The following is a 69,194-nucleotide window of genomic DNA, read 5'->3' on the forward strand; positions in this document are numbered from 1 at the left end:
AAGGGGGAGAACTGTCATTTCAAAACCTGCTCTTTCTCTCCAGGGAATGGCAGGACACAACTTGGCCCCATGCTCTTTCCTGACCTCTCCTAGCCCAGCTAATTTACAGGTCACTGTCGAGGAAAATTAAAGCTGCAAAATAGTAGGGATGTCTGTGTGTTATATTGACCTGCTCCCTGCTAACCAGACGGTGCTTGTTTCTGTTTAAAGAAAAAGGAACGCAGAAAACAAACAAAAAAACCCAGACAGAGATGGCAGGCTACAATAGGATTGTGCAGCCCAGGATAGGCATGAATGCGGTCTGATAAAAAATGATAAGGTTACTTAAAACATCATAATTTTGTCCCCTGGATTTAACATGTGACCCTAGACAGTTCTTTGTCTCGTGTGGCTCGAGAACCCAGTGTTTGGGCAGCTTTTGTCTGCAGTAGAGGCTCCCACACCCGGCTACTGAGCTTGCACTTCCAGCCTAAGTGGTGGGACTCAAAAGTAAGACATGTTTTGACCTGAGAGTTGTTCAGGAGCTTTTGGGTAATTTCTCTCCTCACGTGTGTTTCCCATCTATGTTTTCTGCACTGCATGTACATTTCACATTTATGCTTTCACACTTTGTTTTTAAACAAAAATTCCTAAATACAGATCAAAGGTCTGCAAAGGTTTTCTCGTTTGAAATAAATAGAAAAGAGCCCGTCATGGTGGCTTGCAGCTTTAATCCCAGCACATGGGAGGCAGAGGCAAGCAGATCTTTGTGAGTTCGAGGCCAGCCTGGTCTACATAGCAATTACATACATAGTCCACGACAGCCAAGACTACATTGAGAGACCCTGTCTTGAAAACAATAAACAAACAAACAAATAAATGATTAAATTACCTCAACTATAAAGTCATATCTCTGAATGACTAGATTTGGATGTTGCTCTCTTTTTTTCTTTTGCCCATCTCTGTGTTCTAAACATCCATTATAAGAAGCTACCATTCACGCAAGAAGGAAAATATAGGTTGCTTTGCACGTGGCTCCCCACCACCCTCCCTGTCACACCTGGCCTAGCTCAGGAGAGTTCCCAAGTCCAGCCAAAGCCAACAGCCCAGAGCTGTGGGAGTGAGGGTGGCTTCTTTTCATCGTCTCTCCTTTTTATTGTCCAGAGTAGGAAGAAGCAATAGGAACAATTTAAAAATGAATTTTGAAATGAATTTGCATTTGTTCTTGATTAAATTCTAAATTTCACTGTAGAAGACTTTATATATGTGTAGTTTTCATTTTGATTTTAAAAGTGTGTGTGTGACACACACACACACACACACACACACACACACACACACACACACGTGTTCAAATGCCCATGAAATCCAAAAGAATGCTTTTGTCAGATCCTCTAGAGATGGAATTACAGGTGGCTGTGTGTCACCAAACACAGGTGCTGGGAACTGAACTCAGGTCCTCTGGAAGAGCAGCAAACACTCTTAACTACTGAACCACCCGTCTCTCCAGGCCCCAGGAAAACACAATTGCATGATTTTTTTGTTTTTGCTTTTCTCTTGAGTTTAAACCAACAATTGTTTCCCCAATAGACTGTAGTGTCTTTGAGAGAGACCCTATTTCTTAGTCTTTTTAGACCCTGTGGATAAAACTGATAAGATGGGCTTAGCACAGAGCTTGCCTAACATGCACACAGCCCTGGGTTTACCCTCCAAGCACTTCATAGGACAGTGTGGTGACAGACACCTGCAACCCCAGCACTCAAGAGGGAGAAGGGGAGGACTTACCTTATTGCTGCAACAATATTTTTGACAGAAGCAATTTAAGAATGGGAGGGTTTTGTTTTTGTTTTTGTTTTCCTCGCAGTTCCCGGCATTCAGTACATCTTGGCAGGATTGGGAGGCAGCTGGTCACCTGAGTCACACCCAGAAAGCAGAGAATGGCTAATGTTCTTCCTCATCTCACTTTCCCCTTTTCAGTCAGCCCAGGACCCAGAGCTGTGGAAAGGGACTGACTACCCACGTGCCTTCCCACTTCAACTAAGCTAATCTAGATAATCCCTTACAGGCGTGTCCAGAGACTACCCTAATCAAGATACGCCTCACACACATGCCAAGAGGCTGTCTCCTAAGTAATTCCAGATCCTGTCTATTATCATACCTGCCTCTCGTTGCTTAGCAACCTCTGACATCATCACAGGCTGCCCACCACCAGGTGTGTGCCCCTGCCCAGGATATAAAAAGGCAAACCCAACTCCTTCCCCTCTCTCTCTCTCTCTCCCTCTCCCTCTCCTGCTCTCTCTCTCTGCTCTTATGTCCTCTTGGGGTACCCTTTTCCCATTTCCTCCTCTCCCATACTTCTACAATAAATCTCTCCATATCATATCGATTACTTGGCATCTCATTTTTAAATTATAACACTTTCAAGGTGGCAATATTAACTATCTTAAAGTCATACCTGGTGATGGCCAGCCTGGCTTACATGAGACCCTGTCTCAAAACAAACAAAAACCAGATCCAACAAATTCTGATCCAAGCACACACACTACTATCACTATACTACAGGCTGGACCCCTCTCCAGTGACAACCATCACGATAAGAGAGGAGACCTAGAATCCTTTTTTATTATTTTAGATTATTTTAAATTATTCTTATGGGGACTGAAGAGATTGCTTAATGGCTAGGGACACTGGTAGCCCTCCTAAAAGACCTGAGTTCAAGCCCCAACACCTACAAGATGCTTCATAAATGTATAACCCCAGTCCCAGGAAATCCAGCGACCTCTCCTGGCCTCCACAGGTATCGGATGTGCATAGTGCACTGGAATAAATGCAGGCAAAACACTCATACACATAAGACAAAATTAAAAAAAAAAAAAAGAGAGAGGAGAAAAGTTTTTATGCATCTGTGTGAGTGTATACCATGCATGCGCATGTAACAGAAGAGGATGTCATCTCCCCTAGAGTTAGAATTACAGCTGATTTTGAGCTGCTGGATGTACATGCTGGAAACCAAACCTAGGTCCTCTAGAAGAGCAGCAAGCACTCTTAACCACAGAGCCAACACCTCAGCTCCAGAAACCAGGCATTCTTGTAGGAAAGGCCAGGGAATTCTGGAAGTGACCTTGTTTACTTTGGGGAGTCAACTGAGACCTCCAGTGGTGAGCATGGTAGTTGGCATGTCCTTGTCATTTGCCTTGTGGAAAAAGCAGGTAGGCAATGGCTGAGGTACCACAGTCCTGATGCTTAGAGGGGCTTGACTGCAGGCCACCATATCGTTCATCTACAGTGAGAGTTTTGGTTTCTTTAAAAACCCAGTTAAGAGCTGGAGAGATGGCTCAGCAGTTAATAGCACTGTTTGCTCTTCCAGAGGTCATGAGTTCAATTCCCAGCAACCACATGGTGGCTCCCAACCATCTACAATGTGACCTGATCCATAATAATAAATCTTAAAAAAAAATAAAATAAATAAAAACCATGTTATGTTATGTTATGTTATGTTAATGTTATGTTATGTTATGTTATGTTATGTTATGTTATGTTATGTTATGTTTTCCTCAAGAGTAGCTGTCTCCTCCTCTTCTTGCCCTCTAGTTTTCTGTGGAACTCACCCCTTTGTTTTCTTCACTGCCTAGAAGCTTCCCTTGTCTCGCGTCTCTGCAGCCTCACGTGGCCAAGTGCAGAGTCATCCCTCAGTCCAGGCTGATGCTGCTCCATGGTGAGCCACCAAATCCTGAGTCCTGTCCTTTCTGCCCCTTCAGTCTCTCACATCTGTCCCCTCCTCTCCATCACCATTAACTGGCACTGGTGCATGGCCCAGCCTCTCTCACGTTCCATTGCTCTGTCCCTCTGTGGTAGCCCGTCCCTCCCCAAGTCCTCCTTTCTCCCCATAGACACCCAAAGGACCAAAGGACCTTCTAATTTACAAATGTGATGTGCAGAGATCCGTAAGCCCCTCTTTGTTGTTGTTGTTGTTTGTTTGTTTGTTTTTGTTTTTGTTTTTGTTTTCAGACAGAGTTTCTCTGTGTAGCCTTGACTGTCCTCACTGGCTGGCCTCAAACTCACAGAGATCCACCAGCCTCTGCCTTCCTGAGTGCTGAGATTAAAGGTGTATGCCGCCACCACCCGGCTTTAAGCCCTTTCTTTATTTCACTTACTACTAACTTACTTACTGATCTTTTTGAGAATGGTCTTGCTGTGTAGCATAGGCTGTCATCAAACCTGACATCCTCCTGGCCCAGAGTCTACAGTATTTGAGTTCTGTAGACTTGAACCATCAGGTCTGACTTTCATTTCATTTTCTTTTGTTTTTTTTTTTCCTTCCCCCCATACTGAGCATGGTAACCAGTGCCTCATGAATGCCAAGCTATGGCCCTGACTGTTCTTGTTGTTTGTCTTTCATTGTTGTTTTGTTTTGTTTTGAGACAGGTTCTCATTCTGAGCTGGTGGTGAGGTGCAGAGAAAACAGCCCCCATCATTTCAAAAAGGGCTTCAGGGAAAGTGCGGACCTGTTTTCCATTTGAAGGAAGAGGTCAAGGAAGGTGGGAGAGCATCAGCTCTGTGGGATTCTGCAAGAACCACAGGAAGTGAGGAAGAAACTTATCAGTCATGAGAAAGTCACTAGAAAGTTCCTTTCTCGCAGAGGGAATGCTCTCTTTCCCAGCTTTGCACCCAACGCGAGTAGACTTATAGGGTGGGTGGTATGAATGAATGAATGAATGAATGAATGCTGCAATTACCAAAGGGGTGGGGCTGGGCTTTCCTATATCAGCTAGTGGTCCTTTCTCTTTCTCAAACTAACCACAACATTCTTTATTTTCCTCCATTTTTTTTTCTTTCGTGTTTGTGTGAGTGAATGCTTGCATGCGTGCGAATGTCAGAGAACAGTGAACAGGAACTAGTTCTCCCTTCCATCATGTGGGTTCTGAGGATCATTAAGGGGGTGGGTGTCAGGCTTGGAAGCAAGACCCTTTACCCACTGAACCATCTATCTCACCGGCCCTAAGTCATGACCTCCTGCTTCTTTCTCCCCAGCAACACGAAGACACAGCTCCTGCGTTTGTCTGAAAGGCAAGATGCTACAGAGTAGAAGCCCTCTCTCGCCTCCATTTCCATGCACACAGAGCATCAACACTCCCTGTAAAGAAACAGCTCAGCCTGGGAGTACCTCCTTCTCTCCCAGTGGCTGGGCTGGGGACCTTCCAGCCCAGGTGACCAGATAGCTGGCAGAACTGGGGGTGAAAAGCACCCCGTGGTGCAGTTCACACAGTTCTGTCAGGTATGAGAATGGGATCTGATTCTATCTACTTCTGGGTTTTTAATGTCCAGCCTCTCCCTCTGTCTCCGCATTATAGGCGAAGGTCTTCACTGTCTAAATATTTGCATCCTTCCTCTGGGCAGGCCCTGGCAAAGAAAACCCATAAACACCACCAAGAGAAAGACAGTCCCTCCCCAGGCTGCAGGAAGAGGGCGAGGTTCCTGGTTTTATCAGCTAAGGTATCTTCTTAACCCTGTGGTGGGATGGTGAGAGCAAAGGGGCGTGTTAGCCTGGACTTTGGAAAGAAGAGCTAGTTTTGAGAATATCTTTGATGACGGTGGCTTGCTTGCACCTAGTGCTTAAATGAGGCCCTGCTGTCACTCACTGCTCAACAAGTTCTACAGGACAAAGTGCCTCTCAGAGGAGCCAGGACAAGCAAGAGTGAGACCTGTCCTCCTCACTGGCTGGACACAAGGCTCTGGAATGGATGGGCGGGCCTCAATTCAGAAACTGGCTCTACTACTTGATGATTTTTGAGGAGTAACCTAGTTTTCCTAAGCGTCAGCGGTTCAGCCTCTAAAATGCGCATGATAGAAACTCTTCCTGACTCAGGGTGCTTGCAGGGTTTCCACGGCTAATAGGGAAGGAGCGTGAGGCATCAAATGAGTGTCGCTCAATTCAGCTGGGCCGCCATCTTTCTCCAGTGTGTTTATAATGTGGAATTCCGGGTACGAACCAAAACCTGGTGGCATGTTTAATGCAGAAAAAGGCATGCTCTCGAATCTGAGAACAGGGGAAGGCAAGGCGGGTAGAAACAGCGCTCCGTCCTTCCTGAGTCTCCTAATAGGCCAGCCAGGCTTCCTCTCTGGACTCAAAACTTCAGCACCCCCTCCCACATACACACAGGAATGGGGCCCCCTAAAGGTCAGTCCCCTCACAGGTCTCTGAACCTTTGCATACGTTGTTCCTTCTACCTGGAAAGCTTTTCTGCCTCTTTTCTACCCAAGTCCCCAACCCGTTCCTCAGAACTAAAGTCAGGTTTCCTCCTTTAAGAAGTCTTCCTGGCCTCTCGTGGAATGGCTCCTCTGTGCTTACACTGTCTTGGGACTGGGGACACAGGACTGTGAAACAGCTGTGTGCTGGGCCATCTCCTTGCCAGACTAGGAGGCCTGGAGCCAGGGCCCAGAGTTCCCTCACCTAGTAAAATTCCCAGCACCCGGCACAGAGAAGGCACTCAGCCTACACAAGTCATGCGGGCACTATTTACTGAGCATGCGCAATGGAGTCCAGGCACTCTGGTCTTGTAACAGAAAGCCAAACTCCCTGGCATCTTCAGGTTTCTCCAGAAGACAGAGGACACAGTAAAAGCCATATGCCAAATCAAGTTGTCACCGCCATGGAAAGGAGTCCTCTCTGCCTGTTCACTGTTGAACTGTCTCTCTCTAGCAGGTCTGAGCTCTCAGAGTCTGCTCACCTGTCAGAGAACCACACAGGGATGCGCATGTGACTCTTCCCAGTTAGGCCTGACAGTCCTAAACCGTACTTAGCCCCTCCTTGGCTGCTATACTTACTTAGCCTGTGGTGCAGCCCGGGCCATGTTGGCCACTGTGGCTATTTTTGCACAAGATTTCTCCTGTGAGTATATTTTTCTCCTGAGGACCAGATCTGAAACCTACCATGTTTCCTGCCTGCTACACAGAGGTACACAGTAAAGGAATCTCGCTGGTGATGGCTTTCGGTCTGAGGTTTCCTCCTACAAGGACTAGGTAAGACAGTATAGCTGCAGGGACCAGACCAGCCCATCACTGTGCTTTCTTAATCCATATTTCCTCTCAACTGAGAAACTGAGGCACAATGGAGTCCTAAGACAGCCCTTGTCCAAGCATGGTATGGGTTGTTCATGTTTATAATCCCAGTAATTGGGTAGCTGAACAGGAGGACAGTCTTGAGTTCTGGGGCCAGCCTGGGATCCAGTTTTGTGAAAAACAAACAAAGAAACAAACAAACAACAATAACAAAGGGCAAACAAGGAGCCCCAGATGCTGAGGGCTGGCCCTGAGCATGGATGCTTTCCCCATAGTCTTCCAAACCTTCCGTCCCAAAGCCAAAGTGACAGCTTTGGGGTGGACTCGGCAGTGATGAGAAGGGGAGGCCTGCTGCTCATGGCTCTCCCAACTTGGTCTCCAGGGTGATGTAGGTGTGATGGGGGCTATAAGCAAACAGACACCTCTCATGGCAGTCCCCTCTCTCTGTCTGTCTCTGTCTGTCTGTCTGTCTGTCTGTCTGTCTGTCTCTCTCTCTCTCTCTCTCTCTCTCTCTCTCTCTCTCTCTCTCTCTCCCTCCCATCTAGGGCCTCCCACATGCTAGGCAAGCGCCCCACCAGTAAGCTGCCTCCCCAACCCTCTGCCCACCCAGGCTGTCCTGAAATCAATGCGTGACCCCCCAGGCAAGCTTTGGTGTTGTCGTCCTCTTCCCTCAGCCTCTAAAATACCTGGGAATACAGGCCTGCTCCACCAGGCCCAGCTTCCCCGCATCTAGATAGGCAAAGCAGAATGGTTCGCACCCAGACAGATTGCAGGGGGAACTGACTGAATAAGACCCTGGGGGTGGAGGGATGGAAAGACCACGAGAGACTAAAACATCCACATAGAAAGGGACCGAGGCTGGCTAGCCCTTACAGCTACAGACCCACAACTAAGTGTGGATTATCTAGGGGACAGTTGAAGGAAGTGTAGGGCCCATGTGTCTGCCCGCCCTTAGGGTCAGTCCTACTCCTGGAGCACCTGCAGCCAGAGCCAATGTCCTAGCCGAGGTGGGCTCAGAGATGCAACCGACCTCCATGGAGCTTTGCAAATCTGCCCCTGCATCTTCTCACCCTGCGTCCCAACCGTTCATCTCCAGGGCAACCAGGCCTGTTAAGCAAAGGAGGCTGGTGGGGTGCTCTTGGGTAGAGTTCTCCTATGCCACACAGGGATTTCAGGGTTCCACCCCTGGCGCTCTCAGTTATGCCACAACACTGGCCGGGGGGTGGTTGGCACTGGCTCCACAGCTGCATCACACAGGAGCACTGTGGGTGAGAGAACTGTTCCTCATGCTGTGGCATCCCCTAAATCAGAGTCACTTTAAATGATTATATTTGAGTTGCTCCTGAGGCCAGACTGGTTCCTTAAAAGGTGGGGCATCTATGGAGCCTTCTCTACAGAGAAATTCAAGAAAGCGTGGGCCAAGGGCTGGAGCCTTACAAGCACGCGGACCAAGTTCAACACCCCCCACTCCCAAACACATTTTTAGAAAGCCACGTGTGGTGGTGCATGTGTATAATTTCAGTGCTGGTGAGGTGAAGACAGGCAGCTTCTGGAAGCTCACTGGCCGGCAGGTCTAGCCTACGAGGTGAGTTCCAGCTAATGAGAGACCCTGTCTCATGAAAACCAGGTGGATAGCACTTGAAGGGTGACAGCAGAGTGACCATTGGCATCTACACACATGGTCACATTGTGCATCTGCACACACACAAAGAAGCACACACAGAAAAGACTGGGGGGTGGGGGGAAGTCATATTTGCTCAAAGTGCCTCTGTTGCTAAAATTCTTTCCCTGGAGGAGACAGGGACAATGTCTACCCCTTTTCCTCCTCCTCTTCCTCCTCCTTCTCCTCCTCCTCCTCCTCCTCCGATCCCAATGACAAGGTGAACCAATGAGTTGTTAGGCTTGCTTACAGAGCAAGGGGTGAGAATAAAGGTCGGGAACGTGGGTGACTTTAGAACCGCCACATTGGAAGGTCTGCACCCAGAAGGGATGATGGCTTCCCCCAAAACTAGGTGGGTGGAGCCCTTTCTCTCATCCTGCCCCACCTATTTCCTCTAGTCCCTCTCCCCAGCATCCTCCACAGGGTTCTTGTGTGAATCCCCGTTTGATGTTGATAATGGAATTAGAATCTTGTGGGCTTGGGGTGACACGTATTAAAATATGCCAAGTGTGGCAGAGCAGTTGGCTCACCATGAGCAAAGTCCTGGTTTCAATTCCCAGAGGCTCATATAAGCACTCTAGAGGGAGATGCACGCACTCACGCACGCACGCACGCATGCACGCACGCACGCACGCACACAGAGTAGCATTTGGTCCTTATTCTTTAAGACAGCCATGGTGGGATGTGATTACCCAGTCCCACGAGGACAGAGAAGCCAACGTGGGCAACTCTTCCAACTCTTCTCACACCTGTTTCTCCTGACTAAGAAAGACCTGATTGTCCCTTTTCCAACAGCTGCTCCAAGTTGGTGCTCCCACAGATGACCACTAGAGGGAGTCTCTCTCTCTCTCACTCCCCGCCCCCCCCCCCCCACCCCTTTTACGGATCTCCTTAGGAAAATTGCACCTCTGGTTTTAGCAAACCCAGTGGCTCTTTATGCCAGTGCGTACCACAAAGCCAGGTCACCTGCTTGATGACAGAGATTCACACCAAGGTCCTGGAGGCCAGCTCTTCACCTGGCTTCCACACCCACCTGGTACAGTCTGGGGGGGCTTGTTTGGGTTCCATTTCTGTGCCAGTTAAAGAATTTAAAGGTAGAAAAAAATCTGCTTCACAACGGATAGCAGAAGAGAAACCTCAAGCACTGCAGAGAGGACCAGCAGTTGGAGAAAGGCATTTACAGGGGGGTAGGAAACACACATGCAGACACACAGAGGAAAAGACCCTCTGCGAAGCCAATGGGGGCCCTCAAATAGCCAAAAGCCCGGGCTCTTCTTGAGATCTGGGGTTTTGAGACTTTGGGGATGGTCAATTTGCAGACAGACAAGGTGGTTTATGGGTCTCCAAACTGTTGTGTCCTGATCCAGTGAACTTGTGGACCCAGTTCATCAGCAGGGGTCCTGCTGGTGGGAGACAAAAAAACGCCTGGTTTTTTATCTCAGGTCAGGAGGCTGAGGAGGAAGCTGGCTGTGTTGGGAGTTCACCATCTTTGTTGCCTATTACCCTCTCGCAGTCTCTCACACTGAGTCAGGAGGATTAGACAACTTTATCCCAAAGATTACAGTTTTCAATGAGGATGCCAGACCAACGCTGGCTCAGCTAGGTAACCAAACTTACTTTAGTAACGGTATAACAGGCAGTGTTCTGGGTGAGAATCACGTGGGACCAGTAGCTGTGATGTTCTGCTGTCAGATGTGAACCATATGTAGCTCACACAAAAAGGAAGATGAGCCGGACCTGGTAACAGGAGTGTGGAGGCAGAGGGGCACCATTCTCCTGGCTTTCTCTTTCCCCCCAGCTGTTATACTATCTGGGCCTCCAGACCATAGATGCGATCATGCCTTTCACCTTCACTTAACCCACTCTAAGACACCCGCAGAGATGCACTCTGGGTCTCCTAGGTGATTCTAAATCTGGTCATGCTGTCAGCAAAAATCCATCGTACAGTCACCTCCTGGCTTGTTTGTTTATTTATTTGGTTAGCGTGTAACAGCTTGACCAATACTCTAATGAAACCAGCACACAGGAGGTGGGCATAAAAAATGTTAATTGAAGTACTATTTGTAATGGCCAGAGCCTGCAATAGTCTCCATGCTCACTGGCAGAAGTCTGGACCAGTACCTTGTAATGTGTAAGCTCACTGGGAGGACCCCACAGATGGCAGGTTCAAAGGGACCATAATTGTTCTCTGTGTCACTTTCATAAAGCTCCCAAAGCAAGCATTGAATCACACACACAGGTAAGCTTCCAAAGACTAGATAGATGTAGTGATGAGCATATATTCTGTCATGTAATATGTGTATGTTTTATGTATGACCCACATGCACAAACTTTAAAAACATACATGATCTTATACATGTTATAGAGACAACACATATATTTACACTGTAAAAAAATATGCCTGGGAGTAACTAACAGCCATGCTCAGAGGGAAGAATGAAAGGAAAGGACTTGGAAGAGGGAACCAAGGGGACTTCAATCATGTCTGTAATCTTGTCTTTTTTTTCCCTCTCACATATGTATACACATTTACATGTGCACACACATTCCATGGTACGTGTGTGTGGAAATCAGATGACAGCTTTTGGGAGTTGGTTGTCTCCTTCTATCCTGTGGGTCCTGGGATTGAACTCGGGTCGTCAGGCTGGGCTGCAAGTGTCTTTATCCACTGAGCCATCACTGTCATTTTTATATCAGAAGATAGAGCCCTCGTTCAAACCCCGCCTCCCTGCAGTGCAGTAGTTCATGCTGACGGTTGCTCTACTCTTCTGCTAGCTGAAATCACACATAAAACTTTAAGGTCTCTAATATTTCCCGAACTTTATTCTGGAGGCCCTAGGGCTTAACGTCCTCAATCGCCCTTAGTTAACCACCCTAACACACATGCCCTAATGGCCAGCTTTCATTCCTCTACTCTGCCAGCTCCATCAGACACCCCAGGTGGTGAGTTCACTGGCCTGGCACCCTGTAGTGCCCACCCATGGTTCCTCTCAGCTCCCTGCAGCGCCCACCCCGTGGTTCCTCTGAGCTCCTTCCTTCCCGCTGATCACCTGATCCGAAGTCACTCAAGAGCCCTTGACATTCTCCACCTGACTCCCTGGAGAGGTGTCAAGTGCTACAGAAGGACCAGGGAGGACATTGTTTTTCTCACCAGGTGACTGTCCTCAATAACAGGTACCAGGAAGCCGGAGGACACTTATCCAGAATCAAAGCTTAGCCAGGAAGCAGGGGACGCTGCCCACTCCTACTTTCCCTCAGAGCCACTGCCTTTGCCACAACAAAAGCTTCTCCTGGGGTTCCTGGGGACTCCCAGGAAGGCCAAAAGTAGTGGCCCTGAAGTGACTGCCCAGAACCGACTTTAAAAGACACTTAACAAAATATGCCACTGGTTTACCCTTCTCCATCAGAGCCTGCCCTACACGCAGCTCACCCGCTGCCTCCCCTCCCCTCCCCCCACTCGCCCCCATCTCCCCAGCCTCTCCTAATACTAAGAGAACTGGACCGGTCCCTGTCCTTGTGAGATTCAGGGAAGACTAGACATGAAGCTGGAGAGTAGACAGGTGCCTCACCTCGTCAAGAAGCTGGAGAGTAGAGCCGGACGTCGTGGCGCACGCCTTTAATCCCAGCACTTGGGAGACAGAGGCAGGCAGATCGCTGTGAGTTCGAGGCCAGCTTGGTCTTCATAGTGAGTCCAGAACAGCCAAGGCTACACAGAGAAGCCTTGTCTCAAAAAACAAACAAAGAAGAAGAAGGAGAAGAAGGAGGAGAAGAAGGAGAAGAAGAAGGAGAAGAAGAAGAAGAAGAAGAAGAAGAAGAAGAAGAAGAAGAAGAAGAAGAAGAAGAAGAAGAAGACGAAAAAGAAGCTGACAGGCAGCCTCTCCTGGTCTCGCTGCCTTTCAGCATCTAACTCTATCCCCCACCCACAAGGGTACCACCAGCTGGGCTCAGCACTGCTCACCAACTGGGGATGCTCCCCAGGGAGTCAGGTGAAAAAGCATGGCCTCCCAGAGCTTACACCCACAGGGCAGGTACCTTACGCACAAGCAGGTAACTCCATCACATGATGCAGAGCAGGGTCTGTGCTAGACAGTGATACAAAGTGAGAGGGTGGGAGAGATGAGAGCGGGAGGCAGTCAAAGAGCTGGGAGAGAGTGGTGGATGAGGCCAGGAGAGGCCATTTGAGCAGCCTAGCCCCTAAACAGAACAAAAGGGGCTAGGTTGGCATCTGAGAGAGACTTGGTCTGAAAGGAGGGGGTGGGAGCTACAGATGGCAAGAGAGCAAGGGATGGACTCTGTCCCAGTCTTGGGAAAGCAATGTCATGGCTGCCGGTTCACAGAAAAAGAAACAGAGGGTCTAAGGAGGAGACCGGGCTCAGCACAATCACACAGCTCAGTGTGTGGTCCTGGAAGCTAAGTCCAACAGCAGGAGTGTTGTCTCACAGGTACCCTAATCCTCTTATTTTAGACAGCTCATGCTGTGCAGGTGACTGTCATTGGATGCCCCTGAGGACCTTGGATAGATGCCACAATCAGGCATCTTAATGGTTCTGCACTAAAGCCTACCAGTCTTCAGGAAGTCAATGCAGCAGTACAGATCATCCAAGTTCAGGGCTGGAGAGCTGGCCCAGTTGTTAAGAGCACTTGCTGCTCTCCAGGAAGACCCAGGGTCTTCATCACATCCCATTAAAATGGCAACTGGCAGCTAGCTTTCAGAGCTAAAGCCTTCTACAGCCCCCACTGAAAGCTTTGAGGACACACAGCATAGAGATTCCGGAAGTAGAGAGCATTAAAGGAGGCCGGAAGTAAGACACTCCCTCTTATATAGAGAGTCACATCCTGGCACTGCTCAGCCTAAGACAAGAGCAGCTCAGGGCTAGACCACACTGACACGTACTTCCTGGTATGGGGAGCATAAATCTGCAGTTCCCTGGGGCAAGAGCTGCAGGCAGCAACAGTGAGAAACTGGCCTGGGGGACCAGGTGTGTGGTCCAGTTAGAAAGCTCATGAGGAATGGAAGCAGCCAAGTAGATAGCTCATAGGGTAGAGGTGGAGAGATAGCTCAGCTGAGAAAGCCTTAGGACTTGAATTTAGTGCCTAGTGCCCACTGGGGCATCAGAGGCACGCAGGTCTCTGTAGTGCATTACCCAGGTAGCATAGCGGGACCACTGAGTCCAGTAAGAGACCCTGTGAAGAAAGACAAGGTGACTTGCTCCTGTGGTTGGCCTCTAGTCTACACACACACACACACACACACACACACACACACACACACACACATGCACACGCACACACATACATACACCCCTACAAACATCCCTGCAGCCAAATGCTCAAAGACATAAGATAAAATAAATAAATCTAAAAGAAGTGTTGTTGTTGTTGCTGTTGTTTTTTTTTTTAAAGAGCTTTACTGCTGGCTTGTGTCCCCTGCCTTTACAGGAGTTCACCAAGTAAGTACTGTGCAGCAGGAGTTTGGAATGAACCAGTGAAGAAAACAATAAGAACGCTTGTTCTCACATAGCGACATGAACTTAAATTCAAAGCATCGCCGCACAGAGAGGTGTCTTGAGCAGAAAAGGCTGTGTGAAGCGAGGAAGGCAGAGAGCCTCAGAAGGAACTTCAGTTTTAAAGAAACGTTCCAAGGGAGTCAAAGAGTTGCAACAGGAGGAGGGAGCCATGGCAGTGGTGTGAGGGAGACTGCCCCTGGAAGAGGGCAGAGCCCAGGGCAGGGGAGGCTGCAGCAGGGACCTTGTAGGCCCATGGCTGGACGGGATCACATACAGAACAGAAAGAGGGGCTTATGGGCAAGAGGGAGGAGACACAGGCAGATCCCTTCAGGCAGGAGGGTGGGCTTTCTGGAGGACGCTGCCACTTACTACAGAAGGAAGCTTTAGGGAGTTCTAAGCCACAGCCCTCTCAGGATTTGGAAGTTATTATGGGTTTTCAGTAATTGTTGGGGTTACCTATCAGGTTTAGAGGGTGAGGCTGAGCAGTAACTTTCATTTTTATTTATTTATTATTATTGTTATTATTATTACTATTACTATTAGGTGTGTGTGTGTGTGTGTGATTGTGTGTGTGTGTGTGTGTGTGTGAGACTGCAGACATGCCATGGCATGCATGTGGGATCAGATGGTAACACTAGGGTGTAGTGTAGATTCTTGCCTTCCACCATGGACTCCAGAGATCCAAACTCAGGCATGGAGCTTGTGGAACAAACACATCTTTGCTTCTATGTGAGGAGCCGTACTGTGACCCCAGGATTGTAGGAAGAAGAGCCAAGAGTCTGGAGAGAGCCCAGGGTCTGGGCTCCTACACTGACGCTTCCCAGTTTATATTAATATCAGTAAAATGAATTTGTTGGATACTCACCCTTGGGGCTTTTTGTTTGTTATTAGTGTATTGACTTATCATAAACACCAAAATAAACAGATTCTTCCTGCAGTGGGCTCTTCCCTGTGGCCTTGCTTTTTCTGTTCTGAAGGCACAGATGTGACAGCTGGTGTTGCTTGCTGTGGGTCTCAGAGCTGGCTTCTCAGTGAGTTTTGTCGTCAGGGAAAAAGGGCTTCAAATTGCTTTGTAAACCGTGACTTATTTATCCATTCATGTACCTACCTATTTAGCAGTACTGTGCCCCATCCATGCTAAGCAAGCATACTTTTATTTTAAAGACTTTTTCTTACTAATGAAAGACAGCAAACAAAATAACAAGACTAATACATAATTGGCAAAAATCAAGGTGGATGACAATGCTGATGTTAAAAGATGATTTTTTTTTAAGTAATATAATTAAAAGGAAGAAAGGAGAAGTAATGTAGGGACTGCAAGTGGTACGTGATAGCCAAAAGCCCAGTGAGGGGCAGGCTGTACAGGCTAGAGTCGGCTGTGCGGCTGAGCTTATGTCACCCTCTAGCGGTCAGACGGATCTCTGCACCGGCCCCTTTGTTGGGCACAAGGGCTGCATTAGTTGCCTATTTCCCCTGGCCTCTAATCCGCAGCCTACACCTTATCTAGATCTGCCCCCCCCTTAGGTTTTGATGACCAGATGTATCAAATCTGGAGTTTAACACAATCTCGTGTTCAATCATCTCAAGTTTGCGGTTTGGTTCTGCATCAGCTCTCTGAGCCTACCCTTGTAAAGCCAATGAGAGTCAAGCACAGAACATCAAACGTAAAGTGACTGACCCCAGGCAAAACTTTTTTTTTTTAGTGGGGTTAAATGCTTTACTGGGACTTAAGTTTTGATAGCCTCACTCCGAGCCACAAGCTTTTCCATTACACAGCTGCAACCACTGAATGGGGGATGTTATCTATTAATCCGAAACACAGACAAAGTATAAGAGAGGGGTTAGATTTGGCCATTGTTATAAGTGTCACATGGGTGGAGATGCACTTAAGTGAGAGTGTAAGTAGAGAAGGCCATACAGTGTCTGGCCAGCTCTATGATGTGGTCTCTGAGGGGCTGAATCATATAAGTTCAGTTGTGCTATAGTTTGTGACTTAGCAGGATATTGTAAAGTCAGGCTGTACCAGAACTGGTTTGGAGTTAAGGTGCTTTTCTGTGAACAAGGCTGGGATCCAGTCCTTAAGGTGTATTTTATGTACTCCAACACACTGGGGAGACAAGCAGCCTTCTGGGAGACAGAGTGACACATGGAGGAATACCTTGTCACCTGCTCCTAGGTATGTACCCAACAGAAACAGTCATAGATGTTAACCAAAATACATCTACTATGAATGTCATGGCCATTTTATTCCTAATAGCTCCAATCTGGAATCAACCCAATGGCCATCAGTAAGATGGGAAAATAAAGTTGAAAAGAAGTATTTCAGAAAATAGAACAAAAGCAATGAGATTTTAAAAATTAATTAAAAAAAAAAAAAGTAGGTGCCCTGGCTAGTTTTGTTTTGTTTTTGGTCAACTTGACCCAAGTTAGAATTGCCTGGTGTAGTGGGTTGAAAAAAAATGGTTCCCATAGGCTCACAGGGAGTGGCCCTTATTAGGAGGTGTGGCCTTGCTGAGGTAGGTGTGGCCTTGTTGGCGGAAGTGTGGCCTTGTCTCTTCCTGATGCCTGCAGATCCAGCTGTAGAACTCTCAGCTCCTTCTCCATCACCACATCTGCCTGCCTGCTGCCATGACCATAATGGACTAAACCTCTGAAACTGTGTAAACAATCCCCAATTAAATGTTCTGTAAGAGTTGCTGTGGTCATGGTGTCTCCTCAGAGCAATAGAAACCCAAACTAAGACGCCTGGGAAGAACTTCAACTGAAAAACTATCCCCCTCAAATTAGTTGTAGGCAAATATATGGGGTATTTTCTTATTTAAAATGTGGAGAAAATGCAGCCCACTGGGGATGGTGCCACCCCTGGACCTATGCTCCTGGCTGGTATAAGAAAGCAAATTGAGCAAGTCTGGGGGAGCAAGCCAGTAAGCAGCATTCCTCTGTGGCTTCTACTGCAATGCAGAACTGTTAGCAGAATTAAACCCTTATCTCCCCCAGGTTAGTTTTAGTCATGGTATTTTATCACAGCAATAGGAAACCCTAAGTAAGACAGTAGGGCACAACGTGTTTAAAAAAGTAAGAGAAACAGTTTGCAGGATGTAGTGGCTGGGGTGAGATGTCCCCCATCAGTTTCAGGCATTTGGATACTTGGTCCCCAGTTGGTGGCTGTTTGGGGATGGGAGGGATTAGGAGATGTGGCCTTGCTGGAGGAAGTATATAACTGAGGCAGGCTTTGAGGTTTCAAAAGACTCACACCATGTTGAGTTCACTCTCTCTGTTTCCTGCTAGAGGCTAAAGATGTGAGCTCTCAGCTGCTCCTGCCACTGTGTCTTCTCCTGATGTCCCCATCATCCTGGACCCTAACCCTCTGGAACTTTTCTTTCTTTAAAAAAAAAAAAAAAAAAGAGTTGTTTGTTTGTTGTGTATACAGTGTTCTCCCTGCATGTTCACCTTCAGGCCAGAAGAGGGCACCAGATATCATTATAGATGGTTGTGAGCCACCATGTGGTTGCTGGGAATTGAACTCAGGACCTTCGGAAGAACAGCCAGTGCTCTTAACCTCTGAGCCATCTCTCCTGCCCCAAGCTTCTGGAACTCTAAGTATAATATAAATTCTTCTATAAATTGTCATAGTCATGGATTTTATGATATCAATAGAAAAGTAGCCAATATATATGAATAAATAGAAAAGAGAGAACAGAGAAGAAAAACATCAACCAAAAAAAAAAAATTGAAAATCTTCATTGTAGCAAAAAGCAATATTAAAAAGGAACCTTCAGAGATATCAAAGGCTACAATTTTTAAAAAATCAGATGGGAGGTTCAGTGGTAGAGTACTTGGTTACCATGTTAAAGGCCCTTAAAGTCGCATATGAGTGCTCGCACACACACATTAAAAGCAGAAAGGTCCCAAACTAACAAACTAGTGTTTCCGTCCAGGAAGTATAACATAGATGAAACACCAACACAGAAGAAAGAGCAGAGGCCGGGTGCTGCAATGCCTACAACCCCAGCACGGAGGGGCCGAGGCAGAGCAGCTCAAATGTGGGGCCAGCCTGGGAGACACAAGTAAGGCTCTTCCAAACAAAACACCAACAACAAAAACCAAAGCAGAAGCAACTGAGAGACTGAAAAAAAAAATCAAAAATTTTAAAGCAAAATTAACTCCTCAGATAGATACAGTTGGCACACCTCTAACTAGACTCAGTTTAAAAGAAAGAAAATTCATTTAAGTCAGATATGAGGAAGGCAAGGCAACAACGGACTTCATAGAAATACAAGGAAGCATTGAAGGTTTTTATGAATCGCAGCCAATATGCTGGATGACCTAGAAGAGAGGGACAAATTCCTGGACGTGTATTCCACACCACGATTCTGACATTAGCCGTGTGTGTCAGCTTGGCGGGATCAAGAATCAACTAAGAAGATGAGCTCCTAGGTTCACCTGACAGGGCTTTTCTTGACTACAGTGGGGAAGACTCTCTCTAAATGTGGGTGGTACCTCTGGGTGGCAAGCTAGCTAATAGGCATTTTAAAGGGAAAGCTTTGTTTTTTGCCTGACCTGCCTTCACAACTCAATGGCAAGCTCATCTACCCTGTTGTTGCTGTTGCTGTTGCTGCGGCAGCGGCCGCATTTTTCTGCTGATATTAGAATCCAGTCTCTATGGGCTTCCACCATGGACCACTGACTCCAGACTGGGACTGCCACAGCATCCAGATGTTAGGCCGGAGCCCCTCCATGAGAAGACAGCCATTGTTGGACTATTCAAACTGTGTCGCATGAACCAGCCAGGCAGATTTCCTTTAGTACACATGCATTGTATCCACTCTGTTCTAGGGAACTTATATACAAAGATTGGCTCAAAGCACATAGAAAACCCAAATCTCATTCTCATGAAATTGAATCAGTGATTTCAAAACTCCCCCATTAGGGCTGGAAAGATGGCTCAGCAGGTAAAGGTGCCTGCCTCTAAGCCGGACAATCTGAGTTCAAGTCCCGGGACCCATTTACTATAGAGAACGGACTCTCAGAGTTGTCCTCTGACCTCCACGTGTGAGCCATGGTGCCCCACCCCCGTGTGCAACATAACAAGAATGAAAACTAAAATGTAATAAAGAGAATTCTCTCTTTAAAAAAAACTGTCTTCAGAAAATGTCCAATTCGTTGGTGAAAGGCTCATCTGGTAAGGGCATTTGCTAATAAACTGATGGGTCTGACTTCAATCCCTGGACCACATGTGGTAGAATTAGAAAATTGACTCCTGACCTGTAAATGTATATGATGGCACAGGAAGGCCCATGCGCATAGACACACACAAAATAAGTGTTTAAAAAAAAATTTAAGTGCCTGGGACCAAATGGTTCCACTGCTGAATTCTACAAAATGTACAAAGAAGAACCACTACCAATTCTTCCTAAATTAATCCCAAAAATTGAAGAGGAGGAAGTTCTTCCAAAACTCATGCTATAGAGCAAACATTGCCCCAACACCAACACCAGACACACATATAACAACAGGAGAAAACTATAGGTCCTTATCCACAGTGGACATAGAAAAGAAGTGCTCATCAAAGCCACAGCAAATCAAATCCAGCAGCAAATTAACTCATTCTTCACCACAGTTTACTGGGATCTAGGCTACAAACACAAGAACAACTCAAAAACTACAAGTCAATCAACAGGATTCACCGCAGTAGCAGGATGAAGCACACGGAGCTTGGGACACAGGAAAGTCATTTGGTGAAATGGCACTAGCCCTTCATGATGAGAAATACTTTCTGAACAATTAAGTATAGAAAGAAAGTGCCTCAACATGAAGGCCATATGCAATACGCCAATGGCTGACACTGTCGGGGGGCTGAGGGCTTTCCCTCTACAAAGAGATGCCTTTGCCTGATCAGGTGCCCTGTGACCTGCTTGTTTGGTCACCAAGCTCTTCTAATAAGCTTGAGAAACATCTGGGTTCTGAACCAGCAAGCCATGTTGAGCTGTTTTTACGTCATGAAAGCCAAATTTTGACTCAACTGTTTTCTAAGCCGAAGTGTTACTCTTTGAAAAAAAAAAATCTGCTATGTTCCATTATGGTGGGGAAATCCAGGCCACAGGTTCTAGATACAGTTGGTCACATTACATCCACAGTCAGGAAGAAGAGAGCTATGAGTGTGTGCACTCAGCTCTTTCTCTCCCATTAATATAGTCCAGGCCCCCAGCCAAGGGAAGGGTGCCACCTACAGGGGCAGATTGTTCTTCCTCAACCAATCCAATAAAAGCTTCCTTCCTTCCTTCCTTCCTTCCTTCCTTCTTTCCTTCCTTCCTTCCTTTCTTCCTCCTCCTCCCTCCCCCCTCCTCTTCTTCCTCCTCCTTCTGTTGTTGTGCTCATGTTGGTGGCTACTTTGTTGTTATTTTGTTTTAAGACAGGATCTAGAAGTCCTGGTTGGCCTTAAATTCATAGCAATTCGTCTGCTTCTGCCTCCTAAGTGCTAGGATTAAAACACCACACCTGGCTAAAGGACTCTGTTTCCACTGTTTTAACTCAGCACAGCCATAGAACTCCTAACTAGTGCATTTATACAAGAGAAAAAACAAAACAAAACAAAACAAAACAAAAAAACCCAAAGGACATCAAGGCTGTAAAATTAGGCAATTGTTGTTGTTTGCAGATGACTCAGTAGAATGTATGGAAAGAAGACCCTGAAAAGTCCACCAAAAAGAAAAGGAAAAAGAAAAGAAAAGGAAATTTAAAAAGGAAGAAAAACTATTGAACTAATAAATTCAGTAAAGCTGCAGGATGCAAAGATGTGAACTGATCGTTAAAAAACCAATACCTTACTATACATCAGTGATGAATTATCTGAAAAGAAATCAGGAAGGTAATGTAATTTACAGTAGCATATCTTAAAATAAAATAAATTTAATGAGATAAACAAAAAAGTTCAATGAAGACTTAAAGCATTGTTTTAATATTTTGTTTGAGAGATGTATCAGTTTCTTCAATTGACTCTTCAGCCCCTGAGATTCTCTTGTCCATATGTTGGATTTCTTTAAAGCAATCTTTCAGACCTGTGCCTTCAAGTGAGCTCTCTTCTTGCAAATGGCTACACACAGATGTCAGCCCATAAGTCCACTTCTCCAAAAGCCCAGAAAGGTATCCCTGACCTCAGCAAATGGGCACCATGATATTTCCTTTAAGTAAATATTTTCAATGGAAAAAAATATCTGTCATTTGAAAGTCTTAAGGAGATTCAAAGCCAAAGAAAGGGCATTTAAACAGGGGAATTTGCTTTAATCAGAATAATTACTTAGCCAGGCAACGAGGAAAGGCAATGGAGAGTGTTAACCATGTGAGCGAGACCTACCCCATATTGAATTAGCTTCCACTGCCATGACAAACTACCTAATGAAAGCAACTTAGGAAAGAGGGGTTATTTTGGTTCACGGTTTGAAGGCACCCTCCATCGAGTCAGGGATGGCGTGGTAGAAGGAACATGGGGCAGCTGGTTGCATCACACCTGCAGTCAGAAGGTAGAGAGGCGAAGGCTGGTGCTCAGCCTACTTTCTCTTTGTTTAATCTAAGAATGGCCAGCCCTCAGGGCAGTGCCGTTCCCATGCAAGGTGAGTCTTCCCCGCTCAGTTAAACCTTTTGGGAAAGATTCACTCTTCTGGTGACCATTTCATTGTTTTGTTTTGTTTTGTTTTGTTTTTGTTTTTGTTTTCTGAGACAGGGTTTCTCTGTGTAGCTATGATTGTCCTGAGTCTTACTCTGTAGACCAGGCTGGCCTCGAACTCAGAGACCCACCTGCCCCTGCTGCCCATGTGCTGGGACCAAAGGTATGAGCCAACCACTACCTCGCTTGGTGACCATTTCTTTCTTTCTTTCTTTCTTTCTTTTTCTTTGTTTTTGTTTTTTTGTTTGTTTGTTTTTCTAGACAGGGTTTCTCTGTGTAGCCTTGACTGTCCTGGACTCACTTTGTAGACCAGGTTGGCCTCAGACTCACAGCGATCTGCCTGCCTCTGCCTCCCAAATGCTGGGATTAAAGGTGTGCGCCACCACCGCCTGGCTTGGTGACCATTTCTAAAGTGCGACCAATAGCCTTCTATTTCCTATTCCCAAGATAATCAATCTTTCACCACCAAGTCTCTTTGTATGTTGAACAGATATAGATGATAATTGGCCTGTGCATAAAGTCATAATATAAAACAGTTTAGGGGTGGGGGGATGGGTCAGCAGGTGAAATACCTGCCTTGAAAACACAAGGGCCAGAGTGTGGATCCCCTGCACTTACATAAATGTGTGGTTGCCCAACTGGAATGCCAGTGCTCAGGTTGTGGACGTAGGGGATCCTGGGAGCAAGCTGGCTAGTTAGACTAGCTAGATCCAGGAGCTCTGGGTTCCAGAGAGAGGCCCTTCCTCAGTATATGAGGTAGCAAGTACTCACAGATCTACAGTAGGCACACACACATCATCTCCTGCACACAGGCAAACCAAACCAAAACCCTGCTATTCCTGGAGACTGGGTTATCATAGTTTGGAGTCTCCATCTGATGGGTCAAATGGGAGCCTTTGTCCAAGTCACACAGTTTAAGTTCCTGTTACACCCACCAAGTCCGCCTTCAGCTTTGCTCACTTACTCATTTTGAAGCATGCCCTCCCCTTTCCCTACGCCTCCTGTCACCCCTGGGGATTTAGACACTGAAGTCTAAGTGCACCAGCAAAATGCAAAATTATCTTGGCTAATCAGGAAACGGACTGGAGAGGACACAAGGCCCATTGCCCTTCTTTCTGCCTCATGAGCTGGTTGCCTGTCTGGGGACTAAGAAAGCAGTGTCTCCACAAGAGACAAAGGTGACACTGGGGACACGTCTAGTGATGTCCCATAGAAGGAAACTACATTCAACTGTGGTCAGAAGCCAGAGTTCTCTATTCCTAGCTCTGAAAATTCCATTTCCAGTCTGCAGGGAACCAAAACATCAGGCCTTCGTGGGCTGCTTCTCGGCAGGCCTGAGGGTGGAACGCTGCCCAGTGAAGTCCATGAAGACCAGCCTCAGTCGTCCCTGAGCCATCACAGCTGTGCTCAGTGAAGATGGTGGCCAGGGTCTAGCAGCTAGCAGGGTGTGGAGGAACCTAGAACCAGGGCACAGCTGGTACCTGCCAAGGCTGTGTCAGCAGGCTCTACAGCTGCACTGCGTAGCTGAGCATCAGTTTCTTTGTCTGTGAAACGAGGCTAGTAATAGCACTCACCTTGTGGGAGGGGGAGGGATGGGTTGAATGAGCTATCATAGATGTGCTTGAACTAGCTCTTACTGAATGCTCGGATCCTGGACAGCAATGCTTGTTAGCTAAAGCCAGGACTAGCATTTTGGTTTGCATTCCATTCCTTCTGGCTATGCGGTTTGGGACAAGTCAAACCAATCCCGTCACCCCCCCACACACACACTGAACTGCATTGTGTTATTTCTGATTTATAAATGGCACCCGTTTACTGCAGAGCGGATCATAGGACCATGAAATGGAGGTCTGACAGCACCTTGCAGGCTTTCCCATGCTCCTCATCTTCCATAACAAACTTCTAGAGACCCTTAACAGACCAACTGAAGACATGAAGCAGGATGGGCAGAGGTGCAGGTGGTGACCCTTAGCAGTGCAATGGGCCTGAGAGCTGAGTTGGCCCCAAGAGCCCAGGACACTTGCTGCAGTTTGGCAGATTGCAGAGGTTCCCAGGTTCAGCAGGGTTGGGCCACTCCTCGGTCTGCTAAGCAGGAAGTTGAAGCCTGCACCAACTCCCGGGAACGTGGAACCCAGAACTGAACAGGAAGGCCAGTGCTGCCTGTACTGGGCACTTCCTCCAGAGGTGGCCATTTGGTCCACGTTGACCCAGAGCTGGAGCAGTCCTGACCCACACCTTCATGCATGGAGGGTCTCTCATTCTGCTTCTGTCCTGTTTGCCCATCATCTTGACCTCCAACCTCTGAGCAGGGGCTTGCTTGGGTCTAGTCTCCTGACATTTGGCTCAGGCAACCTCTTCCTCACTGGGCCCTGTGTGTGGTCAGTAGTGCATTAAAAACATAGGCAGAAGAGTAACGGTTAACATTTGTTTGCCAGAGTCCTCAGCAACAGCTGCCACTTCCAGGTCTGGAAACAAATCACAGGCCAGGATCTTACACTTTTGGGTATCAGAAGCATCAGCCATAGCTAGAGTTGATTGAAGGGTAATGCCCTGCTTGTGTAGGCGCCATGACCTTTTGCTTTCATCATCCAGCCTTTATTGACATCAGTACCCGCTCCCAGTACCTCCAGGGCAGTCAGCATATGGCTGAGGAACACAGCTTGGCTCTGGTCTCCAGCTTAGATTCCCAGCCTTGCTACATAGTAAGTGACCCATGGTAAGTGACTGTCCTCCCCCTGGGTTTCAAATCTCATTCACTGGTGACCTTAGCACCCAATTCATTGTTATTCTCTCCGTTATTACTGTATTGTTTTGGGTGACTTTAACTGCCACAGAGATGTCCCATCTAAAACCCTGGCTGCTCAGTTGTCTATGTGGGGCAAAGGGAGAGAGACACAGGGGGTCAGGGGGCAAATGAACACGGGGCTGAGTCTTAGTGAGGGATCCTATTGCTATAATAAAACACCATTCCAAAAGTAATTGGAGAGGAAAGGGTTTATTTGACTTACACTTCCATTTCATAGCCCATCATTAAAGGAAGTCAGGACGGGAACTCGAACAAGGCAGGAACCTGGAGGCAGGAGCTGATGCAGAAGCCTCAGAGGGGTGCTGCTTATTGGCTTGCTCAGCCTGGTTTTTCATATAACCCAGGAATGGCACCACCCACAATGGCTTGGTCCTCACCTGTCAATAATTAGTCAAAAAAAAAAATGTTCCACATGCTTGCTCTCCGTGTTAGCCTTGGCTGTCCTGGACTCACTTTGTAGACCAGGCTGGCCTCGAACTCACAGAGATCTGCCTGCCTCTGCCTCTCCAGTGCTGGGATTAAAGGCGTACGCCACCACACCTAGCCCTCAACCCATTTCTTACGGAGCCATTTTATAATCTAAGTTCCCTCCTCTCAGATGACTATAGCTTGTGTCCAGTTGAAATAAAACTGGCCAACGCAGGCCGGTATCCCAGTATCTCCTTTAGAGTCATGCCCCCAATGGTCTATGCTTTACCACCCTCACTAAAGGTCCTTCCATCTAACCACAGTGCCTCAAGATGGCTTCTATGTAAATTACTTTTTACATTGCTATGACCAAACGCTTGGCAGAAGCAACTCAAGGCTCACAGTTTAAGAGGGGTCAGTCCATGGTTACTGGACTGCAACCCTGGGCCTATGATGAGGAAGAACATTCTGGTAGGCGGAGTGTTATTCACAAGAGAAACAGGGACCAGGGATAACCTTTAAAAGTTATCCAACAAGATTAACCAACTAGGCCCTGTATAAAGTTTCCACAACCTTTCAAAACATGCCACCATCTACCAACTAAACACTAAACATAGGAGCTTCCTGGGGGGAACATTGCAGCTTCAAACCATAACAGGCTGAGGACCAGGCCTTTAACAAGCGGGACCTTGTGGAACAGTCCAGATACCCATTGTAGCAACCTATTCAACTCCAGCGCTTTGTCCTAACAGCAGCCAACTGCGGTTGCACTTAGCGTCAGGTTCACTTCTGAGAGATTCGCTGCCACTCTCCCACTCCCTGGCCATGAGTTGTCTTCCACTCTTCTAATGGTAAAACTCCGACATTCTTCCATCTTCAACCCTATCACTACTCAGGCCCTCCCAGACTCCCTTGCAAATAACGCCTGCTGGGTTGGGTCTTAGTAACAGCAGGATAAATCCTCTCTCAGCTTAACCCTAACTCTCACCCAAGCCATCCCTACATCTGAGCAGCTTAGAAATCGATCATAACCACACTCATTCTAAATTTATTTTATTTGGTATTTATATTTTATTCAGATTATATCCTGATTTTTATCCCCTGGATTGCATCACCCCATTCCCACCCTCCCTCCCTATTCCATAGACCTCTGACAGAAGGGGACCGCCTCCCCCACCCTTTAACCACAGCCTATCAGGTCTCATCCAGATAGCCTGTTTCCCCTTTCTTTTTGTGTCCCCAGGGCCTCCCCACCAAGGGGAAGTGATCAAATTGGGGGAACCAGAGTCCATGTCAGAAGCAGTCCTGCTCTTCCCATAGCTGTGGAGAATGAGCTGTCCATTGGCTGGATCTGAACAGGGGGTCTAGGTTCACTGCATGCCTTGTCCTTGGCTGGTGCAACGGTTTGTGCAGGGGCCCCTGGGTCCAGATCCTCTGGCCTTGATGGTCTCCTTGTGGGGCTCCTGATCCTCTGGGTCCCTCCATCCCTCCATTCTTCCACCCATTCTAAATTTCTATCACCCACTTTTTAGGTAGACACTCAAGGCTGACATACCCTTGGTGAATTTACATTACCATTCTACCGTGACCTTCACACCTGTCCTCCCCACTCTTGCCCTGTAGGGAGGTGGGGCACGGGGGGGGGGGGGGATTATGGAGCATCTGCCTTTCCTCTCCTAAGGTCCCAATGACGAACTAAGGTCAGGTTTTACGGAAGTTCCATCTGTGGAACTGATGAGTTTCTTCAGCTTATTTATAGAGAGTGGGTGAGGGGTGTAGGTGACCCTCAAAGCAGCCACTGAGAAAGATTTCCCAGCATTGCTGACTTCCCCGTGCTGCACAGCTGGAGCCTCCCTGACCTAGTCTTCCTAGCTTATATACTCTTAACCCCTCAAGATCTTGTGCTTTAAAAACAAACAAACAAACAAACAAACAAACAAACAAACAAAAAAACCCTTGTGCTATTAGGGCAGACACATGTACAACTTGTTGGGAGGCATGGCTGCATACCAGGTGAAGGTCCCAGGACCATCTCCACTGCCTCCTATTCAGGAAAGCTAACAGTCAACAGTGGAGAGGATCTGTTGCAATGGGCACAGCTGAACTTTTGAATCTGCCTCTAAGGACAGTGCTATACAACAACTCCCCAACGAGACTGTATTTTCTATTTCATAAAAGAACTGTCCTTGCCATTCTAGAGTCACCTGCCAGCACCTGTGCCCACAAGCCCTTCCTGTCGGGAGGAAGAGACCTCTTACTTGGCCATGAGGCTGGCCCCATCATTGTCAGTCTTAACCCTTCCTTCCAAGTCAAGGATTTCACTCACACATTCCTTTTTCTCTAGAATGTCCACACTCCATTTGGAGAATATTGTCTATTGATGGATAAATATGCCTTAGCATCATCTGTCTTTTAAGAAAATGCTCCCTAATACCACGTTCAACTCCAGTCACCAGTCTCCTTTCTGCCTCCCTTAGCAAAAGCTGCCTGCCTGTGATCCTGTTCCCTCACCACAAATCTATGCACAGCCCAATACTCCTGCAGATGTGACGGCCATGTCACCATTTACGTACAGCTTTTCTGGGGGAAGAGCTCACTTTGACCTTACCTTTCTCTATTTCCCAGCAGCATTTAGCATGCCTGATTTCTCTAGCCTGATGGAATCTATCAACCAGTCAGCTGGGTGTCCTCACCGGCTCTGATGGTGCCTTCAGCTCTTGCAGAGGAGGATCCTGTATTATATGGGGCCACAGAGCAGTGGCGGGCAGCCCAGCCCTTAGCTATCCAGACATGTGGAGATGCTGACCCTACCTATCTCTGTGAGAAGGGACTGCTTTGTATATACACTTGACCCCTCACACCCTTTCCTGTCACAAGTGGGCAAAGCAAGTAGAGAAAAGGAGAAAGGAGGCACCTGAGCTGTTACAAGTTTTACAGCTTTCCTGAAATGTCTGCAGTGGAGTGTGGTTTATAGCAACTGCCCACTCATCTCATTTAACTCCCAAGTACCCAGTTTTACCATCTAAATTGTGGAAAGAAACCCAACGGAACGGAACAATAATGCTCCCTCACTAACAGAGTCAGGAATGCAGAAATGAAGAAAAATTGTCCCTCAAGTGTTCAGTCTTAGAGAATAGGTGAACTTTGTAAATTTGATGGCGGGCCCAGCAAACAGTATGCCTGCCCCCTCATGTTAGCACGGAAAACGTAACAAGCCAATAAACACTAGTTTCTTCTCAAGTCTTGTTGTGGGGCAGATTTATCATCCGTACAACAATATGTACACATTACACCTTGTGTCTTGGGGCGCCAAGTTCGGTTTGACTGCACACACCAGAGGAAAGGTGACATTTATGAACTGTAATGCTTATCACCAGCATGACCATACGTATCCGAGTCGGCTTCCACTTCTCAGTGGAACGTAATCTTGTTAGCACTGAAATGGGGCCCTAAGGGATTCATTTCTGCACGCCGCCATGCATAAAGAGAGTTGAGGTACAATTATGCTTTCATCATTTAAACAGATTTATAGGTGTGTGAGCATCTTGCATGTGTAATTAACTTGCAGTTAGGAGCATTTCTTAAGAATGAAAAATAATTTCCAGTGTCTGTAAGAGAGTTCACATTCTTATAGCTACAAAATTTAATTTCTAAAAAACAACTTTTAAAGACCGTAGTTTTCAACCTTAAGAGATGGAATTTATCATGGTTGCAGCCCTGTGCCTGACCCTTATATGCTGAGTGTGTGGGCTAAGAGTAGAAACCATGGGTTTGCAGCTGTATTCACTAATTGGGGTGGTGAGCTAGCCACCTACCTATTAAACTACATAGCAACCCTACAGCTACCCGCTCGCCTGGTTATTCATACATCTTCCTGCCTCTAGATATTCAAAGCTTTAAAAAAGCAGTCCTTTCATTCATCAGTGACCTATGTTAGAATTCATATACCCACTGGAATTTCTATAAAAGCCATGTGAGAATACAATTCTACTGTAGGCATGAGCATTGGGAAGTGAACAAGAGCTCATTTCCTTTTTTTTTTCTTTTTCCCAAAGCGTTTAGAGACAAGGTTTCTCTGCGTAGCCTTGGCTGTTCTGGAATCACTCTGTAGACCAGGCTGGCCTCGAACTCATAGAGATCCGTCTGCCTCTGCCTCCTGAGTGCTAGGATTAAAGGCGTGTGCCACCACTGGCTGGCTCAGGAGATCATTTTCATTAAAGCCAGTTTAAGTGTAATTGATCCACACATCTCGTGTTCCTGATGGCCAAACAGCTGGTTTGTGTGTCTGTGACCAAATCTACACAGGGAGAAAGATACATCTTAACACTAGAGTACACATACAGGGACATAGCCAAGAAAGATAGTCACATGGCCATCAAGCAGTGTTTTGCTATTTTAAATTATAAGACAAGACTTATCTTTTGGCTTAGCATTAGAGTAAATTAACATAATTTACTTTAAAATTTTCCAAGTATCCCAGAAACCTAAAACTTTAGAAAGGGAAGATAAAAGCTAGGCCTAGTTTTTAAAATATGAAATGCAGGGGCTAGAGAGATGGTTCTGCAACTAAAGGTGCTCGCTGCTCTTCGAGAGGGCCGGGCTCAGTTCTCAGCACCATGCTCACAACTGCCTGAAACTCCTACTTGGGGATCTGACACCTCTCTGACGGCTCATACACACAGACAAGTAATTAATAATAGCAAAAATAAATATTTAAAGAAAATACAGGAAATGTACCAAAATATAGGGATACATGGCTATTTAAATTTAGTTCATGCTCACCTTGAACTTTCTCCAGCCTTCTGCTCCAGCTCCTAAAGTGCTGAGATTTCAGGAATATGTGCCCTGACTGTTCAAATGTAATTGCTCCCTCACACAGGAATAATGAGGATACCTTTTGACAAAAATGACTTGCCTTTTTCTTCAGATGAAATATGTGCCTTCTTTAAACATTAGCTCTGCACAGTGTGAGAAAGAAATCTCTGCAAAAAAAAAAAAAAGGAGTCTACCACAGTGATGCTCCTCAAGAGGATACAACAGAGTATGAAAAAAAAAATTACCATTTATTTATTTGATAAACAGGTAATTCAATGTGACCCAAACCATCTTAGTCCACCAACTATGTCTTTTTGCCACAGTAACACATGCTATCAAACTGGGTCATGAGTCCAACTCAGGGTCCAATTTCTCCACTTTGATGACTATGTCTGGGTCTAGGGCAGCAGCATCTTGGTTAGCCTCTGTCTCTGACAACACTTCCTCCTTGATCTTCACGGGCTTCCCACCAGCTTCCTCATCGTCATCTGAAGACTCATCAAGTTCCCATTCATCATCGATGTCCATTTCAAACACCCTCACATGCCGGAGGTTTGAGCTTAACTAATGTAAACAAAGCCAGATGAATACTGTTTAAATGAATGGCTCAACAAAGACACTATGTGCTAAGGAATTAAATTCAGGAGGTTAAATCCAAGGATAGCTTCACAGGAGCTACAGTCCTAATCACTTACTACGAACCACTCAACTCAGCTTTCACCTTATGTAAAATGACCTCTGGGTAAGACAATTCATAAGATTAACTCAATCCAGAGTTATTTTTACCTATTTAGTAAGCTTTCTCAGAACAAGAATCAAATACAGTCAAAGCTACTACATGCTTATAATTAACAGAAACTATGACTCATAAAGTGGCACAAGGAAAGGCCTTGTATACTAGACAGCTCCTGAGGGCTCCACAGAAGCCAGGTTCCATCTGCGTTGTCTGCAATACTTACCACACAGGACACCTTTCGGAGGCCATTCCCCGCAACATACTGTGCTTTCATGCTTTCCAGGAGCCTCCAGTGCTTCTCGAAGTGCATGGTGCGTGTGGGAATAATGCTGCCCTGTTCATCGAGCCTACAGAAAAACACCCAGGAGTCAAAAGGGGATCCCTCCGCCCTGGATTATCAGGGGAGATGCATCACACTCCCGTTCTCAGTGGAATTCTAGCAGCCACCACAGAACAGTTGTGATAAGATAGTTTGTAGAAACACTGCAGTACCAAACACACAGAATATCACACTAGTGAAGGTTTGACTTTCTCTCAAAGAAAGAAAATAAATGCATTTTACAATTAGAGAGACCTAGTTACTTAAAAGTCAGAGTCAACTAACCTCTTAGAATAGGTCATATACTCTCCAAATGAACAATAAAGCCCTAATTCTGGAAAACACTAAATAAAACTCTAAATTAAATTCCACTAAAAACTACAGTTAAGGGGGCTGGAGAGATGGCTCAGAGGTTAGGAGCGCTGACTGCTTTTCCAGAGGTCCTGCGTTCAATTCCCAGCAACCACATGGTGTCTCTTGACCATCTATAATGAGATCTGATGTCCTTTTCTGGCAGGCAGGCACACATGCAGGCAGAACACTGTATACATAATAAATAAATAAATCTTAAAAAAAAAAAAACCTACAGCTAACTATGAGTTTGAAAATGGAATAAAGCCACCCATTCCTAAGAACCCTTCTCTTTAACCAAAGGTACAGGAAAGTTACTGAAGTCTGCATTAAAACAATGAGTGAACTGTAGCACACAGGTCTATAATCCCAGCAATTTGAAACCTGTGAAAACCTGTGAGGCAAGAGGATCACAAATTACTAGGCTAAAGAGTGAGTCTAGGACCAGCATGGGCAAGTTAGTGAGCCTGTCTCAAATAAAGCGGCTGGGAGAGCTGGCACAGGCCTTTAGTGCTCAGGAGACAGAGGCAGGCAGAGCCCCATTAGTTCCAGGACAGCCTAGTCTACCTAGGAGTTCCAGGCTAGTCAAAAGGTACACAATTAGACTATGTCTTTAAAAAAAAAAGGTTATAGTATAGCAGCACAACAGACCACTTTCTTTTTAAAATTTTTAATTTATTCAGATTATTCAGATTATACCCCAATTGTATCTCTTTGCTTGTGTCTTCCCATTCCGACCCCCCTCTTCCGCCCTATTCTCCTCCCCTAGACCGCTGACGGAAGGGGACCTCTTTCCCCACCATATGACCACAGCCTATCCAGAAGGGCACTTTCTTAGGATGTGAAAACTCTAGGGTTCAATTTTTAGTACAACAAACAACAATACAGAAAAACAAAGACAAAAAACATAAAGTAGTAATATTTCCACTCAGCTGCCTCAATAGTTACTCCTACTAACTAAACATCTATTATCTGGCATGTCTATCTAAAATAATAATAATCTTTGATGCATATTAAATATAGTTTCTAAGCATGGTAGTACACACACCTTTAATCCCAGAGGCAGGTGTGCCTTTATGAGTTCAAGACCAGCCTGGTCTGTATAGCAAGACTGTCTCAAAACAAAACAAAAAGACCCAAACACACACACACACACACACACACACACACACACACACACACACAGAGAATCAACTGTTAGCTAGCACAGTGATATATATCTTATATATGTATATCCACGTAAGGCAAGGCTGTCAAGAAGAGGGGAGGGAGAGTGGGGCAGGACAACAGAAAAGTTTCTTGTTCGAGGCTGACAATCTCCTACTGAGTCAGTTACCTTGTTGAGTAAGTCCCGGTGAACTGATACTCTGCAGAATCTTCACTGTTATACACTAATGACAATGGCAACTGAACCAAAATCCTGTCTCTTCCTTCTCGTCCCATGTAGTCTTTAAGGATGACTGTCACAGTTTCATCATCGTAAAACTGGGCGTCTAGACAACTGTAAGTGCTAGAACCAAAATGTTCTGTTAGATCCAAATGACCACAAGCACTAAAAAGCCAATGCAGGGAGCAGCTCACACTGGCATCAAGGCCAAAAATAATGGAAGACACTGATATTCTCTACAAGACAGATGATCTTATTAGCTTCTATTTAAAAAAAAAATCACTAAATTACCTCTTTACTAATAATCTCAATATAATTAAATCTTAAAAATAGGCAATCACAAGAAAAGAAAAAAGGTGTGTGAAGTAGGTTCACACTTCTAACACACCGGACATCAATGGCTAGGCTATGTCTACTAAGGTTTCATGAGTGACACTTCATGTTATATTCTGAATTTACAAGATTTCACATGTGACAAACAGGCCTATCTCCAAAGTACCACTAAAACAGTGGATAAAGAAAACAGATTGAGAAGAGACAGCCAGTACTCCCACAAGGCCTCGGGCCTTGGGTTAGTTGCTAGTACCCCTCTACACCCTAAGAAAACCCAAAGATGAACAGCACTACATACTGTTGCTGCTTTAGGCAGTAACAAAGACTTCAGCCTCACAGGGCATCTGCTTCCTGAGCCACATCACTTCCTTGGCTTTGAAGAATTCCAGGACAGCACAGAACATAAGGGCATGCAAATTTCCATGGGGCAGTCAAGTTCTCACCAGTTCCAAGTAAAACAGCCTCTATGTTTAAGACATGAGCCCTGTCCTCTGCTGGAAGTGAGAACACTTCTGCTCTACCATCTGAGCCTGACACCGTCCTACTCAATAACTAGGAAGCAGGTCCCCCCACGCCACCCTAGGGCCTGTGCTTATCCCCGAATCCAGGCACAAGCCTTACCTTCTTCTGACTTTCTCAGTTGTGGCGTATGTGAAGCTCCCAAATTTGATACCGATCAGTCCATTACTTACAGATCTTCAAGAAAGAAGAAGAAGAAAGAAAACTTTATGGAGGAAACTGGATAGTCAGTAACCTAAATGCTTGAAAGAACACAGTCAGCAGATAGAAAACATTACACACTTGCTAAAGAACGCTGGTATTTGGGCTAAACGCACAGGGTAAATAGTCTGGGTTTAAAAATCTCATAGTCCTCAAAGTAGTTAGATACTTGCTGGGCAAGTTGGTGCAGAGACAGGTACATCTATGTGATTTCCAGGCCAGCCTGGTCTACACAGTGGGTTCCAGGATAGCCAGAGCCACATAGTAAACTATGTCTCAAAGCAAACTAACAAACAAACAAATAACAACTAAAAACAAAGTAGTTACTTAATTAAGATATGAGGGAAGCCAAACTGTTTCTATAGCAACATCCCAGTCTCAAAAACTTTCCTTCAAATGTATATTTAACACCATTTATGATGCTAATGGAGCCGGTGGGGTGGCAGTTACAGAGGCCCAAGAGCCTTTAATCCCACCACTCAGGAGGAGGGGGCAGGGAGATCTCAGTTCCAGGACAGCCAGGGCTACACACAGAGAAACCCTGTCTAGAAAAGCAAAACAAGGATGTTAATGGAACTGTGAACTTGACTTTTCTTTAGAATCTCAAGTAAGTTTCTGTGGACAGACCTCCCATTTACTGAAAAATATTATTAGACCAAGATAAAAGCCTTTTAAAAATGTACCCAAAATATGGCTTTAAATGTCTAAAAGTTCTTAAGATAGACTCCTGAGTCCACTGTCAACCTTTCTTCTGGCCCTAAAAACAAGTTAACATATAATATCTATACATCACTATAATCTAGAAAAAGAAACCACACAGGCTTCTAAATCAGTATTATTACCTTAATGATGTGAAAACTACAACTGAGAACAGATAAGGGGCAAATGTAAAGCCATGAGGTAACGTCACTAAAACATGAACAGGCTAGAGAGATGGTTCTGCAGTTAAGAGCACCCGTTGCTCTTCCAGGGGAGCAGAGTTCAGCTCCCAAAACCCACGCTGTGCAGATTAAAACTGCTGCAACTCCAGCTCCAGGGGATTCAATGCTCTTCAGGCATCTGAACACATATGTACATAAACAAACACACACACACACACACACACACACACACACACACACACACACAGTCTTATCTCTGCAATTAAAGCTTCAGATTAATACTTACTGGGAACTATCAGTATGTCTCCTTAAAATGCACATTTTATAAACTGAATCTTCTAAAATAGTAAAAAGAAGATAATGTAGATTCGAAGTTTTATTATTCCACCTAAGGAACAAAATTTAATGTCAAGAGATGGTATCAAGCTGCTTAAGGTTAAAACACAATTGTATTTTCACACAGCTTGGGGAAGAATACTTACAGAAATGGGAATTTTAGCAATCTACGTGCAGAATCCACACTAAAACAACAAAAAAACAAAATGAGAAAAATTTATAATCATTGCTAAGCTTACAGCACACAACGGGTAAAAAGAATTACCTCCTAGCATCTCTATATAATGGAATGCAAATTGCTTGATTCATCGATCTTCCAATCACATCCTATATAAAGTAAAATTTAAAACAAATTACCAGGGGTGGGGATGAAGCCCAATGGTAAGAACGTCTATCCAGTAAGCGCAAAATGCTGGGTTTGACCCTGATCCCACCCCACCCCCAACATAAACAAAAAGAGGGAAGGAAAGACAGAATTCGTGCACTCACATACAGAGATACACTACAGAAAATGTAACTGTCACTATTAAAGCAACATCCTACCATCAAGCTCTGAGCTAAGAAACCTTGATGGCAGAACGGGAAGGAGAAGAGAGAGAATTCCAAGGTTTAAGATGGAGTAAGGCAGAGGCACCCACCTCGCACTAGTTTCAACACTCATCATTCAGCAGTGAGAACAAGGCTAACAGCTCTGGAACTAAAACATCAAAGAACTAAGCCTTCTTCTTGGAACAAACTCCTAAAGATGCCAGTACTTTCAACAGCCCCTTTTTAAAATTTGTGTAAGGAATTAACAAGATGAACTCTAAGAAACTGCCCATTTTAATAATGAAAAACAGTTAAAGGGTCATTTACATAAGTGGGCCAGATACTGCAGTTTTTCTCACTTCCACATAAAGACAAGCATTTCTTTCAGACTTACTGCTGGCTTTTGCAAACACTGATCAATAATGTTCTCCATCCGCCTTTTCACAAAGTGCAATGATTTCCGAGGGTAATAAGGAAACAGCAAAGGACTTTCTAGTTTCAAAGAAAAACACAAACAAAACCCAAAACAAGCTATAGGCTATAGCAAAGCAATAATTAGGAGCAAACCCTGTTAGAACCAGCCCAGTGTACCTTTCCATACCTGACTCAGAAGGACCGCAGCACCTGCAGCCCATCACCACCCACCACAGGACAGCTGCTCTCACCCAAGCCCAACTGCGTTTCTGCTGGTCTAATAAGGAGGGAGCAGAGAGGCAACCTAAGGTGCACAGTAAAGCACAGCTCACTCTGCTCTGTTCTTTGGTTCAGCGCAGTGGCCAGAGGCAGCCAGTATTGCCTTGGAAGAGTATGGCATTAAAACAGAAACAACTCTACAAATTGTCTTTTACTTTTTAAAAAGGCAACTCTGTCAGTAGAAAGTGATGTATGAAATAGCATTTCCCCTTCTTACTCTGCAAAATTCTTTGTTATTGTTGCTGTTTATTTTCAATTAAGTGTACATGTGTGGGTCTGTACACATGAGTAATGGTGCTTGCATCAGCCCAACCCCTGTGAAGTTCTTTTTCTCTTGCTAATGCTGCTTACAATATCTGTATGAAGTAAGCATCACATTCTCCAATTTACAGATTAAACAAAGCAGGCTTAGCAGGCTCAGACAACTCCCTGGATAAAGATTACTTCCTAGAGCTGTGAGTACAGTCTGACTCTGAAGCCCTGTTCTTCCACGGCGCAGCAGGTGTCCCCTACACAAAACACCTCACACCCTGGATATGCTGGCTGAAATGTATTTTAAACATTGGCCTGTTAAACAACAGAGAATGGTATGAGAAAAAGGCATATGGTCTCTGTCTCCCACTCCTAGAACAGCTCCTCTAACCCTTGGAATTCCCAGTCAATAGGAAGGCTGAGGAAGGCCTCAGAATAGGGGCCCTTAGATCAGAAGCCTCACTCACTCTCCAGTTCTATCCGCCACCCCTGGTGGACAGGGAGTACAGTGCAAGTTGACTTTAATTCCCATTGGCCACTGACATAATCAATCATATCTACGTGATGAAACTGCTATTAAAGAAACCCACGTGCTGGGGCTTGAAGAGCCAATGGGCTGGTGAACACAGAGTGCTGCGAGAGCCTGGGACTCTGGCCTTTTCTCCATTCCTCCACACGTACTCCATGCATCTCCTGCTTGGCTACTCCTGAGCTGGGTTGTTTTTCTCTTTCTTTTTTTTTCCCAAGACAGGGTTTCTCTGTGTAGCCTTGGCTGTCCTGGAGTAGGCTGGCCTCAAACTCACAGTGATCGACCAGCCTCTGAGGGCTGGGATTAAAGGCGTGTGCCACCACGCCTTTTTTAGTGAGCAAATTAGGAAACCTGAGTTCTTCCAAGCTGAAGAAAAGGAAGGTATGGAAATCCCCGGAACCCCAGGCAGAGGCACTGGCTATGTGAGGCCTGGCCTTTTAGGGCAGTCTGGTGGGGATATTGAGCCCTCACTCTTTCAGACTTTTGATACTCGCTCGAGGTCTGTAGAGTCACACAAAGCAAACACCAGAACCCACGGGTGAAATTGTGACTGGCTGATGTCATGAAAGGAAAAACATCTTCCTTGGTGTCACACAATGTTTTATATACATCATGAGAGTACCACACCATTTTGCTACCCCTCCAATTAAAGTCAATGGACATAAAAAGCCACCCATAAAGGAGTTAAGGACATTCAGCAGGTTTCCAGCTCAACTGTCAATGACTGCACTAAGAACTTGGTCCCAGTCAAACACCAGCAAGTTCCTGAGTACCTTTCAGGTGGCTGCTGTTTTGGAGGAAGTCATACCACTGGTTTCCTTCTGTGTTAGGGGGTGATACAAGGTCATCATCTTCATCTTTCAAATACTACAAATAAGAGTAGACCACTGAAATTCAGTAAAGGATGAAGTTTTCAAATCATTTCTTTTTCTACTTAGTGTGTTACTGTGCTTTACTGCCAAATTCTCCGCAAGTCCATTGTTTAAAAACCGAGGGGACAAAAGTTTGCTAAATGTCAAGCAAATAAACTAAATGTTAGAAAGGTCAGAATGATGTTAGTGTAGAGATCACAGACCGAGTCTAAGTTTGTGCTTCATTCCCAAGAGCACATTTTAAATAGCTGTGAGTTAAGTGCCAGTTATCAATGTCCTCTAGGGCAGCTGTTCCCAGAGTGTCCACAGACCCCTGGGAGTCCTCAAGACCCTCCAGGGATCCAGCAGATCAACAGGAGGTTTGTACCAATCCCAAGACCATGTGTCCTGTTTGTTGTCTTGGCATTTGTACTGGTGGTGCGGAGGGTGGCTAGTGTCTTCACCAAGAATGAAGGCTGTTGCCCAGATCAGACAGGCACTCACCACAGCTACCGCCCCCACATATTCATACTTTTATTTATCCTTGGAAGAGCTTGTAAAGCATTGATTTTATTAAATCTTAACCTCTGAGTACAGATCTTTAATGTTCTGTGTGACACAACTGGGAAGAAGGCACGTAACACTTCTGTTGCACACCAAAGTATGACCCTAAGGAGGGGCACCTGTGGAACTGTTTTAGTTTTAAGTTAGACAAGATGCTTTGTAAGATATGAATTGCACTTTTACTTTAAAAAGTGACTGGAGGAAAAACTGTAAATTAATTCATCTTAGGTATTAGGAAGATATTTTCTGGAAAATAAAGTAAGCCTGCCACTCTGAGCACAACAACCAGAAGGTATTTCATGCCAACATAACATCTGAACTTCCAGCTGGGTGTGATGGCACAGAATTAAGATCCCAGCAGGATGAGTGCAGGCAGGGTAAGCTCTATGAGATCTTGTCTCTAAAAAAACAAACCTTTAAGCAAGAATTAAAAGTTAAGGAACTGCAGCTGCCACTGCTATACCTGACAGCTTCTCAGTACTACAGTTCTCTGACGAGGCTGGTGACTAATGATATGTAACCCCCGGAGACTTGCTGTAAGACATCAGCACCTGAGAGATCTAGGACCTCACAGGACCAGTATTTGCAAAAATACCAAAACAAGATTTTACAAAGCCACGCATGAATGAAACAGTACTTGACAGGATCCAATTCCACACTAAAACTAACGTCTAAGAAGCCACCATTTGTTGGGTTTGGCATTGTATCAAAAGACATCCTCAAGCACCTGACAACGCTATCACACTGCCAACCTCTCCAAAAACAAGTGGCATGAGTGCCAATATGCTTGCACTGTGTTACCCAAATCAGCACATTAAATCAGAGACTTAGCACAGATGTGAACAGGAGATCTAAACTATTTTTTTCTAACTGGGCAGCATATAAAGCAATGCTAGGGCACTGACATTTTCCATTAAAATGTAATGGCAAGTAGATTATTTTTAATTAATGAATGAATAAACACTTTTCACTAACAATAACACTTGACTTAAAATGTTGGGTATCCTCAACAATTGTTCATAATATAAAAGGGTTCAGAGTCAAATACTTTAATAACATTTATCTTTGGTCAGACCTGAAATATATTTGATATTAAGTTACTATAAACTTTGGAAAGTACAGATTAATACTGTTTTTAAAAATCTTATTTTAATTATAATATTTCACCCCTTCCCTTTTTTCCCTCCAATCCTTCCAATGTGCCCCAGCTCTTCCTATGTGTGCACACTCCCTCTCAGACAAATATTATTTAGCTTAAAAGTTAGTTCTTAAAAATCAAACAAATTTAATCTAATGTCCATACCTGACCCACTCTTTCAACATTGAAGTATTTTCCTTTCCGATTATAAAGGTCTGGAGCCTGGAGGATAAACACAGTTCAGTTCTAAAGTACACTTAAAATAAAAAGAAAGCAAGCCAGGTGTGGTGGCGCACACCTTTAATCTTAGCACTCAGGAGGCAGAAGCATGCAGATCTCTATGAATTCAAGGCCAGGCTGGTCTACAAAGAGAGTTCTAGGAAAACCAGGGCTATTACACAGAGAAACCCTGTCTCAAAAAACAGAACCATAAAAAAACAACAAACCAAAACAAAAACCTAAGCCAAACCAAACCACACAAGAAAGCTTTGTTGTAGCTACTCTTTTAAAGACTGTGAGACACTTACAAAGAGAAGCAGACTGTTTCCTAAGTACAGCCACTGACTAGCTCAATAGTTTCTCTTAAAGTAATTGCTGAGGTTGTCAACCACACTGAATTAAATGCAATTACCTCTTACCACTACTGAGAGTTAACAAAATTATTCTCAAAAACCATGGAAATACAAATTTCTTACCTCATTGAAATGTTCAGTGAGAAACTCAGCAACAAATGTAATATCCTTCTGAGTCATCTATAGCAAAATGAGACAAAGAAAACAAATCAAACCAAGAAAGCTTCCCAATAAAAGATCCCTGTCTACAGAACACAGTGCAGACTGCTGGGCTTGCAGGGCTCACAGACCCCATTCCCATCCCACAGATCCCCCTAGGTGACACCACCTACAGCTGTCACAAGTCAACTGTCACTACAACCTACTGTTTACCAAGCTTTGACTTTGGTGCTATAGTCTTTTCAAAGAAAATAAACACGCTTTAAAGATGTAACGACACTGCAGTAGGGACTACAAGGACGTTTTGTCACAGAACTTTGTAAAACACAGAAATTAAAAGTAGGGCCCCTCCTGTCAGTGGTCTAGGGGAGGGGAATAGGGTGAAAGAGGGAGGGAGGGTGGGAAGGGGAAGATACAAGTAAGGGGATAACAACTGGGATGTATGATGAATAAATTATAATATATAACTAAATAAATAAATAAATAAAAGGAAAAATATTAGGTAGCCATAGTAATGTGGTGTGAGATTAAAAAAAATAATAATAAGGCTATAAAAAGCCCTTTAAAAACAAGATGCTAGCCAGGTGCGGTGGTGCACACCTTTAACCCCAGCACTCAGGAGGCAGAGGCAGGTGGATCATTTTGAGTTTGAGGCCAGCCTGGTTTACAAAGTGAGTCTAGGACAGTCAAGGCTACACAGAGAAACCCTGTCTCGAAAAACCAACAAAACAAAACCCCAAGATGCTGAGTGGTGGTGCACGCCTTTAATCCCAGCACTCGGGAGGCAGAGAAAGGCAGATCTCTGTGAGTTCGAGGCCAGCCTAGTCTACAAAAGTGAGCACAGGACAGCCAGGGGTACACAGAGAAACCCTGTCTTGAGAAAACAAAAAACAAAAACAAAAAAACAAAAACAAAACAAAACAAAGGCTAGAAAGATGGCTCAGAGGTTAAGAGCATTGGCTATTCTTCCAAAGGTCCTGAGTTCAATTTCTAGCAACCATATGGTGGTTTACCACCATCTATAATGAGATCCAGTGCCCTCTTTTGTAATGCGGACACACATGTGGGCAGAATACTATATAAGTAATAAATAAATAAATTTTTAAAAACAAGCAAGACCTATGAGACTTGTTTAGTGTCTATAGCTAGCATCCTGATGCTAGCAACTGTATGAAAGTACCACAAGACCCAGCAACACTGAGCTCAACCAGAAACACCTGACGCAGTAGAGAAACAGTAGGTGTCATTAGTTATCTATGGGACACTGGCTATGAGACTCCACATATACAAAATCCAGGTGCTTCAAAGTCCCTTATATATGACCTCTGGGTACACACCTAAGCACAGCTTCCTGTGTTAGATCACTTCTATACTATTTATAAAACTTAACAGAATGTAAATGCTGTGTCAACTCATTTGTTTACAGTAGTATTTAGGGAAAAGTAGAAGAAATTAACTTTCCTATTCTCAGTGCTAACGCCTGTTTTTGGATATATGGATGTGGACATGCAAAGCTGCTCAAGCGCCTATACACTACCTTGTTCAGCTCAGGAAGCACGTGGTCTTCTGTCATTCTCAGCATTGCTGGAAAGAAAAAGACTTTTAAAAATTATCTGTAAAGGTCACTAGAAACACCATTTTAATTATGGATACATTTCAAAGGCAAAATGTGCTTTACTGTACTAAACCTCTCACTCTGAAGAGGTTCTTCTCACTAAGAAAACATATTTCTCCCAAAGACAAAACAGTAAAGAATTTAAATCCAATTTATATTTTCATTCAACTTACCTACATATAGCCACCGAAAAAATGCCTTGAAGTTTTTCATACTACTATCTATAACTCTAAAAGGGTAAAAAATAAATCAGAAAAATGATTATCATGTGCAGTTCACAGATCACTGTCCAACTGTCATGAAATATAATACCTTACTGTTGTATTTTATCCTGTCTAGATGACAATTAAGCACCTGGAACAGCAGATTTTACAAATCAAACACCTTCCTAAAACTATTCTTTATGAGGCAAACTAGTTCTTTTATAGAACAAAGCAAGTAACTTAGTTCGTAACTGTTTCTATCTGTCCTACTACAAGCATACAATAGTCTTTCTCAATGCTCAGAAACAAACTAGGAAGAAACAGCTTTCAACATTATCTCAGTTAAAGAACAATATTTACTGCTCAGTAAAAAGGAAAACATTAGCTTCAAAAGGAAATCTTCATTACAAATATGTATGATGTTACAAGCTCCAGCATCACTAGACACACTAAACTGGTTTTTTATTTTTACACCTCTCAAAACTTGAATTTCCCTGAGCATTAAAGACACGTACCTCCAAATTTAGTACTGTAAGTCTCTATCTTAAAGAAACCACTTCTGGCCAGGCATGGTGGCGCATGCCTGTAATCCCAGTTTGAGCCAGCTTAGTCTACAAAGCCAAGGCTAAACAGAGAAATCCTATCTTGAAAAACCAGCCAAACAAGAAACCAACCAAACAAAAGGAACCACTTCTGAACTCCTTAAGCTTACATCTATGAGGTAATTTCCTTTCTTGACTTTCAAACCCTTACCCAGAAATATGCTAAGTATCAGCTCTGAAAAGAGAATTAGCATCAGTGATGGTCAGTGCTAGCACTCAGGTAGACACAGTGTAGAATCACTAGCAGGAATCTCAAACAGGAAGTCTCTAGAGCAAATTGGCCTATGGTCATGTCTGAGGGGGATTGCCTTGATAATGTTAACTGATGTGAGAAGACCTAGCCCACTACAGGCAGTACCATTCCCTGGGCTATACAGGAGTGGAAAATGAGTAGGACACACTCATGCATTCATTTCTGTCTGCTCCTGATTGTGGATGTGATGCAAGTGGCTATTTTAAGTTCCTGCTGCCTTGACTTGTCTATTGTAATAAATCGTAACATAAGCTTTTTCTCCCTCAAGCTGCTTTTTGTCAGGATATTTTATCCCAACAGGAATTAAACTAAGCCAGTATCTTACTTTTCTGTATAAAGACCCTTGGTAGAAGACTATAATGTCTCTCACAAGTCACCAAGCTATGTAACAAAAACATTTACAGCAACAATGAAAACAAGAAGTTTCTCTGTGTCTTTTCCAAAAGCTAAGTTCCAGCCTAGGCCATCAGCCTAACCTCAAGTGCTGTGGTGTTCCAATGAGGATGGCCCCGCCGGCTCATGCTCGGCTGGAACTGTTTGGGAAGGATGAGAAGGCATTGCCTTGTTGAGGTCTGTCCCTGGAGGCAGGCTTTGAGGTTTCAAAAGACTCCTGCCATTCCTAATGTGCTCTCTGCCTCCTGCTTTCAGATCCAGATGTGAGCTCTCAGCTGTTCCTGCCACCATGCCTTCACTCCCCCATCAAAGACTCTAACTCTCTGGGGCCATTTGGTCATGGTGCTTTATCATAGGAACAGAAAAGCATCAAAACACCAGGACACCCCTACCAAGGATGTGTATTGTTTTTATGTAAGTGATCATCTCTAGATTAGTTACAATGTCTATTATAATATAAACAAATGCCTGTAAATAGCTAGCTACTCTCCTGGCAAGGGTAAAGTCTATACTTAATAAAGATGCAATGTCCTTTCCAGAATATTTCTGACCTGTACTTGTTTGGAATGTGCATATGAAATCACATATGTGTGGGGCTCTCTGCATAACCACATCTGGCACTCACAAGGCAGAGGCAGGAGCATCAGGAGATCAAGGCCAGCCCGGGCTACACAGGGTGTTCAAAGCCAAGCCAGGCTATATACTAAGACCCTGTCTCAAAAAAGCAAAACAAAAACATAGCTAAGGGTTCAATGACATTTGAACGAGTGGCAATATTGGATGATTACGCCAAGAATTTTCTTAGAAAATAAAGAATAAAGTTGAAAATTATGAGGGAAAAAATTAGGAGACATGGAGGACAGGAAAAGAAAAAGAAAAGAAAAAGAAAAATCTACCAAGTCTACTATCTGTCCAAACAGATTTCTATAAGAAAACTTCAGTTAATAAGGAGAAAAAAGAAATCACTAGAATAAGTTAACAGAATTAAAGTTGGCTTTTTTTTGGTTGGTTGGTTGGTTGAGGGATTTTGGCTTTTTAGTTTGTTTTTGTTTTTTTTTAAATGTTTTCTCTGTATAGCCTTGACTGTCCTGGACTCACTTTGTAGACCAGTCTGGCCTTCGAACTCTCAGATATCCACCTGCCTCTGCCTCCCAAATGCTGGGATTAAAGGTGTGTGCCATTACCAATGGGCAGGATTAAAGTTTTGCTAGCTCTTTCATATCAGACCATGAATAGAAAGGCCCATATCTAAAAATGCTACTGTGAAACTCCCAGTTGTCAAGGATTTAAGAGTAATGTTTGTAAGCGATAAAATAAAAAATATCCTTTAAAGTCATCAGAAAGCAAGAGAGTGTCTACCAGAAAAAAAAATGCCCTGAATGCAATGGAGCAATGCTTTGAAAGTTCTAGGAGAAATTTTATCTTCAGACTCTAAATCTCTTCAAAATCATCTATTTCATATGAGGGTTAAGAAAGAGATGGGGAAAGTTACCTTCTGCACCTACTTTCTGAGTAAGTTACTTTAGGATGTGCTTCAGAAAAAATACTTCAGGAGAGGATCAGATCCTAAGAGCCCTACGGTAATGCAGGAAAGCAAGAGACAGTGTCTCTGCAACAGCCAGGCAGGGCAGCCAAGCATGCGGTACAGACCGAGCAGGTGCAGGGTGGAGGGGACAACAGCAGGGCAGGGGAGGACCAGGATGGATGCTGCGGCGCCCTTCAGACGGAGAAACAAGGGGAGCGTGTGCTAGACAGACAGTGCAAGAAAACAAGAAAGCCTGCAGGGGATGGGGACGGTAGGACACTGTGACCGCAGCCCTTGGCAGGCTGAGAGGACGACTGCAAGTTGTCAGCCAGTCTGGGAACACAAGCCGACCCTGCCACAACACAACATGACATGACACACCAAGACAAGAAGGCTGACAGTGCTAAGGAAATCAAGACAAACAAAAAGAATGAAAATTAGTAGGTACAAGGAATAAAATAGAGCCATGGTTTAGGAGGATGAAGTAAAGGAAATAAACACAGAAGGAGACACAAGGGTTAAAATGAGTTTGAAGATGGAGGAAACAAAAAATTAAAAATTTTCCAGGTGGTAGTGGTGCACACCCTTAATCCCAGCACTCAGGGAGGCAGAGGCAGACAGATCTCTGAGAATTTGTGGCCAGCCTGGTCTACAAAGTGAGTCCAGGACAGTCTAGGCTACAGAGAAACCCTGTCTCAAAAAAACAAAACAAGACAAAAAATAAATAAAATAAAACAAAAAATTTTCATGAAATGATCTCTGTGCTGCTGACATAATTCTGATTAAAAATTATCTTGAGAGAATCAGGTCAACTTGGTAGATTCTTATTTAAGTACAAAGTAAATATATCCACACTCCTGGGTAACATATTACTTACTGGAGAAGTTCATTTGCCTTAAGGATGAAAGAACCCACAGCAGTAATAGCATCTAAAGAAAACAGACAAACCAGTGTCACTTGTTAAGTCACTGACCTGTATCTAATGTAGTCTATGCAGAAATTCAATCATACCTTCGATGCCTGTAGCATCCAGTCCTAGAGGCTCATATTTCTGCTTCCATGAAGCCATTCCTTTGAGTTCACTCAAATGGTATAGTAAAGACTCGGACCCACTAGCAAAAGAGCAGAGATAGGTACCATTACTACCACCCAGGGAATGGTCAGCAACCACCTGCTGAACACTGCTTCAACTCAGAAAAAAAGAGGCATTATTAAGACTTCCACAAGAAAGAATTATTTCCCCAGATTATTTCTAAGAACTAGAAGAATCATTTATCCATCATGACAACTAAAATGAAAACACAAGAGTACAAAATTAGATTTTCTACCATGATCAGACAATGTCCCATGCTGTCAAGCTCCCTACAAACTGACCTGCACCTCTAGTCCTAATCTTCACACTTTACCTTATGGACATTTGTTCAAAAATAGACACTTTGGTGGCCTATTTCATAGTTAAATGAGGAAAAAACAAAAACAAAAACCCAAATGTCCAAAAAGTCCGGCCTGGCTAGAAGATGTTGGAAAACCATGTCAGAAAAAAACTGTCATTACTGACTCATTCTTAGGTGTGCTGAGTTTCCTAAAATGCCAGTGCAAATAGATAGAAAAGGCTTGAAAAGAAAATTGAAAGAATGAAGCAGAAAGATGACCAACGCCATGTATGTATGAATGCAATACCAAAAAATTCTACATCACTTCCATACCTCTGTAAGTGACTTATAACCAATTTTTGTATACTGGAATATGATGACTCTATTGACTGGCCAAGCTTTTTTAAGCCCTAATTAAGAGAAGAAAATACATTTAGCATGTAACTATGATACTATATGTCATTGCAAAAAAAGAACAAAATTAAGAATGTGTACACAGCCATTTAAACAGAGACACTTTTAACAGCACCTTTACTGTTAACTGGTTCATCAGGAGAGTCTGAAGTTCAGCACTACAACAAAAAAAGAAAGTATTTTAGTAATTTCTCCATTTAAACTCTGGAAGTGCAATTTAAAACCGAAATTTCAAAGTACAAATAGGATTTTGGAACAAATTAAACATGAAGAAATAGCACCCGTCAAAATGAGGACTGTGTTTTATTCACAAAGAGACAGAAATGACAGAAAATCGAGAAATGAAGTATACATTTCCAAACATCAAGAAGGGAATACTAAGGGCCAGGCGTGGTGGCGCACGCCTTTAATCCCAGCACTCAGGAGGCAGAGGCAGGCAGATTGCTGTGAGTTTGAGGCCAGCCTGGTCTACAAAGCAAGTCCCAGATAGCCAGGGCTACACAGAGAAACCCTGTCTCGGAAAACAAAAATAAATAAATAAATAAATAAATGGATGGAAGGAAGGAAGGAAGAATACTAATTATCACCTTGGTCAATTGTCTCCCCAAGGTGCCAGGAAGGAAAAGGTAAGCTTGGCCACATAAAATCTCTGAAACTTTTATACATCCAATATACATAACTAACACACACACACACACACACATCATTTATATAGAAAATCCTAAAAGCTCACACATTTTGGGGGAGGGAAGAGAGGTATTATAGTAGAATTTCTATTTTATTTCCATAGAGAAAATAATGACATTTGAAATACTGTCAAGAGAAGACAGAAAAGAAAGTTAAACCAATAGCATATGCTGTGCACTCACCTGGCTTTCCCCCACAGCAGTAAATGCATGAACTCATCCTGCACTGATGTGGTTGTAGTTTTTTCCTAGACAAAATGAAAAAAGTAGGTAATATATACTTTTATGAATTATGAGCATATTTATTCAAAATGATAGGAATGCAGTCTTCTCCCCTGCTTTAGCATTTCCTCATATATTCACCCCTGGGCAACAGCCAGCCCCCCAATTCAGCACCTGCCCTTGCTCCCCCTCCCTGCTGCTTCACCTCACAGCCCTGCCCACCTCCCCCCAGCTGTACTGAAGGGAAGAGGCTGCCATGGTTTGGAAGGGTCTGTCCCGCAAGGGTTATCAGTGTGATCACATTTAAATAGTGGACGCTTAAAAAGTAGGTGAGGATGGAAGGTGATTAAGTCAGTGGGAAAAAATGAAGGTGACTCTCAGGGGGAACCTGGTTAGTTCTTCCAAGAGTGACTGTTCAAAAAGGCACTACCCAAGCACAGTTTCCTCTGTTACCGTGACCCCTGTTACACATGCCAAGATGCCACCTGGCACAAAACCTTGTCAATACATGGAGAACAAATGATATTACACAACCCTGAACTTTCAGAATCTAAAACTGGGAGCTAAATGAGCATCTTTTATTGACAGATAACCCAGCCTCGGTACTTTGTTACAGTGACAGAAAATTGGCTAAAGCAAATTCTTTTTGCGCCTAAATAGTGAGTTTATATCAAGCCATCTGAAATACTGAAAGAAATAGTGATCACAGCCTTCTACAAAATTAAGCTGATTTTTCTTTTAAGATTTGTTTTGAGAAACCCTGTCTTGGAAAAAAAAACAAAAACAAAAACAAACAAAAAACAAAAACAAGATTTGTTTTACTTTAAATTACATGTATGTGTGCACATGAATATTGGTACCCACAGAGGGTAAAGCTATCAAATCCCTCTGAAGCTGGCACTACAGCTGGATGTGAGTCCGCCAATGTGAACTTGGGCCCTCTACAACAACAGCAAATAGTCTTAACTACTGAGGCACCTCTCCAGCTTGACACCTTTTCTTTGAGACAGAATCTCACTGTAGCACACATCACTTTTGAAACCATGGCAATCTTTCTGCCTTGTCTTTTCATGTGTTGGGATTATAGCATGCGCCACCATGCCCAGTTCTGACCATCATACATCTCATAAAGCAAATACAGACAACACAAGCACTATCTCCACAGGAACAAAGTCAGTTATTAGTACATTACCTGCACAAACTTCGTGAGACGAGAGTCCATCTGCATCAGTATTTCCTCCCAAGCTTCACACATGCATGTCAGTGACAAATTTATATACTATTTAACAACAACAACAACAAAAAAAAATGTAGTGAAAAAAATTAAAACAACATGTTATTGTGTTCTTCTTTGGCTAAGTATCAGAGAAATCCAGAATTTACTTTCAATTACTTTTCTAACTCAATAAAACTATAAGAAAAGAGAAGATGCAGAGGACTTTTAATCCAGCAACATGACTTCTCTGGCAAGGGATCACATATAAAGACCTGATCTGGCTGGAATGCAGACACTGCCTGGATTACAGTATGATCTGGCTGGAGCACGGACATACCTTTAGTACACACCTTTAATCCCAAACAATAAAAGTAAGATTAGTTTACATAAGGAAGCAGTGATTTTTGAAGTGACATCTAACTGAGGGGAAGAGAAAGTGACGATCAGAGAAAGATCTGACAGAATGAGTCAGAGATAGGACACACGCAACTCTCATGAGAACAGGACAGAAAAGAGATGCTACTTAAGAGCCTCTTAAGGGAGAGTAGTGGAGTAGTAGTAATGTGTGTGGCAGTTTTACCAGGACAGTTGCAGAGTCAGGTTGCAGAAAGAATGAGCCAAGAATGAGAATGAGCCAGAAAATTAGAACATTATTGCCAGAGTTAGTCTGAGGCCATCAGAGCAATTCAGTAAGAAGCTGAGAGAGAGGCTGGGTGGGGTGGTGCACGCCTTTAATCCCAGCACTCGGGAGGCAGAGGCAAGTGGATTGCTGTGAGTTCGAGGCCTGTCTGGTCTACAAAGCACGCACGTCCAGGACAGCCAGGGCTATACACAGAGAAACCCTGTCTTGAAAAACAAAATGAAGAAGAAGAAGAAGAAGAAGAAGAAGAGGAGGAGGAGGAGGAGGAGGAAGAGGAGGAAGAAGAGGAAGAGGAGGAGGAGGAAGAGGAGGAAGAGGAAGGAGGAAGAGGAAGAGGAAGAAGAAGAAGAGGAAGAAGAAGAGGAAGAAGAAGAAGAAGAAGAAGAAGAAGAAGAAGAAGAAGAAGAAGAAGAAAGAAGAAGAAGAAAGAAGAAGAAGAAGAAGCAGAGAGAGAAGCAAGATTGAATCAGTCAGCTTGGAAATGAGTTTGGGTCAGAACAGCTGAGTTGAACCAGTCATCTTGAGTTCAGAAAGAGCTAGCAAGGGTGAGTTTATACAGCAGGAAGTCTTGAAAGCTGAAACATTCTAAACCTAGGTAGGTTAGCTGAGGCTGGAAGCCAAAATCTTCAAGGTTGGGGTTTGCAGAAGATTAGATTGTATAGAGGCTCAGAGCTCCCAGGCCTAGACCTTGGGATAGTTAGAACAGAAAAAGAAATGCTCTGCACTCAGCCCAAGCTGTGTATTCATACAGCTTGAGTATGGCTCTCATCTCACTCTCATCAGGGAAACAAGAGCAGTATTTAAAGAAGAGCATGGCTAAGCTAATTTCTTACCAAAGAAATTAAATTATCCCGTGATTCTAATAAATAAATAGTAACACATTCCCAAGTTTGTCTCTGGAAAAGTAAGTATCCTGTGCTTGTTCCATTTTACACATACTGTTACAATGCTACTTGTTTCAGCTATTCAACTGTCAGACAGGACCCCTAAGAAAATACTAACCTCTAGAAATCTTTAACACCAAGCAAAACAAAGACTGTAGTAAACTAAACAAAAGATCAGTAATTCTGTGTAGATGCTCCATCCAAGATATCTGTCTAGCCTGGCCTGTGTCTTGCTCTAACACAATGCTGCAGACACAGCACAACTGAGCCCAAGGCCTCCTGTTGAGACTCCTGCAGCCATTAACACATGAATGAGCATGGGTGGGCAGGCTGGCTAGAGGAGGAAAGATGTGGAGCCATTCTAGTCTAGGGACACCCTGGTTTGCAGGACCAGCTTCCTTACGGTGAGCTACAGCCGGCATAGATGGGCAAAGCCTTTTGGATCAGTCTAGCCCAAACTGCTCACCTACAAAACTATGAACTAATTTAGGATGGATTTATTATGAACAAAAGCTGAGTCATATGAAAAACTCACAGCAATCCTCCTGCCTCTGCCTCCCAGAGTACTAGGATTATAGGCATGCACCACCACGCCCAGCTCTTTTTCCACAATAATTTATTTATAAAGTTTTTAAGTTGTACTTTCATTATGAACAGTTCAGAAGATTTACAGGATCCCCCCCCCATCCCTTTTTCTGTAAGAGAGCTGGACAGGAGATTCTTAATTAAATTTCTACTTTTGGGTTAATAAATATTATAAGATTAGCTCCTACTGCAGGTAGCTTTACCACATCAACTTTAATGTTTTTTTTTTTTTATAGGAAGCTAGAAGCTTCCAGGAAAAGGCTGACATAAAGAGGTTACTGAAGCATACCTGTAAGAGAGCGGAAATGTGAGTAAACTTCCTGGCCATCCGAGTTACTTCCGGTAAGAAGGAATACAGCAGGTTGGTTTCAAGCTACAAAATAAATCAATAAGTAAAATGAGTCACAGGGGCATTTGCTTCTTTTGAAGACAAATAAATTATTCTCATTCAGCTCAAAAGCAAGTCCTTAACTTAGAGAAGAGTCTGTATCTAACTACATGCCAGAAATCTCTTATCAGATTTCTGCTCTGTGAGCATAACATAGTTTGGAAACCAGTAGGATTCCAAGTGGGTCACAACTCTGCGTCATCCCACCCTTCTGTGTAGCTACAGGTGCAGTAGCCTACAGCATCATTATGACAGTATTAAACAATTACCACAGATTAGTGTAAAAATGTAATGAGAGTAAGAAGAACTAAAGGTTATGGATCAGCACATGACTATCAGCAGTGTGAGTCATAGTTCAATGGGGCTGTCACTAGCCATTGTGCCTGGGCTTGGCACAAATCTGTGACCACAGCATTTGGGAGCTGAAGGCCAAATGAGGCATCCAAGGTCAACTTCAGCTACATGCAATGAGTTGGAGGCAAGCCTACACTACCCAAGACCTATCTCACAACTACAACCAAATCACAAACCTCACAGAAAAAAGCCAATCATTTTGCTAGTGCTCAGACACAAACGTGTTAATCAACAGTTTCTCAGTGTCACAAAGAGCAAATGCAAACAGCCACGGTCTCAGGCACTTTGATGTTCTCAACAGGATGCAGGAAGGACTGCAAATACCACAGCTCATATCCTTTTGGTCCTACTTCTAAGAGTTCAGATGCTTAGGTTAAAACACTGGGACAGCTCAGAAGAATTGCATGGGAAGATTTCCTGACAAAGCAAAGCTATAATGTAAATACAGAAGCCCGGGACCATCCTAGTCTACAACACAAGCCACAGTTTGAAAATGATCTCCCCTATACTGAGTGATCATTTAATGCATGTGGCAACGTCAGAACCAGAAAGCCCAGTATGGCCTTCCAGTTGTGCAATGACACTGAGCGAGCTCTACAGTTCCTGTGTGACTGAAGTTTTATCTACAAATGAAGACAACAGCACTACCTATCCGTTACACTGCTGTGTTTGAAGCACTAAGTACTTGTCACATAGTACGTGACCAATAAATATAAGCTTTCTCTTAAGAGAGAAAAAGTCCTAAACAAACAAACAAACAAACAAATGCACCCTCAGGATAAAGCTAAACTGGTCAAGTAACCAATTACCAAAACAGACTATCAAAACAGTTTTAACTACGAAAAGTAAGTTGCAGTGTATAAGGAATAATATTTACACACTAGCATTCAATATACAGAATTTATAAATCCTAAGACCTTTAGGTTTTACTGATTATTAGACTCCAGGGATATGAGTAATTAAAACCTGTAAGGGGTGCAGTATGGCTCAACTGCAGGAAGCAGGCTCTGCACTGTGAAGTCCTGACTTCAATTCCTAGCACCAGGGGGGAAACTATAAACCATGTACCTGATACTGCAATAGAGTAAGTAGTTCTAATACTCACCTGAAAATATGAGACTTCTGATGCGCCACCGCTGGAAACCTCTGTGACCACTGATAATGACTTCAAATCACTTGACAAACACAGAGCAAGACAAGTACCGGCAATCTGCAAAAACAGTTATCGCCATGCCCGATACATTTGCTATTACTGACTGCTGCATCTGCTTATAACAATGGAAGCAAAAATTCACATAGAACTTTAACAGGTAGAAATGCACAACCCCGGTTCCCGACACACCTATGGGGTGGCCCAAGGACACACCAACACCCTAAGGTCTGAACTCCTCCCATGAAGGGATCCACACCAAATACTGGGGAAGCAACATAGTCCCTAAATATCTGAGGCACTTTCTCCCTTGGAACTGACTTTAGGGTTGCATGCCAACCACCCACTTTAACTCTTATCCACTGCAGGCTTAAAAACCTGACTAGTTCCACCAATAGCTCCTGACTGCTTCAAACATGTAACACTAAATTCTACATACTAAAATTAATCTATGAGCAGTTCAATGTGAACTCAAGCTAAAACACCACCAGTAAGACAAACTCAACTTGCTGTCTTGTTGTTCTGTACGTAATCAGCTGCTATTTTGTAAGAGAAACAAAAAAGAACTTACCCCTGTTACTCGGGCAATTTTGAACATCCCATAAGCATAAAGCTCAATAAATCCAGAGCTTCCTCCAAGGACAAGGATGTTCAGCCTAATTGAGAACAATGCAACAGGCTGAGGCTGGACCAACAGCAGAGCCGGCTGCGTTCTTAAAGCACGGCAGGACTGCTCATCTACTCTCAGCTGTGACCACAGCAAGGCAAATACTAAGCCCTGTAATTTTTTTCCCCAAAAGAACAACAGACTTCCAAGAGCCTCAAAAAATTTCTATTTACAATAAAATTACACGACATCAACTGTATTTATGCACTATCAGGAACAAAATGATCCTTTTGCCAGAAAACATATAGTGCCTGTCATGAAGGTGATAAAAAAATACATTTAATGGGATTTAATAACTTGGAAAATTTAAATTACATCTAGAAACTCTAATACTTCTATCTTCTTAAGATAAGCTATAATATTACTAAAATTCAGAAAAATCAATGGCCACACAATAGACACTACCGTCTATGTGCTGCTCAAAGATTTCAAAGTCAACAGTGAAGTAACATAACTAAGAATCAGTTTTTCAAGTTTTGAAAACTGTCTCAGATATGAAACATCTACTTCAGGAAATCAAATAAGATACTCTAAGATTTACCTGACATCTCCCAAGAGCTTAATAATTTCATCAGAATTTTCTTCACTAAAATAAAAACATAAATTGGGTCATCCTTCAATATTATCTCTCAATTAATAAAAGACCACCTTGTTTGAAAAAAAGAAAGGAATACTTACCTAAATATTTTAGAGGTGTTGCTGTAACTAGGAGAAAACAGAGGCAGGTATATTCTTGAGCAATGCGTGGGAAACTGGTGCCATGTTAACAGCAGAGTGGAGACTGACAAGGTTCACTCCAGGGAAATAAAGCTGATACATACCTTTTTGGCAGTGTGGGCAGCTTAGGCAAGAGAAGGTTGGATTCATCCTCAGCATTATAAAATGATGTTAAGACACTGAAAGGGAGGGGCCAAGCATTACACAGCAGCAAAGAGGCTACTTCTCTTTTCATTAAAATGCAAAACAAAGATTCCTAGTTTTATAACTTTACCACATAGATACATGCAAACATACATGTAAAACAAACATTGTTAATAACCATATATGAAAACAGAAAAGGGAATGTTTTCAAAACAAAATATAAAACTGGCCTGGTCACTGGACACATATAGGACTATTCATATGTTCTCAATATTCACACAGACTAAGAACTTACGATTTCTGAATCCTCACCTAAGAAACCACAGTAAACAAAATACTAAGAGTAATTTAAAACAACTGAGATTACTGTATTATTTAATGACTGGTTCAACGGCTTATGCAGACTTGGGGATGTGGCAGCCTGGTGGGTATATGAAACTACACCATTAATTCTGAAATACTCTACATTTTTTGAACTCTTTTGGACTTATTTATGTACATGCATGTTCTGTCTGCATGAAAATATGTACGCAGCATGTGTGCATGGTGCCTGAGGAGGCTAGAAGAGGACATATAATCCTTGGAATTGGAGCTATGGATGACTGTGCGCTGAGCTACCATGTGGATGCTGGGGACCAAACTCAGATCTTCTGCAAGAGCAGCAAGTGTCCTTAACTGCTGAGCCCTCTCTCCAGCTTCCTGAGACAGTTGGGATGACCGGTGGGTACTGCCATGTATGGATCAGGAATATCTTCATTGCCTTTTATTTCTCAATTCTACCTCCAAATACAGTTGGAAAAAATAAATGGCTGAGAAAGTGAAAAAGTAGTGGCCCGGAAGTCGTATTTTTCACCCTGGAACACACAGTGTTGCCCGAAAGACTCTAGAATACTATATCCCTGAACATCTCTAAGTTGATAGCTGCTTAAGTAGCAGGTGCTGGGCTGAAACACAAACCACATGACATGTTGTGCTTCTCTCACCTTCTAGAAACTCATAACTTTTTACAATCCTTGATTATTTGAAGATGAGTTAATCACTTTGGTTTATATATAATGAACTTCAAACCTTGGGCTAAAGCCTTGTCACCTGTTTCTTTTAGGTTCCACATTCATGATTTATAACTTCATTTGACAGTAATTTCATGAAAATCAGGAAGAAAACACTATTGGGGAAAAAAGGAACACATTTTCAAAAACCCTTCTGTCTCCAACATGAGCCAGTGCCACTGATGTCTTGCGCCTCTCTCTCTACTACCCAGCATTCCTTGTCTACACAGATTAGAGAAAAACCTGGCCAAGGACACGGAAGGAACCTGTCAGGCTGTCTGCTCCACTGAGCACTGTTCATGCCTTAAGGATATCCATTAAGACAGGGCAAAGCTCCTCACAAAACAAACAGCCCACACACAAATAAAAGGACTATGACTATTACATCTTCATAATTTAAACTGAAATTATCAACATATATACACTCAGCATCAGCACTCATTTCCATTCTAAACAATGGAACTTTCGGCTGCCAATGCCTGCAATTGTCTTAGTCCCCAACACTGCCTCTCAGGGAGGCTGAGAGACAGGGAGATCTCAAGTTTGAGGGTGGCCTAGCCACACAGCAAGGACATGTCTGAGAAATAACATGCAAACAAGTTCTGAAAACCTTCCAAATCCCCCAGCCAGTGGCTCTCTACCTGCTTTCCACCGTCACTTCCATCCAATGCATACAAGAAACGGGAGCCTCCACAGAGAAAGAGTGTAAGCTTTCAGGCTTTTCTACGTCACACAAAATAATTTTCTTGGTATCAGCGAGAGCAAAGGCCAAAACTACAACAAAGTAAGAAAAACAAAACAAAACCCAGAAGAAATTAGCGTAACATTTCAGTAAATTAAATGGGCATTTCATTTATTGTCCAGTTTTACTATTTCAAACACATTCTAATAACCCAAAAATTCTTCTTTGAGGGCCAGCAAGATGGCTCAGCAGGCACAAAAGCTTGTCATCAGGCCTGACAACCTGAGTTTAGTACCCAGAACTGACACAGTAGAAGAATGGAACCGACCCCTACAAGCTGTCCTCTGACTCAACACAGGTGCTATGGCATAGAATAAATGTAATTAAACAATCTTATTTTAGCTTAAGAACTTTTAATTGGGAGGATTATAATGTAATTACATAACTTCCCCTTCTTTTTTTCTCCCTCTAAGCCCTCCCATATACCTCTCCCTACTCTCTTCTAAATTCATGGCCTCTTTTTTAAATTGTTGTTACATACATACAAACATACTCCTAAATACATAAGCCCAGCCTGCTCAGTCTGCACAGCGTTACTTGTATGTTTGTGTCCACGGCTGACCGTCTGGTACTGGATAACCAGTGGCGCGCTCCTCTGGGAGACCATTTCTCCTGCTCTCCCTCCCTTAGTTGCCTGCCTCTGGGCAGGGCCAAGGCTTCCTGGGCTTTCTCCTGTCACATTAACATGGCTATTGTTGTTGTCTCTGTTCAGCTCCTGTTTAAGCAACCAGGTTGCTGAGACTTTTATGGGTGTGTCTATTCCTCTAAGTAATTTTTTGTTGTTTGTTTTTTGAGACAGGGTTTCTCCATGTAGCCTGGCTATTCTGGAACTTACTCTGGCCTCAAACTCACTCACAGAGATCTGCCTGCCTCTGCCTCCTGAGTGCTGGGATTAAAGGATTGTGCCACCACTGCCTGGCTTAAGTAATATTTTAAAAACTAAAAAGATCTTTGCATATAGTTACGCCTATTATTTAAGCTTCTTGTCAAGTGTTCAAACATGACCTGTTTATACTACCTTCCCACATATTCTTCTTTTTCCCTTTATTCCATCCCAGGCTAAAAAGCAAGATGACAGAATGCTATGAATCTTTCCTCTGAGTGTGGCTGAATTATCTAGTGAAGTTCCTCTCTGTGAGTCATTATCTTCCTAACACACTATTTCCAAACTTCAAAGCAGAGCAGCAAGTTTTACCCCACACTTTGCCTGGGGAGGGGCTGGACTGGCCTGCTCTTTTTCTTTTATGGCTTTTTGTTTGTTCTGTTTTCTGTACTGGAAACTGAACCTACAGTCTTCCACACATTCTACTACTAAGCTATATCCCTCAGTCTCACTCAGACAGAGTCATTAATTCCCGAGACACATTTTAACACACATTTGACTTTAATGATTTCTCCTGGAAATCTTATACTTTTATATGAATAGCAAAGTCTTCTAAAACGTTATTTTAAAAAATTTTCCCCACAAACCAGGTGTGGTGTGTCAAGTTTGTAATCCTAGCTCCCTGGTGTAGAACAAAGGAGAACTGTCATGAGTTCAAGGTCAGCCAAGGCTACCAAGTGCATCCCTATCTCCAAGTACAAAACAACAACAAAACCTCTAACATCAGGGCCAGGGTTATAGATTAGTAATAAAATGCCTAGCATATGAAAGGCCCTGAGTTTAACCCTACGTGCGCACGCAAATTCCTCTCTTACATTTATTTTATTATTTTGAGTGCTTATGGGTACAAATGTATGTGAGGGTCAGAAGATAGTTTATAGGAGTCATTTCTCTTCTTCCCATGTGGGTGCTGGAGATCAAACTCGGGCTTACAGCTTGGTGGCAAACACTGTAACCTACCCGGAGCCATCCCTACCGGTCCACAATCCTCTGGTTTTATAGGCTCAAGTCATCTTCTAAGAAAAAGGAGTAGAGAATGACTATGGGATTTTTAAAGCATTCCTGGGAATTCCATTTAGGAATTAATCTAAGCAGTTAATCACACACAATTCTCTCACATGTTCAGCATGCTTACATACTGCTTATGGAGGCTGAAAACTGGCAACGAGATGCATCACGGCCAACAGATGCAAACTACAATAATTAGACACAGTGGGTTAGTATTTGGCCACTTAACAGTTAACATAGCAAATCTGTTTTTATTGAGCCTGAGCCAAACCTATCGAAATAGTATGTACCAAATGAATTCATATGAAAGTGTACGAATAGATCTCTATACCTATATTTTATCAGGGAATGTTGTCAAAGTTGCTCACCAAAACACAGTTATCTCTAGGTGATATGTTTTCAAAGAAGTTTTTTGTTGTTTTTTTGTTTTGTTTTGGTTTGGTTTTTGGTTTTTCGAGACAGGGTTTCTCTGTGTAGCCTTGGCTGTTCTGGACTCGCTTTGTAGACCAAGCTGGCCTCCAACTCACAGTGGTCTGCCTTCCTCTGCCTCCCAAGTGCTGGAATTAAAGGCATGCGCCACGACACCACGCCATTCAAAGAAGTTTTAAGTACTTATTTACATTTATCTAGAAAAATAAATTAAGCAGAAAGACATACTCATTTTACAAAGGCAATTTAATTTTTTCTTAAAGTACCTTCAGCTTTGTTCAAACTTTTGACACAGGGATACAATGTTGTTATCTACTGAGTTCACACTGGAGAACTGTGCTATCACATTACCAAAAAACCAAACCAAACCAAACCAAAAAACCCTCCAGAAACAAAAGAACAACAAAAAAAATTATCATACGTTTGCCATCTGGTCTCCAGGCCAAACAGGTCACTTCTTTTCCTGTATTTTCATTTGGTGGAAAACTCCAAACTCGATGAAAACTTGCCAGTCGATGAAGTAAAACCTAAGATGAAAAGATATAACAGCAGAAAGTTGCAAACTCATTTTTAGAAATAAATGAACCTAGATCCACAGAACAAAATCTTTTAATTACTACTTTTCAGTATTTAGCTATCCAAATAACAGAACAACAGTGTCCAAATAAATGTAAAATACTTTCAAAGAAATGCGTGAACTCAGAAGGCCCAATTAAGCCCTATACCCTAAACATTTTCATATCTTTTTTTTAAAAGCATGCATACAAGTATTTTAGCCTGCATGTTTATATTTGCACCACATTGGTTCAGTCAGTGCTCAAGGAGGCCAGAAGAAAACATCAGTTCTCCCTGACGTGGGTCTATGACCCAAAGCTTGGTCATCTATAAAAATAGCAAGTACTCTTGATTGCTCAGCCTTGTCTCTGTTCCCTTTCGTGTATCATTTAAACTTACCTTCTAGAAAAAGGTAAGAGGCCTGTCAGAGACCACAACAAAAGAAGTAACACAAACAGCACCAAAAGGTCGCTGTGACAATGTAAGGTAACAGTAACAGTTACAATGGTTGCAACCTTAGCCCCTGCTTTCAGCTATGCCACTTTCTAGCCATGGGTCTTAGAGGCATTCACGGCAGACAACACAATAATGCAATTTGGCACACTAAGGTTCCCTGGATGCTAGGATTTCTTTATCCTCTGGTCTGACATACTTGGCTGCGCACACACAGACACACAGACACACAGACACACACACACACACATTCCCAACCACTATCACAAGTGCTAAAAGGTGAGGGGTGCAAAGGGGCACAGGGTAAGGTTTCCTTTCAAGATGGCTGTCAGGTAATAGTAACTCTCAACAGAAAGTTGGGTATGCTCTGGCTATACTTGAGATCGCAATGTTCGCATTTCTAACATTAGAAATGCTAGCTGACGATGTCAGCAACCCTGTGAGGCAGTTTAGCCTTTCAACATAAAGATCTTTTAAATAGTTCGACGTAACAAAGATGTAAAAACTTGGAACCCAAGGACTTAAGTCATCAAACATCCTCAGGAACAGCTACATTTCCAGTTGGACTTGGCAACAGTCCATTCTCCTAATCTAAAAGGCAACTTTGGGCGGAGTCTAAGTGTCTACTGAGATGTTGCATCCTGGGCCAAAACAATTCATGGAGACTTGGGTATGCAGAACTTTGAGGGCATTCACTCCAGCAATACAGGAAATGGAATATAAACATGTTTGGCAGATAGGGTCCTTTACACTTAAAGTTAACAGCCTCGCTGAGAGGTAGGGGCAGGGTAGACGGGTGATCCGCCATGTCTGCCAAAGGGGAAACTGAGGCTCGAGGGTCCCAGCATGGGCAAACTCTCACCGGCTCACTTACCTCGCCTGTAGTATTGGCCAAAGCAATGAGGTCCCGCTTGGGTGACCACACCAAGAAAACAATCTCCTGTGGCAGCTGCTTCTCTCCTACCACCCGGAAGGATGGGAAACAGGTTGGAAAGCGCAGCATGGGGACGGCCCTGCAAGGACGCGACACTCAGGTGAAGGCCGCTGGAGCACCGGACCACAAGCTTTGGCGCGAAGCCCGGCACGCAGCGGTACCTGCCAGAGTCACAAACTCGGCCTACTCTTAGCCAGCGGCCTTCCCCGCCCTCTCCCTCCGCCCTCCAAGCTCAGAGGAAGCTTCCGGCGCCGACGCCAGGACGTCCTCGCGAGAGGAAGTGAGTGGCTTCGAAGCGGCGGGGCGGGGCGCGCGGAGGCTGCAGACTTGGGCGGGGCTTGATGTGGGGCGGGGCGATGTGGGCGGGACGGGCAAGTCCCAGAGGCGAAGTTGGTCTAGACTAGAGCAGGAGTGGGAGGAGCTAGAGGCTCACAGGGCGTGGCTAAGGCGGAGCGCGCCCTGAGTCCCCAAGGTCCACTACAGGGTTAGCCGGTGCCCAACATCACTGAGAGGAATCCTTAGGGTGTATGTGCAGCTCCGTAGGAACCCTTCCGTTTGCTCAGAAATTCGCTGCTGTAGAGACAATCCCTTGATTGTCAAAGGTTTGGGCTCTAATCAAAACTCCCTACCCATACACTGGAACCTCCTTTTGTACTCTCTCGGTAGTTTTCGGACTTGGCTGCACAGTAGAATTAAAAATAACAAACACCCAACCCTCCCTATCAGGCAGCATTTTAGCAAATTAAAAGAGAATTAACACTGGATGGAAATCACCATTTTAAAACAAAATAAAACATTGAATAATTTCTATATACAGGTAAAAAAAAGTGCTTACACCTTCCCTGATGCAGGACAGATAGTTTGATTTCTCGCCCTATTTAAACGATCACTTAAACAACTTGTAGCAAACCCACCATAGTTAAGAGAAACCAGGATTTATTCTACAGCTATCTAAGCATTCATAATGTGAGAAAATACAGGTATACACTGCCCAGGTAACCCCAATAGTCAATATGTTGATCACAACCTCGGGGCAGGGGTGGGGGCAGTTTTAAGTATAAAGCCCACACTGCAAGATGGCATAGCATCCTTCTCAGCAGAGTAAGGCTACATTTTATCATCCGTAGTACTTTCTTTTTCTGTCTCCCCTACTACTTGACTTGCTGTTCTTGGAAAGAAATTCAGTCACATGATTCCAGTTTGGAAAGAGTTCTAGCAAGAGTACTAGAGCATTTGGGCTTATAGGAAACATGCACTTAGCAATGTGATTATTGTACATAAGGAGCATAAACAGCACAGTGCATAGTAATTATACACAATAATTATTAACATGACACATTCAGCTACCCTAACAAGTTCCAGATTTGGTAAGAAAAATATTAATACAGGGTCGCTGAAAATAATGAAAAATGTAAATCAAATGTCCAACCATAGGACTTTTTTGTTTTTGTTTTGTTTTGTTTTGTTTGAGACAGGGCTTCTCTGTGTAGCCTTGATTGTCCTGGTCTCACTTTTAGACCAGGCTGGTCTTGAACTCAGAGATCTGGCTGCCTTTGCCTCCCAAGGGCTGGAATTACAAAGTGTACCACCGAGCCCAGCTAGAATTCCATTTTTATAAGACATCGATTTTCATGTTTATGAAAAGGTACAGATCACTAAACCACATTATGTTTTCTTGAGGGGTAGTTTGTTTCATATTTCTCCTTATAAAAGAATCTAGCTGAAAAATTAAGGAAGTTAGCCAGATGTGGTAGAGCATACCTTTAATTAATCCCAGCACTCAGGGAGGCAGAGGTAGGCAGATCTCTGTGAGTTCAAGGCAAGTCTGGTCTAAAGGACAACCAGGCCTGTTACACAGAGAAACCTTGTTTTTTTTGGGGGGGGGGGGCGCAGTGGAATTAAGGAAGCTGTAACTGGCTTTCTTTGGGTTGCAGCATGAGAGGTACTTTGAACTCTCTGCAATCACCCGCTGCATGCAGATTCTGACAAGTTATAGGCAGCAGTGTAGGATGCTCTATAAGCACGTGGGATGTTTGTGCAGCCTCGCTCCTCCCCATCTGCTGGAGATCTGCCTCCAAATGGGGGTCTCATTATGTTACCCAGGCAGACCTCAGAGTGTACACCTAACAGTATAGCCCCTGCTAGTTTACAGAGTAACACACAAGTAAACGCTAAGAATCTTGGAACTGACTGGCCAATGGTCTAAAAGCCACCTCTCAGAGTCCTGAGATCTTCTCAGTCACTCTGGTGCTATTTTCTTCCATCTTGCTGAGTTAACATTTATACTGAAAACACCCAACATCAAACAGTTTCGACCTTATCTTCAGTTTACTGCAAAGACCGCCTTAGCTAACCCTCAAGTACTTTAACCCATGTCTTAATGTTACAAATAAAATCACACCCAGTAAGTGAAGCTGGATGTTCCCTTTGTGTCAGGTGGAAGTGATCCCCACCCGTGCAGTGCCAAGCATTAGCCTCTTGTGGAATGGGTAAGGGATTGGAGACAGGAAGTATTACGTTATATGGCATTTTCACTCACCACGTTGGTATTTATGTACACTGACTGCCAGGAAAACATACCACTCTGTGGGCCAGCTTCCCATGAATGGAGGGCATCTGAAGGCAAGAGACTTCCGCCATCAGCTTCTAATCTGTACAGAGTTAAATCCTTCCATGTGTTAGAATAACTTGCTGTGCTTGTTTAAGTTTCGTGAAGAAAGTAGACATAGGTTTTAAAGTATAAAAAAAATGAAATCCTCTGCCTATTTCAGGTGTCTGCCATCTCAAAGGCTCTAAAAACTTAGCTCTTTCATCCAAATTCACTGAGCACCTACAATGCACAAGACAAAAGAGCAGATAAAACAGGCACTGACACTGGAAGCCTAAATTTTCCCAAGAAATAAATAAAAATAAAATCTTCAAACAGAATACTAAGGTAAGTCAAAATACCGCTAGCATGGTGCAGAATGCTGAGGGATTCAGAGGCAGCATTGCATCGTACCCAGGGCCCAGGGAGGACGTCACCAAAGGGAAGAGGCTTAGAGTCAAACCAGACAAGCCTGTCAGACAATCCAAGGAGGAGAGGCGGTAGGGGACAGAAACAATGAACACACTGGAGATTAAGTCTACATATTAGACTCATGAAGGAAAGCCTGAAATCTGATGGGTGAGGGCCTGAAAAATGACTTGGATTTCAATAACTTCTATTATGTCAGTGTAGTGGATGTACATGTTTTTGTTTTGATCCCAAGTGTGGGATATGTAGTGGATATAAGCGTGGTTTTGTTTGATCCCAAGTGTGGGATATGTAGTGGATATAAGCGTGGTTTTGTTTTGATCCCAAGTGTGGGGTGGGGAACAGACTTGTGAGAGAAGAGGTGCTGTTTATCTACTGGAAGATGAACCACCGCCTGGGCGTGGTGGCGCACACCTTTAATCCCAGCACTCAGGAGGCAGAGGCAGGTGGATCTCTGAGCTTGAGGACAGCCTGGTCTACAAAGTGAGTCCAGGACATCCAAGGCTACATAGAGAAACACTGTCTCAGGAGAAAGAAGGAGGAGGAGGAGAAGGAGGAGGAGGAGGAGGAGGAGGAGGAGGAGGAGGAGAAGAAGAGACTCTGAGAGGAGATATACATGAGGCCAAAACAGGAAAGGTGTCCTTTTTGGGTCTTGGTATTGTTTTACTTTTTATAGCTCCACTTCAAGATGCTCCTAGAGAGAACCTCTCCAGAGAATGCTTCATGGCTCTGGGTTCCAGCTGCTATTCCAGGTTCCAGCAGCAACTTTGGTTAAATTATTCTAGTCACTGCTCTTAAATCCATTACCTCCTCCATTTTCCTGATATCTTTTTTTTACAACAAACACAGGGAAATTCCGTGGGCTGGTAGACTCTTCTATATGGTAAGCCTCCAGCTGTTCTTATACCAATTGTTGAAGTGCCTGCAGATTTTCTTTTGTTATGGGCCACTGCTCTTGGCACACATGCCTGTTTGATATCCATTTTAGGGGCAAGGCTGTTGGTTTATCAGCAGTGGCCCTTTTTATAAATTTGGAAACGCAATACCTGTGAAGTTCTTTGTTTGGTAATGGGCACAGTTTTTGATTGTTCTTGATTACACATATCAATACCTTCCCCAGAAGCATCAACAATTTCACCCTTAATTTAATCATTATCTGTATCTGTGATTGCAGGAATATTAATTTGAATACCCAATTATTGTAAAAGATCCCTTCCTCCTAAATTCATGGGTATGTCAGCCACATAGGGTCTCAGCTTCCCTGTTTGCCCTTGTGGTCCCACACACTTAGTCCACCGTGTACTTTGTCTTATTTGAGGTAATTTACCAATTTCTACAAGTTGTGTATAAACCTGAAGTGGTCAATCTGGCTTCCAATTGTGGATCATGACATCTGCTCCTGTATCCACCAAACCTTCTATTTTGGCACCATTCATTTGTACCATTAATTTAAGTCTCTGATCACTAAGCATTGTTTGCCAGGACACATATCTACCAGTACTCCCAAATGTACCTGTTCTTTCTACGGGAGTGGCTTTGGCCTTGATGTAAGAAAACAGTAACAGCTGAACAATTCCATCCCCTACATTAATTTGTATCTCCTTCTTTACATGTGCCATGATTTTAATTTCTTCCTTACAATCCCCATCTATAATACTGGGATGCACAGTAAAGCCTTTAGAAAATAATCTACTTCTGCCCAAGATTATTCCTATTGTCCCTGAAGGTAAAGGACCGTAACCACCAGTGATTATTTTATAACACTCAATCTGTGGGGATAGTATAAGAGATTTATCTGTGGCCAGATCCAAAGCTGCGCTGCCTTCAGTAGCACGCATTAAATCATCAATACCTAGTCTTCGTTTTCCTGCAAGTTTGTTACCTCCTGGATGACCAACGAAAGACTGCTCATATTGTTTGCTGTGGGATCTGGGGCTAACAGGCCCCTCCTTTCATTTCCTGATGGAAGAGATTACTTTATATGTCTCTCTGGATCGACAATCCCTAGACCAATGTTTTCCCTTCCCACAGTGGCTACAATACCCTGGAAATCTTGGCATATTATTACCATCATGGCCAGAAGTTCCTTGTATTCTTCTATGAGTACCATTTACTCCAAAGTGAGTGCACCTGTTATTTTGAGGTCTGGAACTTTTAACCTTACAGTTTCTTTGTAAATGGCCCAATTTACCACAATTAAAGTACTGGGTGTTTTGATATCTGAGACCTCTAGCTATAGCTTGTCCTATGATATTGTTTTGATGCTCCTGAGAGCTAATGTTAACTGTCTCTCTTACTCTTTCATCTAATGGGGCTCCTCATGCTTTTAGTGGTCTAATTTCTCTCTTACATTCATTATTTTCATTCTCATACACCACAAGCAGTTTCAATGCCTGTCTGGTTTCAGGATCTGGTATGGCTCTATCTAGAACTGAATGCAATCTCTGTAAGAATTCTGTGAATGCTTCTTCAGAGCCTTGAAGTACCTTAGTACACTTAGTAAAAGTGGATGTTTTACCAGGCTCCTCAACCATGTCCCAAGCTCTTAAGGCTGCAACATGACATTGTTCAATTACTATATCTTCTGATTGGGTTTGTTCTCTTAAGTCAGCATAACACCCTTCACCAAACAATTGACCCCCTTGTTATATTTTGTTGTTTTATTCTCGTGGCTTCATTTCTCCACCACAATAACCACTGTAACTATTGAGCAGCTCCTAACACAGCTGACACCAATCTCTTCCAATGTCGGGGAATAAGTCTATGTGGGTTGTCCAGTAACTTAACATTTAACAAAAAACAAATGCATTCCATATCATACAATAGCCTCTTTAAAATGCTTTAAATCTAGCATATCTACTGGACACCATGCCATCTCATCATAAGTCTCACCACCATCATTAGCAGGGGCATGTTGCACAGAGACTGAAAAGATGATGGTGTCTGTGTAGCCCTAGAGAATTTCTCTATCAGAGAGAGTACATATCTCCAAAGCCCTTTTGGCCTGTCTGCTTTCTCATCCCTCTAGAATCTTTACAGCCTCTCTGGCTTTTTCTCTGCCCCCTTCTGCAAGCTGGTGTTCTGGACACCTGGCTTGTGGAGCAGGGTGGGACGGCAATTGTGGGAGACACTAGCTTTCAATTACCAGGTGTTTTCCCTTTACCAACGACGCTTTTTGCTTTCCACATGCTTCAGCCTCTACCTGCAAAATCTCAGTTGTACAGCCAACTCTGCAATCCTTTCCAGAACGATAGAATTTACTGACCCTTCTGGTTTTCATATCTTGTCAGTCTTTTTTCAAATCTTTTAAAAAATGTAATACAGTAAAAAGACAAAGGAGAAAATTCCAGAAAATTCCCCCTGGGTATAAAGCAGGAAAGAACTTTGCAACAGCAGTTGAGATTTGCTGACACCCTGAAAACAGCATCTCTGTATCTTCAATGCATGTAGCTTCCTCCACAACATTAGAAGTTGTTACCCATTATGCCCAAAACACATTGGGCGCCACCTGTAGGCTTTGACCTTTGCCAAACCTACTTTGAGGTTCTTTAATGCCTATACCTCCCTTTCAAGCCACTTCCATTAGATAGGAGAGAAAAGAGGTTAATGGGAATAGAAGAAGTAGATCTTTTTGGACTCAGTTCCTGGGATTGATTCCCCTGGCATAGTCGGCAGGATTTCAGCAGACCAGCAATTCAACCCAAGTTGCTGCTGGAACCTGGAGCCCCGAAGCATTCTCTGGAGCAGTTCTCTCTGGGAGTGTCTTGAAGTGGAGCCACGAACAGCCAAACAATACCAAGACCTCAAAAGCCCTCCCCCACCTCTTGTTTTGGTCTCATATATGTATCTATATATATGTATCTCCTCTCAGAGTCTGCACTGAGATGTGCTTCAGCTGGCTAAAACCAAGCCCCCACATGGGATGGTTCATCTTCTAGTGAATAAGCATCACCTGTTCTCTCACAAGTCTGTTCCCTATCCTACACTTGGGATCAAAACAAAAACACATTTACATCCACTACATATCCCACACTTGGGATCAAAACAAAAACATCCACTACACATCAGATGTTTTTTGTAACTTTTGTTTTTTACTTACTCTTTTGGTGTGAGTATAATTGTGGTGGTGTGTGTAGAAGTCAGAGAACAGCTGGAAGGAATTGGTCATCTTCTTCCATCATGTGGGCTCCAACTATCAAACTTAGGCTTGGTAGCAAGTGTCATTACCTACTACGCCATTCCTCTGACCCCACTACCAGAAATTGTGTAATATAAGTAGAACAAAACTTACCTATAACTATTGTGCCGGCTAGTTTTTTGGCAACTAGATACAAGCTAAGGTCACCTTGGAAAAGGTTAACCTCACTTGAGAAAATGTCACCCTAAGATTGGCCTGCATGCAAGTCTAATTGACATGGGAGAGCCCAGCCTATTATGGATGGAACCAGCTCTGGGCAGGCTATCCCAGGTGTTCTAAGAAAGCAAACTGAGCTAGGTAGCCATGGGGAGCAAGCCAGTAATTAATTTTTTCCCATGGCCTCTGGTTCATTTCCTGCCCTCAAGTTCCTGTCCTGCTTGATTTCTGCCCTAACTTGACCAGTGATGAACTGTGACCTGGGACATACAAGCACTTTGCTCCCCAAGTTACTTTTGGCCACGGTCTTTATCAGAACAATAGAAAGCAAGTTAAGATATTATTCATTTACAACTACCCTTTACCAGCTTAGAGTCTTCTGCTGCTGCCCTAGGTGTGTGCTTTAATCTTTAGACATTCATATTTCTAGTCAGAACAACTGACCCCATTCTCAACTCACACCAACCCAACTCCTGCCTCCCAGAGACACAAATGACATTTTCCCATTAGTTTATTCTGAGAACACCAGCTATGTTCCTATAATTAGTATTTACTAAATGTAAGAACAGATAGATTCACTAAACCACTTATTTTTACTTTTCTAAGAAAATAACTTTCAGCTGGGTGGCGGTGGAGCACATCTTTAATCCCAGCACTAGGGAGGCAGAGGCAGGGAGATCTCTGATTTCAAGCCAGTCTGGTTACAGAGTAAGTTCCATAATAGCAAGGGAATCCCTGTCTTGGAAAACAAAACAAAAAACAGGAAAAAAAATTACCTTTCCGTTTTAATTGTGTGCGTGCTATGTGTGCCAGGATGTTTGCAGAGAATGTCGAGTCCCCTGGAACTGGATTTGGTACTGCGAACTGAACTTAGGTTGATTAAAGAACACCAAATACTCTTAACTACTGAGCAATAACTCCAGCCCTGAAAGTAACTTTTTTGCAAGCTTATATTAATTTTTGCAGTTCTGGGGACTAAACCAGGCAAGTACTCTACCACGAGCCAAGCCACATCCCCGTCCCTTATTTTATTGCTTTTATCTTTTAAGATTTATTTATTATTTATACAGTATTTTGCCTGCAGGTGTGCCAGCATGCCAGAAGAGGGCATCAGATTTCATTATACATGGTTGTGAGCCACCATGTGGTTGCTGGGGATTGAACTCGGGACCTTTGGAAGGCCAGCCAGTGCTCTTAATCTCTAAGCCATCTCTCCAGCTCCATTGCTTTTATCTTGAGGCAAGGTCCGGTTAAGTCACTCAAGCTATGGAGTTTTGTAGTACACAACTCTTGACCAAGGCTCAGGTTCCTTAATTCTAAGATGTAATTATTCTACATTTCAATATTTCCAAATCAGAAAATCTAAAGAGTAGAGTGTGCAATTAATGAAGCACCGTTCCTTTCCCCTGGAGAAAGCTAAGATAAAATCAATAGTGAATTCTTTGTGGTGAGTGGACTAGACTAAGCACAGGTTCCCGCGGTTCTCCCTCCCTC

General features: G+C 43.6%; 1 protein-coding gene across 1 annotated transcript; it reads right to left on the minus strand.

The window, feature by feature from the left end:
• Positions 1 to 30,124: 30,124 nt before the first annotated feature.
• On the minus strand, positions 30,125 to 60,613 carry ANAPC4 (anaphase promoting complex subunit 4). Its single transcript, XM_084799532.1, has 29 exons — positions 60,492 to 60,613; positions 60,271 to 60,409; positions 58,810 to 58,915; positions 55,968 to 56,100; positions 54,238 to 54,312; positions 54,095 to 54,121; positions 53,958 to 54,002; positions 53,321 to 53,405; positions 52,705 to 52,809; positions 51,147 to 51,230; positions 48,725 to 48,811; positions 47,494 to 47,558; positions 46,740 to 46,782; positions 46,544 to 46,620; positions 45,849 to 45,949; positions 45,715 to 45,766; positions 42,035 to 42,090; positions 41,784 to 41,830; positions 40,211 to 40,267; positions 39,681 to 39,737; positions 37,736 to 37,829; positions 35,883 to 35,980; positions 35,226 to 35,287; positions 35,107 to 35,145; positions 34,911 to 35,012; positions 33,645 to 33,719; positions 32,640 to 32,813; positions 30,857 to 30,980; positions 30,125 to 30,461 (listed from the first exon to the last, which is right to left on the minus strand). The coding sequence occupies exons 2-29, from the start codon at positions 60,397 to 60,399 to the stop codon at positions 30,243 to 30,245; spliced, it is 2,418 nt and encodes an 805-aa protein (XP_084655658.1). The 5' UTR covers positions 60,400 to 60,409; positions 60,492 to 60,613; the 3' UTR covers positions 30,125 to 30,242.
• Between the last annotated feature and the right edge of the window lie 8,581 nt (positions 60,614 to 69,194).

Source organism: Acomys minous, assembly GCF_964271855.1.
Source record: "Acomys minous genome assembly, chromosome: 10".
Taxonomy (NCBI): Eukaryota; Metazoa; Chordata; class Mammalia; order Rodentia; family Muridae; genus Acomys; species Acomys minous.

Bases quoted from the DNA above. Each gene is read 5' to 3' on its own strand.
- ANAPC4 (XM_084799532.1), bottom strand. From the start codon at position 60,399: ATGCTGCGCTTTCCAACCTGTTTCCCATCCTTCCGGGTGGTAGGAGAG. The intron at 54,313-55,967 runs GTAGAGAGCCAC...CCTCCCTTTCAG, and splicing joins GAAGTGACGGTGGAAAGCAG to TGTCTTAACATCATTTTATA. The intron at 30,462-30,856 runs GTAAGTATTGCA...TGTTTACATTAG, and splicing joins TCCGAAAGGTGTCCTGTGTG to TTAAGCTCAAACCTCCGGCA.